This window comes from Corapipo altera, unplaced genomic scaffold (assembly GCF_003945725.1).
Source record: "Corapipo altera isolate COAL_440 unplaced genomic scaffold, ASM394572v1 45, whole genome shotgun sequence".
Lineage (NCBI taxonomy): Eukaryota > Metazoa > Chordata > Aves > Passeriformes > Pipridae > Corapipo > Corapipo altera.
Window position 1 is genome coordinate 14,393,884 of NW_020884877.1, and position 72,089 is coordinate 14,465,972.

Genomic DNA, 72,089 nt, shown 5'->3' on the forward strand with positions numbered 1-72,089 from the left:
GTAAAACTGTTCAGCTTTTTATAACTATTTTCACTGTATTACTGCTACATTAAGAAAAACATGAGACAGTTTTATTGAAGATGCAACAATCATCATTTAAATATGAAAATTATTCATGTCTGTGACAACACATATCTACCATGATACATGGCAGCCCCTGTAAGCACCAGTCACAGACGCTGTTGACGAGGCACTGCTTACATGTTTGTATTAGCAGTTGATGTCAGCCACTCCCCAGCCAAGCCAATAATGTCCAGTCCTGTGGACAACTGATTGAAAAAGCGAGGATGACCTGGAATGAGAATTGAGAGCAATTTAGAACAGACTCCACGGGTGTTTCGCAGGTTTCAGTTTTAAACCGTCCAATTATTCTGACAGAAACGACAGGTTTTGCAGTCATAACACTTGCAGCAAAGTTTTCAAAGCAAGTCTTGCTTATGGGGAGACCCTTAGCCAACATTCACGGATGTCTTATCACGAACTTGAAAAACCGCTATGGAGGGAGCTCCTGGATGGAATCATTAGAGTTTAAATTTAAGATAAAAACCTCAGAGCAGACTGAGCCTGTAAAACACCTCCGGGACCTGCACAAGGTTAGTCTATCTCCAGAACCCCCTCCCGACCTCGGTCGTGCTATGAACTTGGGCGAAGTTACTCTGTGGGGGACCCTCGGCGGAAACAATTTGCAGGTGCTGGGTCCATTTGCATTCGAACGAGGAAAGAGAGGAAGGCTCAGCCACTAGATCGAGGACTGCAGGAGTGAGGGAGGGGTGCGAAGGAGCCAGTCGCTTCCTGAGCTGCAGGGCCACGGGAGCGGCGTTCGCGGGGTCTCGGCGGGAATGTCCCAGCGTGGCACGACCCGCTGCAGCGGTGTGAGAGGGTCCTCCAAGACCTCCTCAGCTCGGTCCCTTGCCCACTTGGTTTAAAAGCTAGGATTCACTTCCTTAAACAAAGGATTTGCTGTAGAGCCGAAGTAAATAATATTCCTGTATTTCAGCCGGAGTTGTTTTAACAACTTTTATAAGCAATAATGCTGAGTGCCTACTTTCCTAGCATGAAACGAAGAAATTTCTAACACCTGATAATGGGCTTTGAGGGGAGGTGGGAGATGTCACCATTTAAACCTTCTCCCTGCTCTCTGGGAAAGGACACGCAGATAGCACACGAGGGACAGCCCCCTAGAGGGGGGTCAGCGCTCGACGTCTGGAGGGACCTGTCACGTCGCATTCGGCTCAACACTGGGAAAATCAGCATCTTTTGACATGAAGAAGTAAATGCGATTCTGCTCCGAGCGATGTCAGCAGGAACCTTTCGGAGGCGTGAGCCTGCCGGCGCTGCCACATCGCGACAATTCCCGAAGAGGGTGCGCCGCGCCAGGGCAGCTCTCGCCCCGGGGAGCCAGCGGCTCAGGGCTAGAGCCCAGAAATACCACCATGGCATAGCTGTTTGCTTTACAAATCAGCTCTTCTCTCCCTTGCCATCACGGACTGAGAAATTATCTTAAGCGACATTTCCCTGACCTCCCAAAGCTGTTAGAGAGCCCACGGTCTCCTAAGGCTGTGCTGCAAATTCAGCACCGGTGGCTTTAAAGGGAGCTTCGCCTGGAGAGAGAATGTGAGCCCCGGGAGCCTGGGAAGCCAGGGCGTGTGTTCTGGGCGTCGTACGGTCCGAGCAGCTCTTTAAAGCTGCACCAGGTACTGCTTTGAACTGAGCTCATGTCTGGTCGATACCTGCCTCTCAGCTCCAGGGGACAGGTCCTGCCGGTCCCACAAGAGCTCCAGGGGAGGTTGGGGTGAGGGGAGGAGGTAGCTCGATATGCCGGGGCGATCGACAGCGGAGTAAAGGTGCAAGCACACAGAGAGCAGCCACTCTGGCTTAGCTGATTGTCACCTGTTCAACAACCCACAAGTTTGAAAGCGAAATGTGCTCCCCTTTGATTAAGGGTACAAAATCAAAGTATGCTCCTGACTCCTGTGAGTAAATCAAACCACCATGTAAATAGGAAAAAAAAGATAGGACGTCACATCAATTTCAAGATTTTGTTCCTTGAATGCACTGCGTTGGGTTTTCGCAGCTGCATAACTAACCCCCGCAGAAAGCTGTGCCTCGCCCTTCCGAAGCCATGGCTCGCAGCAGCCCAGCCAGAGACTGCCAGGCAATAGCCTCCCTGTACGAGGTCCCGCCGCCCGCCACTCCAGCTCCGGGGGGAAACTACCGCCCGCTCTGGCCGCTGAACAGAGCGGTGCTCAAGAGGGCAGCTGGCCCAAAACATCTGAGCAAGACTGGGGAGGGGAGACACGGCACCCGCTCCGTTATCACTCCTGTTCCTGACCTGCTTGGGTATGTACAGCAGTCAGGGCTTGTTGCCAGCAGAGATTTCCGTGGATACAGATGTAAAAGGCCAGATAGTCTGAAAGAGCCTTAACTTTGCTCTGGAGTCTGGCTACAGCTCACTCAGTAAAAGAAGTGATTATAAACCGGTATTTCTGTCTGATTCAGAAGGACCTGGACAGGCAGGGCTCCTGGGTAATGGGCTGAAATCCACAGGGTTCCTTTATTGATGATTCCTAGGATTTCAGTCTCTTTTTCATTAAACGTCTGATGAACATAAAGAAGAAAAACTGCAAATTCAGTGTCATTTATGCTCTCATTTACCTAATGATATTGCTCCCCAGAGATACAGACAGCTCGCATTTCATCAAGTGAAAGAGATTAGGTCTTAAAAACTTGTTTCTGTGCTCTGAAAACAGCACGGAGGTCTACCCATTGCTCCAGATAGAGCATCAGTAACTAAAGTTTCTGAGCAGAGACATTTCCAGTGCCCATAGACAGCCCTGGAGCCAAGCCTCTGGGCAAGCACGGTCCCGGATGTGGAGAGGATGTGGGCTTACCTCCATGAGCTCAATCCCTCTCACTTCACCGCGAGCCTGAGAAAAGTCCCAGGAGAGACTATGTAATGTGCAAAAACCTACCTGTCCTCACTCCATATTTCAGCGTATCCCGGCAGTCCACCAGAATCTGCTCCAGGGACTCAGGGTTGTCCGAAAGCTCCAGGTTGAAGCCCTCCATGCCCTCCAGGAGCTGATGCGGGTGGTGGAAGTCCAGCACTTTGGTGGATCTGTCAAATGTTTTTCTCACGTAGTTGAGGAGGATGTCCACAACCTCCAGAAGGAACTGCATGGTCTGCTCCTCACCATTCTTGGAGGGCAACAAATCTGTGGGGCAAAGCAGCTGTCACCATTTGCTTCGGGAAAGAGAAGCGGAAATGAACCAGCCTCGGCTGTCTGAAGTGCTTCAAGGACCTGGAAGCTGTGGCCCCAGCGCAGCCTGGCTGCAGTGAGGCAGGCTCCCAGTCCCTCTGGCCCGGCAGGGAAGGGTGATGCGAAGTCACCCACGGCAACAGCAGAGGCACCTCTAAGGCGCCTCTGTCAAAAAGTTCACCCTGCAATGCTAACGCTATGCAGTGCGAGGCATTCACTTTCCTTGGTCTGAAAGCACCCCAAATGCGCACCTGCCCTTCCCCTGCAACGTCCCCACCTCTGTCCCGCAAAAGGATTAATTTCCCTTCCCTACTCTTTTTGTCAATGGCCCCTTACCAGCAGTCACACACCACTTCATTGCTATTTTATTAAGGAGGACATAAAATATAAAATTACTCTCTCCCCGGATGCTGGATCCGGAGTAAGCCCGGAAGGACTGCTGGAGCTGAGCTGCAGAGGATCAGCCCGAAGTACGTAAAACTGCACTTCAGCAAACTTGTACACACTGTCAGTACAGTCACAACGAACACAGACACAGAGCTTCCTTCAAAAACAACCAAGCAAAAGCACGGTCTGAGTGTGGCTGCACTTCAAGGGAGTCGAGGGCAACACTATTAAGGGACGTGCCTGAGCTGAAGCAAGGAGAAGCTGTAAAGTGTTTACCTCTGGCATACAAATTGGAGAAGTCTGTCTCGGTGCGCCGGAACCTGGATTCCTTCTCGCTGTTCTCACAAGCCAGCATGCTCTTGGAGGACTGATGCCTTTCTTTCAGGGAGCTGACAATCCGGCTCTTGTCTTCTAGGCTGTTGGTCCTTTGCAGGAACCCTACATTATTATTGCAAGGTGCACAGGTCAGAGTTTTCTCACTTCCCAACATGTTTAGAAATATCTAAAGCAGCTCTCTAGACAGCAGTTAAAAGCGGTGTTAGTTCTAGATCTGACTAATGAGGTCAGGAATAAGAGTATTTATGGAGGTTATTTGCCTCCAGGAGGGAGAGTTCAAAATGCCATCAACTGCAAAAACGCAGCCATGCAAAAAACAAAATTTCGTCATTTAGTGCAGTGGTAAATTCTTATTAAGTCGATCAGACAGATTCCACTTCAGTAATCAGCCACTGGAAGAGAGTTCAGGATGAGTCAATGCTATTTCAGCCTGCAGGCGAAGTTTATGGACCTAGCAGACAGGGGCAATGATGTATGATTAAAATCAGGGCCGTTTTCAGTTCTCCTCGTGGTGCTCTCACGCACAAAAGGCATGAGAACAAGCAGCCATTCTGGAGCAGCCATCCTGAGAGTGCCAGAGCTCTAAGAACACCGGTAGTACCCACCTTCCTATTATCAGTACATACTGATGTGGATTTTCCACCTGAAAAGATGCTTTGATACTAACAGTAATCATCCCCGGGGGTTTTAGGAGCTCCGTTCTCACTGGAGACACATCTCTGGCGCCCAGGACCGAACACAACTGCCGTTGTTACGTGTGACGGCAATAATAAACCCACTCACCCCAAGAATTATGGGTGTGAGCGCCACGCAGGGTCTGTGGCGAGTAATGAGACCCGTCTACTTTAACAAGGCAGGGAGAGCAATTAATTTTCCGGATTTGATCCATTAAATCACTGATGCCTGGTAAAACACGCATACTGTCGAGCTTTTCGTCATTAAAGAAGGCATTGAATTTTGACCTCCCAGGTTGCAGCAAGCGCGTCTGTATGATTGGAGCACCATGGTGGCGCCGGTCTCCTTCATTCTTTATTTTCTTTCAAAACAAGTAACAATCGAAACCAAGGCTCGTCGCGGCTGGAGATATCCACCAGAGAGTATGGCTTAGCAGGGAGGAAAACCAGTGTTGTGACTTCGCTCAGCCACGTTCCCCGACGCCACTTCTCGCCAGCGCCCTCCGCTTTCCGGCCATGTGTCACTGCTCTCCGGAGTCCCATCGAGCGCCCACAGCCGGCCCACCCGGGCCCCCTGTAGCTTGGACAGGCATAAGGGCTGCACCTCCGTGAGAGAAAAGGGAGGGACAGCGAGTCGCTGGGCCAATAGCTCCCGGCAATGATACCTGTGCCTCGAACCCTACTGCCAGCCGGACAGTCCCTAAGGAGCACCGAAAACAGAGTACCCGGCTGGCAGCCCCTTCTGCATCAGCCGGGCGCCTAAACGCGTCTTCAGGAAGGTTGCTTGCAGGCAAGTTTGTCACGGTCATACTTTCAGTGAACACCTTATGTGTTGCTGTTTAATACTGATCTTCTACTAATAAGTTTATTTTTGTGATGCTTTTATGAATGCGAAAAAGACTATTTAAAGGAAACTCCCTTCGTGCACAAGTTGAGAGTAGCCGTCCAGGATATATATGTACTTATGTATATATTTTGTTTTGTTGTTACTGCTTTTAACAGTCCTTGCAGCGATCACCAGCTCCCGCAACAGCTACTGCTGTTCGCCTGCCCTTTAGGAGGAGCAGCTGATATCGAAGCAGGTGCAGTGTAGACTGAATTACGGAGAGATCCTCTTTCACCATTTTTCTTTAATTTTCCACTCTTCTTTTTTCTAGGCGCCCGGTGGCTCAGAGGGAAGAGCTCCGCGCGAAGAGACGGCTGCAGGAGCAGCGGTGCAGGACTGGCGCTCTTCTCGGCCTGCAGAGGAGAGCGTGCCTCGGAGGCTCCGGTGGGAAAGGAGGAGGCAGCGCTTCAGTAGCCGAGAAAGGCTGCAGTTGCCTCCAGTTCGGCTCGCATCGGGCCCAGCGAGTCAGTGGCTTCACCGAAGGGTCTGACCCAACTAGGCGGCGGGGCACGGAGCTCGGCCCTTGCCCCAGGGACTCCGTGCTGTTCTTCCCCGCGGAGCTCCTCGGCCCCGTTGCCGTGTCCCGGGGCCGGCGGGGACCAGCTGGGGCTCGAAGTGCACGGGGCCCGTCAGTGTGCGCCGCGTGGGGCCCGCAGGGCTGCGCTGGGGCGGCTCGAGGGCGGTGACTGGAAGGAAAAAAAAGCCTGAAAGGAGGAACTCGCTGCCGCCCGACATCAACCCGTCCGGCTGTAAGTAACGTGCCGCTCGCCCAGGTCCCTCGGCCACAGCAGTATCACACGGGCTGGAGAGTCGGTACAAGGGGGAGCCTGCGGGGCTGCGGCAGCCCCCGCTTTGGGGCCGTCGGACTCTTTCGTTTCTCGAGCTTCTCTCTGAGAGGATGGGGGACATTCTCCAGCGCCGACCCACATCCCGGGTTGCAGAGAAGCGCGGCGGCCGTCCCTGGAGGGCTCCTTCCGCGCCCGAGGAGCAGCGCATGACTGTAGCCAAACCTTCCATCAGTATCCTGCGTGAAAAGTGAGGCCACTGTAGGAGAGTTCCAGTAAGTAGCAGCCTACGAAATAGCGTCCACGCTGCTTCTCCTACCGCAGCGCAGACTGCAGCCTTTCCCAGCAGTGAGTCTGTCCCGCAGGTGCGTTTTCATCGATGCGCTTTGAGACCGAGTTTTCAAAAGCCGAATGAGACCAGACTGGCGAGGGAGTCCCTCGGTGCGCAACGTGACCATAAATTCAGCGTTATTTCACATTAGGCCTCGTACAAGGCAGGCGTGTGAACCCCTCTCGGCCTCACAGCTCTACGGGGACCCTCAGCTTCCGAGTCGGGGACAAACCTGCCGGGTCCCGGCGCACACCGCAGCCGTCGGGGAATGCACGTCCTTGGCGGCTGCAAGAAGTCCGGGTCCCCCCCTGCGGCCAGGGTGTTCAGCAGCACCTTCGTGACTTGGAGGCATAAATCCCACGGACGCCGGAGACGAGACGAGACGAGTTTATAACATACACGGCTGCTTTTGAAAGCCCGCTCTACCGCGTTGCTCGCTGGGCTTGGAATCATCAGCTGGCTGTGGCCAAACAGCTGAAGACGCACCTGAGCAATCTTACTACGTCAGTATTTCCACTGCTGCCAAGCAAATGTTAGCAGGATCGGTCCTAGCAATAATAATTGCCGAGGTGGGAGTGATCCAGACACTGGGGGAAATCTGCCCATACTTTGCCCACCGTGACAGTTCATTAACCCGCTTTAAAATAGCTTTGAGTTTGGTTGGTTTGTTTTGGTTTTTTTTTTTTTTTTTTTTTTTTTTTTTGTTGTTGTGTTGGGTTTTTTTTAAGTGTATATGTGCAGAGACGAAGAGCGTGTGGGTGTGGCAGCGCCCGGGCTCTTTTCAGGTCCTGGCTTTCAACCGGAGAGGAAAAAAGCTAATCCTTAAATCTGTCAGTTATTTAAGAAGAAATTACATACGTCTTGGATACGTAATTACTGGAAATGTCAAACACGTAATATACAACCCAGGTGGAAGAACCAACTCATTGTTCAAGACCTGCCTTTTCTCGGAGGTCAACCCTCATTTAAAGTTTGCATTCAAAATTAATCGATTTCTGTGTGATACAAGCAGAAAGAACAATTCCGAGGTGCCTGTTTTACTATAGTTTTGAGACTTCACAGTATTTAGGGTCCGGAATGATGTCTTGTGAAAGGTAAGGACAAGGATATAGTCCGAATAGTCAAACATCAATTCGTTGAGCATGTTTAATTAGGATTCTTGGCAACCTTAATACTTCACTCTATATATTTACCAAAGGCAACCTTTCCTGTCTGTCTTTGTGAAGGTGTTCGATTCAAAGGGAAGGGCTCATACAAGCAAAAACAGTGGTAGTGATCGAATCCAACTATTCCAAACCACCGTCACTATTCAGAGTATATTTTTAGGGTAAAAGAGAAAATAGCCAGTAAAGGAAAACTGAACGCCAAACCCGAGACAGAAATACAGCAGCACTGCTTGTTTTGAATTCCCTTCACAAAGCCTTTACTACACTCCCTTTTGCCTCAAATACAAAATGGTGGGATGTTTCATTTTCAGTGTATTTGATCTCACTGAGAAGCTGCGATGTCCCTCTGTAACCCCGGTAGTCTAGCAACATGGAGCAAGCCTAACGGCGCATTACTTTATCAGTTCTGCTTGCCGGGCTAAATTAAAATGATGGTGAAAAAGCCCATTGCTCCAGCCACCGAAGGGACTGGTAGGGAAACGGTCCATTAAACCCAGATCAGGAGCTATTTATAGAACTAAGCGACTACTCGTTAATGTCGCCAGCGGCTACCAATGAAATCTCTAACAGACACAGGGCTAAGCATTCGCACTCCAATCCTTGTCCAGTCCAAACTTCCAGGTAACAAAACCTTTAGTAAATGAACTTCGACTCGAGCAAGTAGGGAAAGAGATTTAAATATACCTTTACTTTGAAAAAAAGTTCGTTTCTCTCATGAAATAATTTCCCTAAAGAGGTAGAGGGGGAGAATGGGAAATAATTTCTATGCATAAGGGATATGGACTAAACTGAATTATTCTTCTCATCAGAAAATGAAGATTTGACTATTAGTCTCCGAAAGCAAAGGCGCTACTGAGAAATCTGGAGAAGGAAGACAGCTTGTTATCTGCAAATGAATCTCTTGCTATAACGTTGCGATCTGATTGTGCATTTGTTTCCCTTCTGCATTTCATGTGCCTGCACGCTGACTGGCTGCCAGCGCTATCTTACCAGCACAGCAAGCTGACGAATTGCTCTTTAATAAGGCTCTCGTTAATCTTTTCCCCCCGGAGATCCGTATTTTCTAGTCAGATAAGGTTGAAAAATTTCAGACAGTGAGAGGCGGCCAAAACCCCTCCGCCGGCGGGCCCTGCTCTTCCCTCGCCCGGGGCGCCTGGGGCCCGCACCTCCCCGTGTGTGGCAGGAAGGGCAGCGGGTCCGCAGCCGTCCCTCCCCCTGCGGGCAAAATCCCGGCCAACGCAAACCCAAGGGAGGGCACAGCGGCGGTCCCGGGGCCGCCGAGCCGAGCCCAGCCGAGCCCAGCCCAGCCCAGCCGAGCCCAGCCCAGCCGAGCCCAGCTCAGCCCAGCCCAGCCCAGCCCAGCCCAGCCCAGCCCAGCCGAGCCCAGCCCAGCCGAGCCCAGCCCAGCCGCCGTGCGGCCCGCAGGGGGCGCCCGAGGCGCCGCTCGGTCTCGGGGCGTTCAGCCGGTGCTGCCCCCGGTGCTGGTCCCCCGGGCCCCGCCGTGGGTGTGTTGGGGTGTCGGACGGGGAGGCAAGGGGGCACTTACCGCATATCTTCAGCCCGATCTTCCTGGTGCACCCGTGAGCCACGCCGCACCACGAGTCATAAGCTGGAAGAGAGGGCAGAGTTGATCCCCTGGGGCAGCGGGGCTGCCCGGCCGCCGCGCCGCCCCCCCCCCCGGACTCCCCGCACGGCCCCATAGCCGGGAGGAACGGCTGATTCCCGAGCCCAGTGGCGCCCGGCGCGGGGCAGCTGAGGCTCGGGTATCAGCGAGGTGACATGCTGGCCCGCCCAGAGGAGAGGGAAAGGCACTCGGGACTCGAACATCTCATCATTTACTGGCGGGGCTCCAGGGAAGTGGCAGCTTAAAATAAAGTGGCGTGAAATGGGGTCACAAAAGAGTTCAGGAATTAATTGGGTGAAAAATAGTATTTGACTAGATGATCGGACTTGCATGACTGAGCCCCGGACGGACTGACGGGCCGCCGATGGTCGTACTAGGACAGCGCCGGTGAAGGGGATAGGCTCCTTCCCAGCCCCGGGAGCCACGGCCCAGACACGCCCCAGCTGAGCCCGAGGGAAGCGGGCGGCGGGGCTCGGGTAGAGGGGACAGCAGCCGAGGCCCGGGGCACCGCCGAGACCCTCTGGCCCTCGCCCGGGGCAGCCGCAGGTCCGGCAGCGCGGGGGGCACTGACCGGGCGTTGCGGTGTGAGGGGCGAAGGTGTCAGAGGGGCCGGGCCGAGGACGGCTCACCCGGGCGGGCAGTGCAGCGGCCCGATCCCTGGGAGGGAGAGCGGGGAAGAGCCGCGGCGCTCCCGTCCGGGCGGAGGAGCCCTCTCGTCAGGGGCACTGCCCGTGCCCGGGGGCGGGGAGCCCCGGGCGGGCAGGGTGGGGAGCTGCTGCCAGCGGTTTTCTTGCTTTGAGCCGTGTTGCCAGTTATTTCGATTTCTGCGTGTGACACCTCAGTCGAAGGCAGCAGTGCCTGTCACCCGTGCCTGGAACAAGACCCAGTGCTGCCTCTCGCCCCCTCCCCCGTTTTTCCAGATTCAGAATAATGACAATAATGACTCCGATGCTTGTGCCTCGCAGCTCTTTCAGGGTAAAAGCTATTTCCTGCTCTGCTGTCCCTGACAACCTTTCATTTCTTACTGTTGCCCGCTCTTTGTCTCTGATGCTATATAGCATCGAGCCTCTTTTTTTTTATTTTTTTTTTTTCGGTAGGCGACGGTCTGAATTGCCTGGCAGGGCTATAAACTGATTCTCTATCCACCTGCAGCAGCCTCTGCTTCCCACTCACACCTCAATAACTCAAGGCGAAATCAGAGCAATTAGGAATACAACGCTTTGAAAAGCTGCAATTAGCATCCAAATTTCGCTTGATTACAGGCTTCAGCGTAGGCTGAAAGGAAGCTGCAGCATTAGCATTTATAAAATGCAGGGGGGAGACATGCACTTTAAGGCACTAGTGTAGCGTCGCCCATTTGCTCCACACCTCTTACAACATACCGATTTTTTGGCCATCTGGATGGTCAGTTTATTATCTAAATCTCTCAAACGCGGCTGTGGCTGTAAGATAAAGACAGTGCTGGCCGCTAAGGTGGGCTTTTACTCACAGCGTTTTATTCGCCACGGAACAACCTCTCCCATTCCCAGTAGGAAGATGGTTTCTTTGTGTAGAGCACTTTCCGCACCTTGCCTAATGGCGCGGAACAGGGCTTCACAGATATAACATTTCGTTTCGAAATTGGTCTTTCTGTGCCTAAGTGGAGAAAGCCTCTAAAACACTTTAAACGAGGAAAATATTAAAACCTACTTGTAGGTCGTAAATTAGGTGGGGTGGGGTTCGGAGCATCGTTGGAGGACGAGGGAGCGGAGGAAGCCATCCCTTCAGAAAAGCCCCAGTCCTCGGAGCCCGGGTTTCCTCGATATTCCTCTGAGAGGTGGGCAGCAAGGAATTTGCTGGAAAGAAGAAAAGGCGGTTTTAGCAGTCTGGTCTCCTGGAGTACCACACCGGAGTCCCGTCCAGACGCCGGCGGGCGGCAGCTGCGCAGGTCCCGGGGCGGCGGCAGGACGAGCCGGGGCCGGCCGCACCGGGAAAACGCCTCGACAGGCTGAAGAGCAAAATTGTCCCTTCGCTGGATGCCAGGGCGCTACCTCCCGCGCCTGAATGACGGATGTAGCAGAGCATGAAGTCTACGGCAATTATATCGGTGGCCACTGAGGTGGGCAATTATATGGCTCGCGTCAAGTGGAGACCAACGTGCAAAGCGGGCTTCGAAAGCATCAGACCAAATGACCTACAATCCCAACCGAAACCCTCTTCTCTGTGTTACCAAACACACGCCAGGCTAAGCATTCAGGAAAGACTGACAGACAAACCCCTGCCACCATAAAGGTGCGTTTTGCCCAGGTCCAGTGACAGGCGCCACACACGTGTATTTGCACACACACGTTTCAGCAAATCGGGGCCAGTACGTGCTCCAGCACTAACCAACGCTCTCCCATGCCCGTGCTCGCTTTAGCGGCGCAAATGGCAGGAGAGGCATGTCTGTCTGGGGAAAGGAAGGTGCTGGACCAGCCCTCACTCCTTACCAGATGTTCAGCTCTTTCCTGCCGGACACGGTGCTCCGATAACCAATACAGGGTCGCTGATCGAAAATTGCCGGGTCAGTGCCCAGCTCGTCTCTTTGTCCCCACGGCTACCTGCGATTTATTTTCTTCCCCTTGTACAGAAAATGAAGGTCGGGGTAACGAACGAATGCTTTCTTTGTTAGCGGCTTTTTTCAAGTCGGTGGCTACCTATTCATTCACACCCGCGCGTAAACGCAGCGGATCAATGATTTCAATGGAAAACAGGTATCTAATTTCTTTAAGACGAAAAAGAAAAAAGCCGTAAAGCAGAAGAGATTTTCTAGACAATGCCTGGAAGTGAAGTAACAGGTTAACACGATGTCTCAGGGGCTAGCTGTATCAAAATGTCCGTTATTCCTCTGTAGGTACGACAACGACCCAAACGGATTTTAGGGAGGGAAAAATGCTCCAGATCCTGAAAGAGGTTCCCAAAGGCTTGAAAAAATAGGATGCTGTTTAGAGGACACTTACCGAAGGGGCGAGCGGACACTCTTGCTGCCGTAGTCCAGGCAGGCAGGGCGACTCTAGCCTGGGAGCGACCCGCCGCTTATAAACTCTGCCAGAAACGACGTCGGAATACCAATCGCGCCGCGGAATTTAATGCGAGATGACCTTTTTTTTTTCCAGAAGTGCTCGGATTTGCTTTTTTAAAAGCGTGAATCGCCGGTTGATCTGCTTCGACGCAGGCATGAGTCACAGGGCTGCCGCCACCCCCTCCGCGCCGCTCCGCACGGGGGCTGGGGACCGCTGGGGCGGGGGCGGGCAGCCCCCCAGCCCCGGCGGCTGCCGCTGGTCCTCTTCTCCCCGGGGCGGCGGCGCTGACTCCCGCGGCGGGTGGGGCTGCCCAGCCGCGGCGGGGGCGGCACCCCGGGCAGGGGGTTCTGCCGCGCGAGTCACTCGCTGAGCCCCCCGTGCGGACGGAGCCAGAGGCTTTTTCTAGACAGCACTGGCTTGCCCCGAGGTCGCCGGCGGTGCTAACAGGCGGCAGAGCACCGCACACACCGTCGCACCGCTGAGGCGACGGGGCCGAACTCCCGCCCCGACAGTCCCCGCGGCCCCGGCACTCCCCCTCGCACGGTGCGGGCCACGAACGAGCCAGGCGGGGTCCGTGTGAACTGTAGCTTAGCAACACCCCCCGCCTCCTCTCCGCCGTGCAGAGGGTCTGATGTGTCCCGCTGGCTCACCCCGCGGTTTCCGAGGCCGGCTCGCCCCGCTCCCCGCCAGAGGGTGGCAGAGGCACGGGCACCGCCGCAGGGGAACACCTGGATTCCTGTGACCTGCCCTGAATGTTGCCACTAAATTACGATTTTATACCAGACATCCCTTTGCTAAAACGAGAAACATTAAGGCAACAAGTTTTCTGTACCCCTGACAACCTCAGATCTGTGTCACTCCATCCCACACCCCAAACACGCTTCGCCAACATTTTGCGGTGGTGGCCACGGGGCTATATTTCAGCATGCCGCGGCAGCTACGCAGATGTCTAAACCAAACCCTTCTCAAAAAGATGGCACGTCAGGGGCTGGGAAGAATCCGCAGTGAGATGGGAGGAGGGGAAAGAGCCCGATGGAGCCACAGAATTCCATCCCGTGAGGGGGGTGCTGGGCAGCGCAACGAGCAGCAGGGACATGTCCTTCTTGAAGGACTCAAGGGAAGAGCAAAAACTTACAAGCCCGTTTTTTGAAGGAAATCGGCCAGCTGACAGGATTAAGTAGTCAAGGCGATTGCTTTGTCGAGCACAATTACTGTCTAGGAACCAGACGTGTAACAAAAACACCGAGGGCACGAAGATCAACTTTTAAACATAGCTTTACAGGTATTAATGGCCCTAGCTAATAAGACCTTTTTCCATCTGTTCAGGCTATCATTTTTAAGGTGGTTTCAACCAATCGGGCAAAACATTTGCTCAGTGCCGAACGTGAGAAATAATACAACTCTAGCCAACTGTCTTTATAACCGTAAACAAACAGTCATAGGAAATCGTGGCAGGATTGCAGTGCAAAAAGTCAATGAGAGATCACGCAAAGAACTCCCAAGCCATCAGTCACTGCGAGACGCGACCCGGCCTGGTCTTTGCCCGGCAGGCAGACAGCACGGGCTCTTACTCCTTCCCTTCTGGCTTTCCAGAAGCGCGTGTGTCTGGAGCAAACAGCCATGGTTTACCATGAATATTTACATCCTCGTAGAATCTGAAGCCCGCCAAGGGAAGGAGCCAGACAATGAAGGCCAGCGAGCTTTCCATGGTACGCTGGAAATACGACTCGTTCCGGTCCCCCGAGCTGCCCGGCGGCGCCTCCCGCCCCTGCGCGCCCCGCTCAGCACCGCGGACAGCGCCCGGGGCTCAGGGAACGGCCCCGCACGGCCCCGGGCGGGTGCGCAGCCCCCTCGCTCCCTCCCGGCCGGGCAGGAACGTGCCGACAGTGAAGCCCCCGAGCTCGGCCCCGCTCCTGCCCCGCGGCCCCTCTGGGTGTCGCTGTGTCTCAAGCCCAGACGCTGCACAGAGCCCTGCGCGGAGCCCGCCCGCCGCCGCTGCGGCTGCTCCGAGCCTGGGCTGGCCGCTCTCTGTTCGTCCCGACCCCGCCGGCCACAGGGGGAAAGCAGCCGACCCTGGAGCTCCGCGGGTCCCTGCCTCGCTCATCTACAGCGTGGCTGTACAGGACGCATGGAAACGCTTGGTAACTCTCGTTTACAATGGACCTCTTTGAAAATCCGACCGAAACTCAAACCACTCCAGCTCCGGAGGCTTCATTCAGAACTCGCCACACCAACTGAAACCTTTGAAACACCCTTGCCAGATGCAAACGCCCAGACGAGGCCACTCAGAGAGGTACCGGTTTCCATGAGAGAACTGAAAGCCTTCCCCTCCAGCTGTGCTACCTAAGCTCTCTGCTCAACCACTCTCTTATTTTCTCTTTCCCCTGTGACAGTCCCTTCCCTGAGGCTCGAGTGCACTCTAGGCACAGAATCTCTTCGCAGGTCGGAGACCCCAGAAGACTTAGCTTTTGCTTTGAACCCAGGTGTTTACTGCAGATGTGAAAAACAGGAAAAACCCCTGACACACAGTATCAGCAAGGCATGCAGATCTATAACTCCCTTAGCAGAAGCTTGTAAGCAGCACATCAGTTAGAACTCACTTAAAAAGCCAGACTATGAGGTATCTCTTAAGTTCACCTCCATCGACAAACTGGATGTGCTAAAACATGAATCTTGAGTACCCTGGGTGGGCACCGGAGTGACAGTGATGCAATAAATATCTTCAGCAACAAAGATCAGTCAATGATTATGCAGTGTTTCTAACTGTGGACATATAAACAATGACTGTAAAGCAGAAGAAAATTGTTTATTATTTGTATTGCAGCCTGTCATTTTCAAATGACTTGAAAAGTCATCGTGTTCAGAGCTGCATACAGTATTTTAAGAGACATGAGCTCCTACTTCCTACACTGTAAGGAGTTCACAATGTAACTACATGCCAAGGGAAAATCAAATAGAGAAAACTACAATGTGCCATAATCTTTCTTGTTTCTTTGTATTCTGAACTATAGTCATGTTATTTATGCATTTATCTGCAGACAGGGCAGTAAATTTGCCTTCTGGTGACTATTATGATTGTGGGGTTTCCCTTCATGAGTGTTCTCTCTCTGTTGCCTTTTAATTGCCATTTTGTGTGGATTATGAATATTTTAGCAGGCTGGGATTAGGCAAACTCTTTCTTTAAAAGTACATACAATACTATGTACACCAAACACTTGTGATGTTCCTGAACTTGTGGGTTTGTATTTTTGTCTTTGCAGCCTGCGATTTTTTTTTTTTTTTAGTAACACATTTATAATAATTTTTAACTCAGTACAGAATTACAAAATATATTCATTGCATCAGGTATCTCTTTCCTTTCCTACCATTTCCAGTATGCAACTATGTCTCATTTACCTGAGTCTTTGATAGACTGGAATAATTTTAATGATATATTTTCTTGACAAAGAAAAATTGGAAAACTGTTCAAAACTAACTGTTCCAGAACTTTTTTGGCTATCACCTTTAGTGCTTAAAAATACAGTATAAATTATTGCATATCTATAAGGGAAAAAATTGAACATGCTAAGAAAATAACAAATTATGTTTTAGTTATTTCCCCTCTCCAGAAAATTTTACTAATGCAAATTTGATGAAGACTATGGATTTACACTCCTATTCTACAGATAACTTTCGCTGTTTTCTGTTACTTGACAAGAATTTATTGAAGATAAATTATATGTTTTCTTTGGTTTTGTGATCAGTGAGTAACTGATGTACCCAACTGTCCCATATTTAAGGATCATGTACATCACTTGAATTTCAAAGATAGCTCAAGATGAACTGCCAGCCAGAACACTCAGCACTGCTGTGATGAAGGACATTTAGAAAAGTCTAACATGAAGCACATTGTTTTACATACTTTGCGGGCTTCTCATTTCAGGATGTCCCCTTCCTGATCCATGCTGGCACGCCTTGCTGTCCATTTCGATCTCCTTCATCGGGAAAAAATCCCAAAGAACAACACACATCCTGAAACAATAGCAGCGGCAAATCCCAACTCTCAATACCCCCAAGAAAACATGGAAAGAAGCAAAGAATCCCCTTACTTCCAAACTGTAACAAAATAAAACCTTATTTATCTAGATGGATAAAACAAAATTACTTAAGTTGGAGAACTGTGACAGTAGCATGAAAAAGTCACAAAAGTGATAGTGCACCCAGTAAGTCTATTCTCTACCAGTTTTAGGACGTTGCAACTTCTACCCTGTGTTTGAAAGAAAATTTATTTCCCGCCTCTCCCAGTAACCCTGTAGAGCCAAGACACATTATGCCTGGATATATTTCCCCTTGTGATATGTTGTTATATATTGTTACATGTCTAACTGAATTATATCCTTTTATCCCGTAGGAGGGCATCACTTTGCAACAAGACCATTCAGCAGTTTCAATAACTTCCTACAGGAGATCATGCAGTTTAGCTCTCCAATCTCAGAACAAAATTGGAGAGCTGGACCCTGGGATTTTTTAATACCTTATTTGTTTAAATTAAGCATATTTCATAAATAAACCCCAGGAAACAGGAAGTTTGGGGGTTTCTGCCATTTAAAAAAAAATACTTCTTAAATCATAACTCAAACTCAGGTACAGGCTTTCAAAGTCTAAAAGTTTTTGGGATCACTACAGTTATGAGCTTAACTAGGTTTTCTTTCTTTCCTTTTTGTTTGTTTGGTTGGTTGGTTTTGTTTTGGTTTTCTTCTGGTTGCTGTTGTTGGTGGTGGGTTTGTTTGGTTTGTTTTTTTCCTTTCTTTCTTCTGTAGTGGATAAGTCAGGTTTTGCCTCGATAAGTTTGTTTGTTCATCCTGAAAATAGTTTTCAGTACTAGTGAAACAGTAGACTTTCTGCAGCACCATACTTGAAAACCTTCACTCTTATTGTTTCTTTTTTAGGTACAATATTACAGAAATTGAAGTAAAAAACTTTTCCAAAAAGGAAGGTTAAGTGCCCCTGATTGAAATAAGAGTGGTTTAAGCAAAAAAACAATACCTAAATTTTTTAACAAGGTGCAAACAAAGCACAGAAACATGAACAGGATGGTACGAACAGGTACAAAGTTGGACAATTGTCCCATGGTACTCTGGAAAGTTAAGATATGAATTTGTCCACCAGAGAAAACAGATGGGCAGGCAAGAAAAAAATTCCTTCTCTTTGTTAGACTGAGTAGTTCATATTCCCTAATGCTAGTGGATTTTATTAGGACTCTCACAATGAACAGATTCCTATTTTGAGGTAATGGAGGAATGTATGAGCTTTAAGCAAAGCCATCAGCTGTTACATGTGCCTCCCTTTTCAGTATGAGTATGGAAGATTATGAGAGCATTGAGGGGCATTTTTAAGGAAAAAAAAACACTTCTCCCAGATCAAGAGATAGGCGATTCAAATTGAAGACATGTACCGGTCAGAAAAAATGAGATTAGAGTTGTCATGTTACAGACATATATTCCAATATATTTATGTAATAAATTCCTGTCCTCTACTTTGGCCCTTCAAAACTTCCTTGCAAGCACACATTTACCTAATGCTTTTGACTTGTCTTGCTGCCACCTGAAGAAGACCACTACAGGAAAAAGCAGAGCTGCTGTCATCTGGGGCAGCATTAGCAACTCAGCACTAGAAAGAGACAGAACTTAGCCATGCTATCTGTAACAGTTTAGCCACAAGAAAGTTTTTTTAGAGTTAGTACACACAAGATAAAGAACAGCACTGCTTTGAACAACAAATCAAGCGTAATCTCTCTCTTCATAATCTTAAGGGATACTTAATGCTTGCAAGAGTTTAAAGGAAGTGTCTGGGAGGAGATTCAAGAGAGTACAGAGGATAGTGCCCCGCTTTCCAACAGCTCTGTTCTCTCCAGGACAGGTAACAAGGCTACTTGCACTCCTCTCCAACTACAATAAGAGAAGACCAACTTGGGACTTGACTCCTCAGCATTCTTCTACCAGTCATCTTTTCTCTTCAGAGATTAACTGTCTCTTTAAACAGACATCTAAACTCCACTGAAAGTAACATGAGCTAGCAAAAATGCTGAAAGATTTGACAGATATCCACACTCAAACTATTAATGCCATACAGAAAAGCTTAGAGATGTAATTCCACTGGCCTCTTCCTTCATAGAAAATTCTGTTCAAGGGTTTTAGGGATCTGAAGACTGCTAAAACAAACAACACATAGCTTTTGTAGGATGTCAAGGAGTCCAGAATTTCCATCTCTAGTATCTGAGATGTTAGACCTGGCTTGTGTATTCATGTAAATTAGCGCACAATGTCTTCAGATATTAACAGAACCACTACTTGCTAGAGGTAGGCTACATAAAACACTGCAACAAACTGCAGTCTGCAAGACTGGTATGACTGCATTCTGGTTATTGGCTTTTAACATGCTAAAAAAATCAGTGTATTGATTTGTAAGTGAATAGGCTCTTCCACAAGACATATACAGCATGGAATCTCAGTGGCTGAAGGATAACTGCTGAGAGTTTCAAGAAATTAGTGTTCAAGTAGAGGCATTAGAGGTTGATCTGCTACTTTAAAATGTTTTTGGGTTTTTTTACAACAGTCGGTTTAAAATGAATATTTAAAAAAAAAAACCCACAAAAGAAACCATTTTAAACCCAACAATTACCCATCTCTTTCACTTTGCATTAATTCTCTGCAGAAGAGCATGAATATGCTGGTAATGACAGACTCCAGGAACGACCTTAGGTGCCACTGAGATATGGAGACATTGTACCTTGTACCAAGATGAAGAACTGGAGAACTGCAAAGGCACCACTGCAACACAGGAAGGTCTCTTCCAGTAAAGTAACTTATCTCAAAACCTGTGATTTCATGTTCTTTATGCTGCTTGGGTTAAACGAAGAAACAGACACTGCAAAGCTAAGCCCTATTAAGAGTCACAAGGACTTGATAAGCATCTTCTCTGTCATATTTATCCAAACAGATCTACATCAGGAATTACTCAAAGGAAAATAACACAACACAGAGATATCACTGGAGCCAAAGGCAATAAGAAACCTATGGAAGTTCTTTTATATAGGCACATCTATCTAAGCATGAGAATATTAACCTATTATTTCTCCAAGACTTATAAATGTTATTAAATAACATTTAGACACATCATTGCTAAACAGAGGTTTTTCTTACACTAAGGTAAAAGACAGATATACTCTGAAAATCATGGCACGAAATAGTTATTACGTAGTCTTAACACCAGGCCTTAGAATTTCTGTGGTGAAAATCAATACTAAATTTTAATGTACTCATGTGTTTAATATGATATGTTTATTGTATATTTTCTTCTGCCTACCCCAGAACAGCATGTCAGCTATGTTTGGGTTTCATTAGTTGACTTTACTGAATGTGATTACACTTAGTCCAATTCTCCATCCTCATATAACTGCAGATTTTGTACAGTAAAATTCTTACTATTTAAAACCCCCAAACCTGTAAATACAGTAAGAGTCGGGTATAAGCCTTACCTGAAGTATAATGGCTTAATCAAAGTATGCTCTCATCACCTTAAGACAAATTAGATGTATACCTTTTGGCATGCATGTATATCCAAACTTCTAAAAATATTTTAACTTATTATCTATTTCTTTTAGCATTATAAAATGGTTCACTTAGCCCTCACCATGTGGACACCAACTGATTTGAGGTAATACATATGGCAGACATCCGACATGGATGTCTGCATTAAAAACGGCAAAGATATTAATACAAAATGTAAACCATCTTGAGTTTATATATCTGATCTATTCTTGACATACTCGACTAAGTGGGAATTTGACTCTCAAGAGCATATCTGAATTAGTTTTAAGTTTTAATGCCAGTCCAGAAAAATCAGCATATTTATAAAAGAGGAAGAATTACTCCCAGCCTATGATTTTTCCCTGCCATTATTAAAAGCATGCACATGAATTCGTTTAGTTCTTCAGCAAATTGTTTTCTCTTAGAAAAATTTTCAAATACAAAACCAAGCAATGGGAGGTGAATGATGTGGACACTAAAATGAATATTCGTAATTCAGGAATCAAACCTCAAAGAAGTTATCATTTTCACTTCTTTCAATTTAAGTGAGAAGGGAGATGCTCCACTTTTCTTTGGAAAGCAGCTGGCTTACTTATCCATCTTTTGTCCATGTCTAGAAAATAAACTTTTGTCCCTTCTACAGCCTAGCTGTGGCCAGAGAAACAATTGAATATCTGTGGTAAATTTACTCAAGAGTCTCAATCCTATAATCTCTTTATGCAGACTAAACTCATCAGGTGTGCGAATTCAAACCTCCCCAGATGAGTATGAACATTTCACACCACAGTGACAGCTACCATCACTATTCATGTCATCTCAGTCTGTAACTTTTATAAATGTTAACAATAAATTAATATTAAATTGGTACAAGTCACAATCTTACCAGTTATGTAGATTTTCTGATCAATTTTACAACTGGCACTTATTCAACAGTGCTGTATGGTTTATCTCCAAATCTGGACAAGCCACTGTCATTGAAGTTATATATTTCTACAAAGATCTCAGGTAAGGCTACTCTGTTGAAGTATTCTTAAGACCCATTTCATTAATGTCGAGGCTATACAAATCACAATCATTTTTACCAAGAAGTGTTTTTATTTTAAGGCAGCATTTCTGACACTCAAAACTACATAAATATTTTGCACATCAGGGAGTTTCATATAATCATGCTGGTTTTCTCCTGTACAAGTGGTGCAAAGGAACATGTCAGATCTAATACTTCTGAAATACTATGTTGTGGGGAGAGGTAGCAGGTCCACTGAGCCCTTAGAAGTTGACGAGCTTAAAATATTGGATGGTATAAGGCCATTCCCTGAGAACAGTGAAGTTAATTAACTGTTCCTATGGACAGAGCAGCCTTGAGAAGACGGGGGTTGACTGGAAAGATGATAAGCAGTGCAAGGACAGAGATGCTGGCTGTGTTTCATGATTGCAGGTGTTAGTGCTATGGTGTTTTGTAGAAATTATGTTTACAGAAAGTGTGTGGGAAAGGGTGGATTAGCTGCCTCAATAAAGCAGGCTGCCACGCTTAGGCAGCAGACTACTCCGTCTCTGCTCTCTGGGTGTGTGTGTCTGCTTTTTCTACTGACCAAACCTAACAATACGATAGACACCCCACAACACTATGTTTTGCTCAACTGATGATCTGTATCACAGTTTCCAGGTAACTTGTTGCTACAGTGGGAAAATACTTCATCAATTCCTTCTGCATACATCAAGTTTGCATGTGTCATCAAGTTTCAAAAAAGGAATAATTTTGCAGGTCTAAGTTTGAAAATATTGCAAGGACTACAAAAATTCTAAGATCTGATATTAATGTTAGTAAAGACAACTCAAATTTATAAGAAAAATTATGATTAAACAGTATACTTCAACAGTATACGTTGAAGATTGTTGGAGAACCAAAATCGTCAACTGAAACACCGTATTACCTCCACACTAATTTTCCTCAGAATCTTCAGAATTTTCTTAATTTTCTTCATCATTACTATTTGATCAGCTAGTACTTTTTGTGTTGCTATTGCTGCTTTTATCACTCATTTCTTCATCATCTTCACTCTCCCCACTAATGAGTTTCTGTGTGGTTTCTGTAATAAAAATACACATAGCACAACATAGCTCTAAAATCAGCACAGCTGGTCACCAGAAAATAACTCATTTATGGGAGAATACTCTGATGAATTAAGCCACTGGGGCTTCTTTGTTATTCCTGTTTCCTGTTGCTACACAGTGGCAAGAGAATGGAAGATTCCCCCTCTCTCTGTTCCCTGCCCCAGGTGTCTTTATATCTTAAACTGATAAAGGATCACAAATAAGTGATGATTTGTGATCACTTGATCACAAATAAGTGGTGTAAGCTTAAGTTAATTTATGAGAAAAGAAAATGTACATCTAAACCAGGTTCGGGAGTATTCAAAGATGGATTAAGCTGATATTTGTAATTTCTTCCTTCTCAAATTACAGAATTCAAAGGGACTTCCTCAGGTTAACATCCCTCAGAATAATACCCATTTCATAACAAGCATGGCTTACATTTTGACACAATTCAATTGCCATGATCACAGGTAACATCTCAGAGCACTATCAGATGTCATTTTATGAATGTATCTAGAGCAGTTTAAAAACTGATTTCCTTTACTAATTTTTACATGTTCTCTGCTGGAATTTTTCTGCTGAAGTACTAAGAGAGTTTTCTTGAGCATTCCTCTTCCACCTCAGTGTAGGGTGAGCCAGATTATTTTAAGGTCTTTATTGATGCCTTGGACTACGCTAGGTGATATTATATTGAGACAGTTGGTGTGACCTCACATGGTCCATTGTTCTGAGTTTAGAAGACTGTTTCTACATTTGTAAGATTTCCGACTCTTTTCTTTCACCCTTACTATAACTGTAAAATGAGTACTTAAAACTGAACATTAACAACTAGAGAATGTTTACTTTGACATTATATAGACCACGGCTACTTAAAACTTAGAAAACTCAGAGGTAATAGAAGTATGCTCTCAATTACTGGTTTTTAAAATACAAAGTCAGGTTCTCATTGGTACAATAATTGTCAATGTTTCTATGTAAAAGGCAAGAGCATCTCTACAATAAATATCGTAGTTGAGATTCTCAAACTTACTCACCAACCCCTTTTTTTCCAAGAAGTGAAAAAAACCTGCTTGGCCTCAGTATTTTCTGGTTCATAGTTCAGAACTGCAAGCTGCCAACATAATATATTACAAACGTGTATGATGACAAAATGAACAGGAAAAAACACCCAGAGATAAGTCGGTCTGTTAATGTTCATGAAAATAAAATCACATAAATGAAAAACCTTACACATACATAGATCAGAAATGGGTATTCATAGCCTGAAGAATATCAAGTTTACTGGTACAACTCATGGTCTTGGGTAGATTTTTCAAGTAATGACATCAGTGGAAAGACAAATTACATTTAAAAGCAATATGATCATAAAGATCTTAAATAAAGATCATATTTATGATACAACTATCGTATAAATTAAGAATAACAGACATGGAAAATTCAGACACCAGGTTAAGTCTGAAAGAACCCCAAAAATAGTAAAACACAGAAACTCTTTAATATTATTTCACATACCACATGCACCATGAAATGAGCAAACCCAATCAAATTCAAAAATCTCACACAGAAGAATAATTATGAGGTAAAAACTGCCCTAATTAAATACCTCAAGATAATGTTAGACAGAGGCAGTGTAACTGTAATTTTTCACAAGATAGTAAAAAATTCACTGGTTTTGTTAGAGCAAGGTGCCAGTATTTTGGGTTTTGCCATCCTATCTCCCCTTATCCATTTTCCTTCTCTACTGCATTTTCTAAAAAAAAACAATTGCATGAGTTGAAATGAAGGTTCCCTTCCCCATTCTAAAAAACAGTGCATGCAGGAGCTTGTGACCAACTAATGAACAGGGAGCCAGGAGAAATCAGCTGAGGTCACTTGGAGACAGCAGCAACAGAGATCAATGGACACAATACTAAAGCAAATTACTCAATTAACTGACAGCAATCAGGCAGGAAAGAAACAACTGTAACCCAAACAACCATGTGTCTGAAGCTTTCAAAGTTTTGCCGATGGTAAACACAGCAAAATATATAAATATATTTGTATATCAGGAGTTGTCGCTGTGAAATCATAGGGATAACATAGCATGAGTATTTTGCGTGATAAGCCAAAATCACATGTAAATCTAGGTCTGGGAATGAAAGGCTGTTGAACTAGGAAAATATTGCTGCTGACAAATCTTGACAAGAATTAAGAAGTATTCATGGCAGAACTGGTGCCCCATCTTACCTGAATCCATAATTCTTAGTCATGCTGTTGTTATTTTAATAAAGGAAAAACTACCTCTCTCAACAATTCGATTGCTGCCATAAGTTTTCCCTCTTCATTTTCACTTTTCTCATTGCTACTTCCTCACCACGTGATATTCATTCCAGTGGTTCATCAGTATTTTGATTTTCAGTAGTATATAGCTCAATTTCAACATCAAGTTCATTACTGACTGCTTTCCTAAAGTTTCTAGATTCTTTTTTATCTGAAGTTAAAAAGTAGAATAATCTGTTACTGACAATAGCAAACAACAGCACTTGCAGGGTATTTTCACTCCAACTCCCAAACATTTATTCGTAAGGTCTTCTTGTATGCAGTTAAAAATATTTTTTATTTAATGATTACACAAAAAAACGTTCCTTTTTAAAAGTTACTTAAAACTTTATGGACTTTCAAGATAGTAAAACTTTATGGACTTTCAAGATAGTAATATTATATCTGAGTAAATATTTAATAAACTCTTCTTTCAAGAATGCAATGACACTGAGATTGTATCTTCCACTTGCACAAACTCAAACAGCTAGCTAAGTCTAAAGAGTCCAACACTCTCTTGTCTATACACCCATCTGATTGTACATGCAATCCTTCTGTTGACAGATAGGACAAAAGCCAAACTAATATGTTCCTCAATTACTATGTTTTTTGAGCTTAAAATCACTCTTAAGATACAAACAGAAGTTTACTGGGCTTGACTGTGTCTCAGTGATATTAATTTTACCAGATTTGTCACATAAGATTCAGATGCAATGAATTTTTGTAAAAGAATATAGTAGCAAGAGGAGAAAAAGTAAAGGAAATTTAAAATTTTATCTTATATGAAAAAGTAAAAAAAAAAATATGCAGACCAGAAAGCCTCTCTGTATTCAGCCTAGGCAATAGCATATCATGCAGACTGAAGCTGCCTCATCTGTCCCATCAGTATGTTCTGGACATGTATCATGAATGAGAAAGACAAGTTGGGATAGAAAACCTACAGTTCCTGGCATATATTGCTAACCTGCAGTTGAAGACCGTGGTCATGAGCAATTAAGGGAGGAGCCACAGAGGTCAATGTCACAAAATTTCTTCCTAAGCATTTCTTCTCAGTGGCCATCTGGTTTTGAGGCACAGAAATATTCCACATAGTAAGTACTCATCTGGAACTGACAGCATCATTCTGTTCTTTGACACATGTTAAATGATGGCAACAGTGGAAATCATATTTATTGTCTCTGCATACCTGAGCAGTTCCATTACCTTCCTTCATTCTTTTTTAAACTCAGATATTTACCTCCCCTTTTTATAATGGTTCAAGAATGACACTGAAAACATATTTAAGCAACTGAAAGCGTTCCTAACAGTGAGTGTATGAAGGAACTATGTTAAAGCACAAGGAAAGCTTATTTCTGGTTATTGAACCTTCAAATCCCCTCAATTATTTGTCATTTGAAGTCTTACAAATAGATCAGGATTATTATCAGTAGCTTCCACAAACACCATATCGCCATCGGCATGATCAAATCACACAGTATGTTGGTTATAAGAGTGGTTAAAAGAGTACTCCAATAAATAAACCCAGAGACAGAAGACTCATATGTGAAAATTCATGCTACAGCTACAAAATTCAGAGGGTGATCTGGTTTTCTACAGAATTTCCTTTCATCTTATAAACCCAAACCAACAATTTTAGAAGTCCAATTGTAATAGTATAGGGAAATGATAGAAACAAGTTTCTTTAAATAGAGTTTAATAGCCACCCTCAGAGTTTCTGCATAATGGTGCCCACTCCAGAAGTGTATTCCACTTCCAAATGGCACATGCTGTTGCTACTTTTGCTTCCATATGGGAAAAGTAGCATGGTTGGAGGTACACCTTCTCCTGGAAATGTTCTGGATGCTGCTTCATTAAGTGCATACGGTACCTGAGCAAACTCTATCTGGGGAACCCTTGATCACTGCAAGGTAGCAGGGCTCATAAACAGAAAGGTTGTATTCATTATGTGTCACAATTTTTGTAAACTGCATATATTGTTTCACATTACACCACAGGCAAGCTCTATTTTTTCAATCCAGAACATGCCTATCTTGTGTGCATACGCTTTTCAAGGGAGCCTACTTGGAAAGATGTACAAACGTAATAAGCCCCAACATCAACACATATAAGCAATGCTAGGTCTATAGTTTTAAGGAATACAGAAGTTCCTTGTCTGAGCAAACAATTTTAAACCTAATAATTTTAAACGTAAGCAAAAATACAGAGGTAATAAAATAACTCATTAATACTGGAATGTGTTAACCTAGTGTACACATTACAGTCACACAATCTTCCTGTACCAGAGCTTAATGATAAAGAATAACTTTTTTTTCTTCTTTTTCTTCTACCTTTCTAGAGCTACTTTTTAATTAATTATATATGTACACACATGCACAGAATTATGTGGCTCACTCTCTTTGCAGAAAGAAAAGGCTTTCTTAAAAGATGTGGCAGACAATCACATTTCTGATTAGCATTGCATCAGAATAAATCTAGATGTAGACCCCAAAGTCCTTAGCGTTATCTCAAGTTTACAGTAGCACAAATAAGCCAGCCTGGTAAACGCAAAATAAGTTTTTTCAGAGAGTCATAGAACAAGAAGGTGAAAAATACCAAGCTTTCACATTACCTGAACCAAGAAGACGCACCAAGATAGATATTTATGTTAGACAACAGGAAAAACGCCCCACACAACTTCATTATGAGGGTTGCCAAACACTGTAACAGGCTGCTAGGTGAGGCTGTGAAATCCCAGGCCTTGGAGATACTTGTTTCTTCAGTGGATGAAGCCCTGAGTAAGGTAAGTTGACTCTGCTTTGAGTAGGGCATTGGACGAGAGGACCTCCAAAAGTCTCTTCAGATAAGAAAGATGTGAACCTGTTAGAGCAGGTCCAGAGTTGAGCCACAAAGATCATGAGAGGGCTAGAGCACCTCTCCTATGAAGACAAGCTGAGAAAGTTCAGGTTGTTCAGCCAGGAAAAGAGAAGGTTCCACAAACATTTCACAAATGTTCTTTCAACTATTGTTTCTAATTGTAATGAATTTACACATTCTACTCAAAACAGAAACATATTTATCCATATGTTCACTGGTAGTAATAATAAAAATATAAAAAACAATTAAAGGACAAGTCACAGAACATGATGTTGAGTTCCCATAATGTAACTTACCCAATACTAATAATATTTTTTATTTTATGTAAATTACAGTGGTGGCAAGTGAACCACAGGTTAAACAGTTCATCCATGCATTTCTAGTCTTTCAAAATTAATTGGGTGACAAATTATTGTATTATTGAGCTCTAATTGCTTAAAAAGGCATGTAATAGCTTTGTTTTACAAAGCATGTAAAAGCTGCAAAACCAAAGACATATTAGCATGGTACTGCTTGAATTGCCACTTCTGAAAAGCAAATTCAAACCAGTGGTTTTACATTTTGGTTCACCTGACGCAATTTTGTTCCTCAGCTCTAATATTTCTTTTACTTGAAGCTCTATGTTGATATTTTTTAAAGTTCCACTTCAAGTATATACTGCCAGATGGTTCAACTGCACGCTTACTTAGATTTTCCTGATTAAATAACAAGTATTTTAAAGCAAATACCATTATAAAAGTTAGCAATTGTTAAATAATTTACCTGATGGCCCCTAAATACATAATTTCTCATTTTGTTTGTTTGCTCCCAAAATAAAGAAAGTAACTTTAAAAAGCATTATTTTTCTAGTCACAGTATTACTATATACCCAAGGCAGTGAAAATTTGGAATTTTTAAATCTACTGCATGAATATTCAAAGCAATGGAATTTAAAACATCATTCAATTAATCTATTGCCTCAAAGGAGGTGCATATTTAAGTTCTGGACTAAGCTAATGCTTACCTTCTTGGTCTCTGTCCTTTTTAAACAACTGTACCTAACAGAAAATCAAAAAAACAAAACAAAAAAATGCCTCACAGCAGGCTATCAGAATTTGTCCAATCAGACATGCAACATCAAAACAAACAGAACACACTTGCATTTTTCCTTTTAAAAAAATCTTGGGACAGTGTGTTTTTATGTAGCTTCCGTTACTGAAGCAATTAATCCATATTGACTTAATGTCTAACTTAAACAAAGAAGAAAACACAATAAACAAACCAAAGGAAACAAATCATGACTTTCAGTGTTTTCCACAAACCCCTGAGGTGGGCTTCTTCCTTGGGGTCTCCATCTCTATTAAAGTCATCTATCCAGCAAAACACTGACATACATGCTCACATTCTACCCAATTATGTAAACAACCTCAGTATGTTCTTGTGTCCCATTGAGATCACTGAACCTTCCATGTGCTTGAATGAATCTCTCTGTGGATTCCTTAGTAAGCAAACCATATAAATGCAACAATCATGCTCTTCAGCATTTATGAGGTGCTAGAATTTGTAATTATCATTTTCATTGACCTTGATTTTCCACTGTTAGCAAACCCTCATCAGTACAGAGGGATTTTGTAGTACCAGCGGATCACCACAACAAATCAATATAGGACAACCGTATAGATATTTTTAAAACGTGTCTAATATCTACTCTTAGTCACTAGAGAAACAAAAAATTAAGCTTCTGTTTTTAATGTCCACATTTCTTACTCTAGAGCCATTTCAAAATCTTATTTGGTACATCTTATTAAAATAATGTTTGAGACTATCACAGTTATTTCACACCTTGCATACAACAGGTATCTTGGCCCATCCCATGGATAACAGGAGTTAAAAAACTTGTCTGGGAGAGAACAGACAGGATACAGCCCCTCCTGATTCACTGAGCTATTGTTGACATTCAAGGAGAGCAAGTGGGAACAAGATAACTCTAGAAACAGAGTGAAGCTGTAGGCCATGCAACCCCTTTTCCTCTGTCTAGCAGATCCCAAACCACATAACTACGAAGGGTTGTTTGGCATTTTATGACTGTAAAATGGTGAAGTTCTTCAATATGAGGAGCAGTAGCAGTATTTAGAGCTGTACATCCAGAAAGAAGTGTGAATTCAAAGAGATGCATTGCACTTTCCCAAGTACCTAACCTCCAAACACCCTCCAGTGGCTACAAAAAATGTTTTTTCTTCAGCTGTAGCTACAGTATCACCTCCACAACTACATAAAATCGAAATCCGAATGCAGAAGTTGGAACAAAAGAGGTTAAAATTTGACACATCACAAAAATTATGTCCAGAGCAGTAAGTACCATACTTAACCTACTTTGCCCTTCAGAATGTGCACTTTTTATTATAATTCTAATTTGGTCCACTGGGTGGATTGCTCGTCTTTTATCCACTAGGCTTGATCAAATCAGTGCAATAGAAGAACTGCTGATGCATGAAATGATAGGTCAATGTAACCTTGTCATGGAGTAATATCCTGCAAATCACAGTAAACAAACAAAACTATTAATTTTATTTGCTCCAGGTATTAGGCATAAATTACAAAACCTAAAGCAGGAACATTTTAAGTGCAAATATAATATATTGCCGCATACTACTATATGAAAAACTCAAATATCACCTTAACACACAATATGGGGGAAAAGCTTTTACAAATAAATGGTGGCTGTAATGGCACTACCATCTATAAACAGACTTTCCCAGATCAGTATAACCAATGGCTTTATACAGTGAAGGCTTTCTAAAAACTTTCGTCACCAAGATGTGTCTTTCTTTTCTTGCCTTGTCAATTACTGATGTCTCTGGATTAAGTTCATCTAAACAGCTGGCACACTACTTTTAGCATAATATTTACATGTAAATTATCTCCTTTTTGCAATTTTTATTTTTAATTAACCTTAACAAAGTTAGCATTACATTGTTAAAGTTTCCATGTACTTAAAAACAGATTTGTCTATGAGATGATTCATGATCATAGAAGAAAATAGTCTGTAGGACAAGTGTAAAGGTAGCAAAAATTGAAGTACCACCCCAGTAGTTACAAGCTAAGACACCATCATATAAAACACATTGGAAATATTAATGTGGGATTTTATTCTTAACAGCATTAGATTTTCTATATGTACCTCACTGTGCATTGCTATTAGTACAAAATCTCTGCTCAAAATTTTTAGAATAACCTACATTTATGTTTTTTGACCATATATACACATTCTAGAGACTGTGGCTGGTAAATACAACTTACAGAAGCTTACAAGGCTGGTTGTGTAATTCTGAGAGTATATGCTCGTAATTGTTTTATGTAGAAACGGTCAAATGTAAGTTAAAATTTAAAAGGTATTTTTAACTGGAGTCTTCAATCTTGAATGCCTTGTTGTATGTGACAACTGTATAGAGAACAAATTACATGTACTAAATATCTATTGTGTGCTGAACTTCTGAGTCGGGTGAGGTTTTCTTTCTTTCCTAAGATATCCTTAGCAAAAAGTGTTTTTTACAAGAAAACACAGAGAAACTATTTTAAAGTTTAAGGATCAGTGAATGGAAAAAAGATACATGATTATTTTATGTGAGACAATAAATGTTTAAAATGCATACTTGAACATACAAAAATAGTGCAAAGTAATTTTAAATCTGAAATACAGTATTTATAGTTATACATTTAACATCGGAATGAGGTCTTGAAAAGATTTGATCTTTTATTTGGGACCTGTGAGGTGACACGTTATCATGATAGATATCTCAAGTAGGGTACTCTTGCCAAAGCAATTTTTCAGTGGACATGTCAATCTACACTCTAAACCGCGTGGACCACACTACAATGCCACTTATAGTTTTAGGCAGGGTCTGCCTGGCCACACAAAAGACAAGATACAAATATTATAATATTTTTAAAAAGCTGATAAAAATCAAAATCAAAATATTAGTTATTAAAATATACTAATTATGCTATTATAGCTTAATACCAAACACATTTTCCAATGTTTTAATAATAGACTTGGAGATTAGAAACTCTTACTTAAAAATACTGCCACATTATCTGTTGTGACAGATACCTCATAAGAAAACACAACCGGACTGATCACTCCTGGTGTTCCAAAAACCTGAAAAATAAAATAAAACATAAAGAAATAATTTTAAAACGCATTTTGTGACCATATCCACATAAAGTCCAGTAGAGATCTGAAGGCTCCTATAAACAGAGTCAGCTGTTTTTCCTTTAATCTTAGGTTGAAAGGGCATGTGACACAGTAGTCATGCAAAAAAACTACTAAGAACATTCAACAAAAAAGTCTGTAACTTCTTTGGTCAAAAATAAAGCTATCTATTTTGTGGTCAGTCTGAAGGATACATTAGTTTTCCTATAGCATACAGATTAGAAGCTCAGGAGCTCTATAATAAAAAACAGAATTCCTCAACATGCAGTAGCTGTTCATCCTTGAAAGCAACAGACCAATGCCTCTCTGCTCTCCTTGCCAGTACCGGCATTTATAAATGTTTTCCCCTTGCTGTTCTCTCACTTTGAAGCAGCTAAAGCAAGCTGTGTTTTCTTGCTGGGTTTTGGCCTCCCCTCACAGAAGGCAAACAGCTGTAAGGGAAGCATGATGTTTTATGTTTGAATTCCATTGCAGGGCCAGAAACTTCTTTAAGAGTCAGAGAAAGTTTTTCCTTTAAGTTAATGAGGAGCAGAAAGAGGTCTTGAGTAGCAAGTTGCTTCAGTATTGTGTGTATTTATAGAATCATAGAAAGGTTTGGATTGGAAGAGACCTTAAAAATCATCTAGTTTCAACCACTCTGCCATTGGCAGTGATACCTTTCCTTAGACCAGGTTACTCAAAGCCCCATCCAGCCTGGCCTTGAACACCTTCCAGGGATGGGGCATCTACAACTTCTTTGGGCAATCTGTGCTAGTGCCTCACCACCCTCAGTGTAGAGAATTTCTTCCTAACATTTGATCTAAACCTACCCTCTTTTAGTTTGAACCTATTACCCCTTGTCCTTTCCATTCATGCCCTTGCAAAAAGTTCCTCTCCAGCTTTCTTGTAGGCCCCTTTAGGTACTGGAAGGTGCTCTAAGGTCTCCGTTGGAGCCTTCTCCAGGCTGAACAGACAGTGCTCCAGCCCCCTCATCATCTTTGCAGCCTCCTCTGGACTCACTCCACAGGTTCACATCCTTCTTTTGCTGGGGACCCAGAACTGGACACAGCACTCCATGTGGGGTCTCGCAAGGAGGGAGCAGAGGGGCTTTCAGTGGAGTGAAGAGACAGGCAGAAAACAATGCAACCACCTGAGGAAGTGGCTGAAATTCAGATATCTCATCAACACCCCAGATGTGATCCTTCTTACTCTTCTGACAATAGGTAGAAGAGGCCACTAAAACAACCATGGCAGCTCAGCATAGATGATTTGCAGACTTCTTAATGTATGCCTATAACTCTGCCTATACTTAAGAGTTGCTCCACATACTACAAGCTCCAAAAGCTGGCAGCACCAGCACATGGCTGCTGCTTTTGCCCTTGCCTTGTTCTCACCTGCTTTTACTTCTTGTACGTTGGGCACTGGTGAGACCCAGTACTCCCTCCTGCTGCCCCAGGTAGGTTATTTTACAGCTGACTCATACCAGGTAGATCTGGTTTAAAGACACATTGCAGGGGCTGGCTCAAGAGTAGGAACAAGCAACTAAATTAGAAGAAGCTAATTAAAAAAAGAGAGCAGTAAGTATTTAATCTGGTCTAGGTAGCACAGACTCCAAACACTGAAACATGTCTCTTGCAACAAATATTCATCATCTGAAGCACATGGGAAACTCACCAGTTTCATTTATCCCAAGAAAAATAAAGTATGAGAAGGGCTATCACTTTTCAGATGTTAACATCTTAACCATTTTCATCTTTTTGTATGATGCAATAAAGGGACAAGATAGAATTCAAGACTATCTGCTTGTCTAATCACAGTTTTTATGTACAGGCATACAATAAAAAGGTTTGGAAAGCAGTAAAGCCATATATTCCAACTCACTCCTTTAACTCCGAAGTTTTCTACTAACGGGAGAAAATCTTCCCTGGACTTCACACAACCAGCTTCTCATAGAGTGACATTGTACAGCCTAGGGACAAGTTGTGAGGAGAGAGCTCTAAATGGAAATGCTGGTGCATATCTGGCCTTCAGAAACAAAGAACCTGGACACCACCAGAGCTTATCCCACTGCAGTGAAAGATGAACAGGCCATGTTACAGAAATAAAAGCTAGGAGTCTTGATAGACATGTGCATTTAAAAAAAAACAACCAACAACAAAACCGTTAAGGACCTTGGACCTACAATTCTGTGATACGAGTTTCAATTTGCCGCTGAAAGATCTGAAACATGTCCAGTATTCCCGTCCGGTTTATTTCCTCCAGTCCCCACAGCTACCACCGTCTCAGAGCAGAGCAGCGCCCGCTCAGCAGGGCGGCCCCACCTGAGGAAAGCGCTCCAGCGGCACCGCGTCCCGACGCCGACCCGCGCCGGCCGCGCTTCCCCGCGGAGCAGCGCTGCCTCGGGCCCGGACCCGCAGGGCCCTGGGGAAGGCGGGCGGCACCTGCCGCCGTCCCGCCGGGGCGGGATCTCCTACAGTGCGGGAGCGCCTGGCCCGGGGAAGAGGGGTCGGGACGCCGCTATCCCGCGGCTGCTCCGGGCGGGAAGGGCCGGCTCGGATCAGAGGGGGGGCTGCCACAGGTTGTGCGCCTGGGGAGCGCGGTGCGAGACTGCGCGGCAGGGAACGGCCTGGAGAATGGGAAAAGGCATCGCTCTGCGCCACTCCCCAGTTTTAAGGGGCGTCCAGGGACCACTGAAACAGTTATAAAGCCATCACGGCCGCACAAACAACTATCAAAGGATGTTCAGAGCGACAAAGTGTAAATCCAGCCATAAAGGGATGAGATAAATCTGCGACGGATCAGTCGATCTATGACTATTAAGCACAAAACCAAAATGCGATTCCAGCTCAGGAAGTTTCTGAAGCATTGTTCCCCAGAACCTGAGAGGCCATGCCAAGGGAAATGTCTGTTTTATATATGCCTTATTTTTAATCCACTTTCCTTAAGCATCTGTTACTGGAAAACAGGCTCCTAGGTTAAACAGACCTTTGGTCTGGCTCACAATAGTTGTGCATCTCCATTATGTTTACCATTTCCCTGAGAAAACCATTTCAAGCACCTCCATTCCTGTTTGCCAAAGGAAACCACGTGTAGCAGAGGCTCTTCCTGCATTCTGGGACTCCCTAATGATTATGTGGTTGGCTCCAGGACTACGTGCAGCTCCCTTATAGCCTTACACACACACCCCCCTAAAGGCACTGAAATGATTTTAAACAGATGTAGCTGGGATACTGTGAGGTCTTCCCTGAGAGCATTACAGCAGAGTGGATAAAGTACTTTGACCCCAGAGGGATGAATCAGAGCCCTTCAGAGAAGTTAGAAAAACCCGAAACTTGGTGGAGAGGTGTTAATACAAACCTAATTACTGAGGCCTGAAAGCTGGAGGTGGGAAGATGTGATCCTAATCACGCTCTTCTGTTGCCACAAAACCTTTGGGGCATTACCTGTGTTGACATGCCACCTATCCCTGGGCAGGTCTTCAGGGCTGACCCAATCACTTTGTAAACCTTTTCAGACGAAGTGTTGCTTATTGCAATCTAGTTGAAAGTGAATTCCTAATGACCTATTTTAAATGAACATAAACTTGATAAAAGCCAAAATGGGAAAAAAGTGTGACTTTACACACAAAAATTTTAGAATTTATTTGTAGAATTCACATATTCAAAATCCTTGGTATTAATCATAATTAATATAGCTCTTAATGCATCTCACACTAACAAGCATTATTGATATATTCAGATTACTTTGTTAGGATTAATAGGGGATTGGATTTCTGATCAGCAATTTAAAAAAATGTTGCAGCTTTCTAAAAAAAAAGTATCCCTTTATGACAGCCAAGCTGCGGAAGACAAATATTCTCTTTTTAAAAATGCTTATTTTATGACTGGATTGTAACCAGTGCATGAGAATATGGAAATTCTGCACATGGAAAAGGAGAACAAAAAGTCAGGTCGGCCACTTAGTCTGTCTTTGACTGACATAAGACTTCATGGCTTAACCAATGAGAAGAACATCTCCTGCAGGCAAAAACTCAGATGAGACTATTTTATGCTTTTGATTTACCTTTTTGAATAAATGATGATAGAGAAAATGGTATCACTCTAAAAAATGCTGTGGAATCAGTCGCAAGTCAAGAGGTTTGGTTGCTTTGATTAATGTTTTGCATGTGGCATTGAGGTGGTATTTCTACAGCATGATTTCATGAGAGAGGCTGCACTTACTGCTTTTGAGATCAAGAGCAATACATTCGGGACATATTAAAGATGGTATATTACATAGTCTATTAGTTTTAAAGAGGTGAGGCACACCTGTAGCTGAATCTTGGTTGGATCATTTATCTTAGATTCTATTTCATAAAATGTGCTTTGTTGTATGCTATGCTTTTCTCTTATACCTTTTAAATAGGAAGGAATGTTTTCTAAACTGAAATAGATAATTAACAAATAATTAACACATAGCTGCCATATGCTCCACAGGTAGAGGCCGTGCTGTGATCTAACAGTCTGGCTTTGGGAGCAGGATAAGGGCTGCAGTGCCCCAATATTATTATCCCCAGACAGAGAGGAACAACTCCTTAACCAGGGGCAGTAGGTAACTGCAGCAGTTCCCTTGAAGAGTAAAGTTCCTGTTGTCAGAGCATACCCAGACAACTCAGGGAAAACAGAGCCATGTCCCAGCGCTTCACACCTGCGCTGGGGTGGCTCATGTCCCTGTAGGGCACACAAATGCTGCAGCTGTTTCTGGACCTTGTGCAGAGACAATAAATTCCATGTGCCCATACTCTATGCTGTCTTGCAGATCTGTACAAGAACCATGGGGAATCTAAGCCTACATCATCATTCTAATTGTTTTTACCATCATCTAAGTTTTTCATCTTTGATAGTGTGTGTATCTTAATTAGGAGATGGTTCTCAAGTGTATTGAAAAGCAATCAAACAAACCAAATAATTGTATAATTCTAATACATCATTCTGAGTATTCAAAACATCTAATTGCTGTAGCTTATTAAAATCAGGCTTAAACTTACCCTCCTCCTTCCCCTTTCTTGAACATGCTCACTAAGCGTCAGATGTTCCAACATCTAGATCAGAATCTAGATCTCAGTACTATAGCTGATACCTGACACCTATTCTAAATTAAGTCTAGCATGAATGAATACATAAAATAAAAAGACAAAGGATATTCTGAAGTACTTAGGCATGTTATGAGGAATTATTTTAATGTAAGATACTATTCTGCTTTACTGACTCTTTAATATTTAATATTTCTCAGCAGATTACAAGTGTGGTTCTAATGAGAAAAATAATTGAACGGTAGAACTCGAAGGCAATTCCCACATTTAAGTCTCAGTGAATCCAGCACTTTGCAATCACTGTATTTAGCTTAGGAAACATTCTTCATGTGGGGAGAGAGCAAACCCCATGAAGGCAATGCAACAGCTGCATCCTGGAGCACCCTGAAGAAAACTTTGGGTTATACCACAAATTCTCCTAAGTTGTGTAGGGAAACTGAGGAAAGTGAAGCAGCTAAAAGCTTCTAAAAATTCTTGGGTATTGTGCCTCCCCCTCTTCAACCAGGAAGCAGAAAGGACTCCTTCCTAGTGTTGATAGTTGTGAATGCAAGCAAAGCTGGCACATGAAAAGGAAAGGTTACCTAGCTGCTTTGCCTTCTACCTCACCCTCCTGCTTGACAGAAGCATAATGATCTTCAGATCCATGAACCCCTTTTCTCCACTGTTGTGGGAAAAACATTTAACAAGCCCTTCCTCTGATGAAGAAAACCCACTTCCCTGTAGACTGCCAGGATGTGCTGAGCATGTTTAGTGTTGTTCTTTGTATATTCATGATCCCATTGGGGTAGCAGAGTTACAGTTTCAGTGTTCAGGTGCAGTTTTAAAGAGTGTTACAGAGAACCTACTTCCCTTAACAGGATTGCTCACGGTTCTGCTCTCTGTAACTTAACTATTCAGGCACTGAACACAGCTTTGATTACAGCACTGTGCAAGTAGCTTCTCAGTGTCATTATACAATTTATTTAAGCATTTTATTAAGAAGCTCAGACATAGCCTTAGGCCTCATGTAGGCACATAAGAAGATTTGGTTAATATTTTGGAAAATATAAAAGTATAATCTTTGGTTGCTTAAAACTCTTTCAGTTCTTTCAGAGTAAATTAACAGTAAGAAGGCAGGGGAGCCACATTGCTGAAGGGTCGGGTAATGCTGCAAAGAACGGGCTTCCTATACTGGGCTACTAAGGTGCACAAGCAATGTTTTATGACATGTAAAGTAAGCAGATGTCAAGTGTTTGGCTGTTCTTGCAGGATTCAACAAAAGCAAAGCACCACCACTATTCCTGCTCAGAAGGAAAGCTAATTATTTAGGTGTGAGGGGAAGAAATGAAGTCATGTACACACTCCTTTGGTATTAACATACAATAGCTGAGACCACCTGACATTCTCAGGCTATGTTATCTTTCCTGTCCGATCTTTGATGAATGGATAGTGTGCATTTTCCTTTCTCTTCTTCACACGTGGATCCTAGACTTGTGGAGAGCTGTATGAAATAGGGGGAATGTGACCGACATCTCCTTTCCATATAGATGAGAGATCTGCATGTGGAGATCACAGGCACACCACCTGACCCTGAAAAAAAGCATGTGGGATATGACCCCAAGTGAAGATATGGGCTTTGGCTAATAAAATTTCTTTTAACTTGCTTTATAATTAGAGTCTGTTTTGAAAGTGTGCTCTGTGATGTCTGGTTCATGTTAAAAAGGAAAGTGAAAAATGTTTTTGAGTAGTATACAGATTAATACTGGAATGTTGTTTAAACAGCTCAGTACTATTATAAGAAGAGGGACCTACAGATAATAAGAATACATTGGTTTTGCAGACAACCTTACCTTTTAAAAATACAAACATATAGGTACACACTGCTGAAGCTGGTGTCATTGGTATTTGCAAACAGAAACTTTTAAGTTGTGAAAAATATCAGTTAAAGGCGTTTGAATATTATTTTTCATTTTGAATATAAGTATCTTATAAAAAAAGGGGGGGGTTATTTTTCATTTTTCCCCCAATGGTTCATCATTCCTCCATACTAAATGTTATGGTGATGTAATACCCAGTTCAGGACATCTCAGTCACTGCCATGGTAAATGTTCGTGATTCAGCGGCGACAGGAAATTACAAATGTAAAAAAGGATTGCATTTTATGATGGGACAGGTTGGCAGGAAGGGCAAAGTAGGATGTTGCCTAAAGCCAGTTACTTGCTCAGTATTGGCATCAATGGCCAAAAAAGTCCATGGCTGATACCCCAGAGAAGGGAGGTTAAGATGAGCTACCTTGGTACAAGGCTCATTTAAAAGTGCCTCTATAATTGTGCAGTTACGTACACAATTTCACAAATTTTCCCTATTTGTGGAATTCTGAGTGGTTTGCTAAAATTACTGAATATCACTGAACAGTAAATTGTACCTACTACTAATGGAGAAATCCGAACATATACAGACACTCTGTACAAGGCCTCTGCACTCAAATTGTTCAGAGAATAGTGACTTAGTTCACACCGTCGTACAAACTTACCACTCCTTCAGGAGGTCCTGGCCACTGACTTCAGTGCATTGCAGCACAGTCACCTGCAGAGGAGATGGAGACCTACTGTGTACCTACATGCCCTTGAGTGGATATCCATAACCCTGCTCAGTGAGCACACAGCCTCTGTGCGCAGCCTCACGTTGGGCTCTTGTTAACCTGGGTCAGGGACATGATGGGATTTTGTGTGTGTTTAAGTAAATGTATGACACAAAAGAAATTAAGAGATTATGAGAAGAAAAACTGCATCAGTGGCCTCCAGGTTATAGGTCAAATCTCACTACCAGTAATCTCTCACTGACTTGTTACATTCACAGGGTCAAAATACATGTTTTCTCTGGTTTTCATTACCCATAATGAAACATCTGTGACTTCAAATCAACTGGGAGTAAATATTAGCAGGGAATAAAACCCATAAACTTATTTAAAAGACCCTTTGAATTACACATACATCTACTAATTTTCTCTGGTCAAGACTATTCCTTCAATCAGCCAAGGGCCTTAGATCCTTCTTCTCTATGCTGCACATTAACACTTACCTGACAAGAGTGAGGCTTGCTGGTTGTTGAACACTTCCAGGTCCTCAGTGGCTTAGACAATATTTAAATGAAAAGCTATTGAAGGTACCTGCAAAGTAATCTCTTTGGAGGAAAACTCAGCAGTCTTGAAGATTTAGGGATCTTGTTTGGTAAGTATTTTTAAAAAGGTCTTTGAGTTGACTCTGTCATGTGCCAGAACAGCAGACCCCACATCTTTGCCACAGGATTCACAAGACTCTCATAAAAAGTGTGAAATAACTGGAAAAACTATAACAGAGAAAAAAAAGATACTATAGCAAACCATAAGATCTGACAATAAGCTGGGAATTATACTTTTGTTTCTTACCACTCACTATGAGAATATTAAAAATATTTAAAAGTGCCTTGATAATTGTGAAACTACTTGCAGAGAGATACAAATTTGCCCTATTTATGAACTTCTGAGTGGTCGCTAAAGTCATTGAATATCACTGAACAGTAAAAGGTACCTTTCATCTAAGAGTTTCAAGACATGAGCATTTTATATTCCCTGTTTCTTGAGTAATCAAGACTAATATTAGATATGAAAATTTACAAACTGAAATAGTTAAGTTGTAGTTACTTTAAAATGCAATCTGTCAAAATCTGCAAGTAATACATTAAATATTTCTTTCAAAGATTACATCTATAATCTAGTATGGAAGAAAAAATTACACAACGATGGTGTTGGGAAAGACATCTCCCAATATAGTTTAAAAAAAAATTATCTTACCTTTTCTATAATAGCAGTTGGGGAGATAGAAAACATAACTGTATAAATTTGTTGGATTATTGCAATGAAAATCTGGTCAGTCAGGACCAAAAGGTGAATTCTGCAACCTTCTCTCAGGTGAAAGTCTTATTCTATTTGGCCCTTAACTAAAAATAATTTGATTAACAACACATTAAAAACCCCAAAACTATATGAAGAACAATGTTGGTAGGTTTTTTTTCTAAATGTTCTCTGCTTAGAAGTTTGCCCAAGTGTGAAAACCACTTTTCAACACAGAAAACAGACCAAATTCCATTTTTAACCATATCCCATTTTTTAGTTGAGATTAATTAATATGAATTAACCACAAGATGAATTAGTTTATATGATACATCTATTATACCAATGACATTTAAGTTTTAAAATCAGGAAATGAATTGACCTTGAACAGCATATGTACTCAAAATTTATAATTAAGAAGAATATTAATCATTTAATTTTATAAAATGAACAGCTGTTCTAGTTGATTGGAAACAGCTAAAAGTATAAAATATATTTTGTGAATGCAAAATTAAAAGTTAATTTTATTATAGAGTGCAATTTGCCAACTAGAAATAAATTCTTGAGATGTAAGCAATATATTTTTGTAATGCTCTACCCATACATTTGAAAGGTCATATGTATATTTAAATGCCATACTACTAAAGAGGTTTAATGATTTCAATTGAAAAGCTATCATAGGATTTAGCTATTTACAGATGAATATGAAACAGCTATGATGGATATACCCTCTTTTTCCAATGAACTATTTAAAAGCTTTATGGAGAAATAATGTTTCCTTAAGTATTTTTTTAATATTCTAAACTTTTACTTTTACTTATCTTGCTTCCTAAGTCCCAATTTTCTGCCTTTTTTTTGGTGTGTGCTGTTCTCATAGATTAAGATTTTCATTATCATTTGATACTACGGTTTTCACTTAAATGCATCTCTCTCTCATGACAAGTTTTTAACTAATTTTGACCATATGTATTTTTAACCTGTGCACTTTCATGCTGTAATTTGGTCATTACACAGATATACAAGGTGTATAGGCTACAACATGCCACCGTTTTGGGTTTTTTTTAAATCAGATACCACCACTCCCTTGACATGGTGCTGGTACTGCCTGGGCGATGGTCTTTTGCTTAAAACCCGAATTACTTGCAGGCTCACACTTAAGTGAATGGTAAAACTTTCAGGATTTCAGTACAAGTTGTGTCTTGCAAAATGAAGAAGAACCTAAAATAGCCTGGCTAGACCACACACATATGCTGGGCAAATTCAGTCTGTCTTCCAACTGGAGAAAAATCTTTCCATAATGGTCCAGCTTAGAAATCATCACATCTACGATTACCAGGCTATTTTCTGCTAGTTACACCTGCTCTAAGAGGAGCAGTTCTCTAGTTCTTAGTCAGGCTAAACTCACAGCAGAAACTATCTAATACATTGCTTCAGCTCACACTAATACTTCATCTTGATCTTGGCACTTACTTAGCAGTGAAAGGCCACTACCATGTGGCAATTATTCTATCTTGTAAGACACCTTTTGTACTCTGTTGTTTCTTCTGTACTGCCACCAACAAAGGCACTTTCCACTACTGTCCATTTTAAGTGGTTCCAATCCAAACAGGGAACTGAAAGACTATTTAGTGAAACAAACTCTCTTATAAAGAAGTCCTAAGTTCTCTAACTCTACAGTCTTAATGTAACTTAATATCAAAGAAAGGGAGTAGGTTGTCACTGTATGCCATGAAACATTTTAAAAAGCAGAAACATTGTTATTCCTGATTAAATATTTAAATCCTACATCAGTAGCAAATGGGATGTGCTTTTGTCTCAAAGACTTTTTTGACTAAGAACTTTTGGATCAGTTCCATTAGTTATTTCCTGCCTTGCTGTCGCTCAATCTGGAACACTAAAGGTATCTTCTACTTAATATCCCTCAATAACATGCTTCTAGAGCCTAAATCTTTGGCAAAGGAATGCTAACTAATGAAGCTAAACATATTTCTCACAAGGTTTTCTATAAAGGACAGATTATAGAAGATTCTTCAATAGTAAAGAAGATAACTGTTTGGTTATTAATTTAGTAAGCTGACCCTAAGAATATGGTGTGGGAAATTAATTTAGAATCATAAACATTAAAATATTGTTAAGGAGCTGTACCACAGTAACTGTCCATTAACTTCTCATTATTTCAGATATGAGGGTTCTTTTGGTATTGTTTCATCTCATTATTCCCTGAGAGAATAGATTCTTGGCAGTATTTGACATACATACAAACTCATCAGTTTTACACATCCTGTCATCACAAACATTTATCAAGCTGTGTTTTTTCTTGATTCAGAAATCCATGGCAAAGAGTATCTCTATCAATACGGTTGTGCCAAAGCTTGTTTGACAACCGCCGCCAGAGGATCTCACCTGAAGCTGAATGGTTCCAGATCAGTCCTGCTGAAGTTTCAAAGGCACTTTTTATTTCACTGTCTCATTAGGTAATCAGAAAATTAAGTCGACTTTGTAAAAATATGAGGAGCAAATAACATATTCTCTATGTTAAAATGCAAAGTTTTGCAAATTACTGACCAGGTTGCTCATTTGTTTTGCTATACAGATTTCAGTTAAAAAAATAAATAGGGAACTCATTGCAGTAAAAAAGGTCATTATTTTAAAAGAAATATGCCTAAACTCATACTTACGTGATGCCTAGTGAGAGATAAGGAACCCTAAAAGCTGTCACCATCTAACAGGTACTTTTAAACAGTTTTGGGCCAAGTATCTGCCCCTCTGCAGGACACTGACTGCCACTTCATCCTACTAGCAGGGTAACAAATATCTCACCCTTATAGTCTGCAGTTTTATGGAATGTTAGTATCTGGGAAGCATTTTTGGCTCTGATGTGCCACAGATGACTTCAGGCCAGGAATGGCTGCTTATGACTGGCCCTGTGGCCTGGACCTCTCTAAGAACAGGCCACAGTGCACAAGATGTGCATTGACACTGACTGCTGCCCACCTCTGCTCGGTCTGTATCCCAGTCTGCACAACTTGACCTGTACATTCACCCCCAGTATTGGCACCATGCATTTCTCTTTTCTCTCTCACCTTCATGCGTAGGAAACAAAATACTGACAATAATTAAAAAAAAAACCCAAACCCACCAACCAAAGCCAACAGGCAGGCCGGTCCGAAGCAGCTATGGGGATTTTAAAGGTGTTTACCACGAGCAGCTCTCAGGTCACAGTGCGCTGGGCTCGGCTCGGCCGCCACGATGGAGCCGGAGCCGGACCCGACTCGCCGCCCCAGCGGGGAATGGCGGGAAGGGGCCCAGGAGAGGATTAAACGAGACCGACGCGGTGGGACCGTCCCTGCTGACCCCGGTGTGAACGTGTTTATTTCACGCTGCGGTCGCGGGTCGCTTTACAGAAACATCTCATGCTGGTCCCCGCGCGGGGCCGAGGACGGAGGGGAACACGCGTATTCAAACGTAACTATTAAATAACCTGTACACAAAACTTCAGTCTTTTACCCTGAAAGCACGGAGGGCCGGGCCCTAGCGCGGCCACACCGACGCTGCCACCTCACCCCCGGGTGCCCATAAGCCTCGACTCCCGCGGCCGGGCCAGGCCGACCCCGCTCTCTGCCCAGCGCCCGCGGCCTCCGCTCAGCCGCGCTCCGGGGCGGGACGGGCACTTGTCCCGGGACGGTCCCGGGGCCCTAGGAGCGGCCAGTCCCGGGCCTGAGGGTCCGTGCAGACCGCCCGCAGCCGAGGTCCTGCTCGCCGGGCCCGATGCGAGTCCGAGAACCGGTCGCCCTCCCCGCCGCCGCCCTGCCCCCGGCGGCGGGGCACCCCCAGCCCGGGACCCGCCGCGGCTCGGCTCGGCCCGCAGGGGCGGCGGCCGCCGGCGGTCCCGGGCCGATGGCGGCGGTCACACGTCGCGGCTGTCCTCCCGCTTGACGCCGTCCGCCGCCGCCTTCAGCTTCTTGTTCTGGTGTGTCTTGACGTGCTTGGCCAGGTGGTCGCTGCGCATGAAGCGCTTCCCGCACTCGGGGCAGACGAAGCGCTTCTCGCCCGTGTGAGTCCGCAGGTGCCGCTGCAGCTCGTCGGAGCGGGTGAAGCTCTTCCCGCAGAAGAGCCAGTTGCAGACGAAGGGCCGCTCGCCCGTGTGCCAGCGTAGGTGCGCCTTCAGGTGCGAGGTCTTGCCGTACACCTTTCCGCAGCCGGGGATGTGGCAGATGTGCTGTTTCTTCTTGCCCGGCTCCGCCTCCGGGGCGCTGCCCGCGGCCGACTGGCAGTTGGGGCAGCGGCAGCGGCGGCACCTCCTGGCCGTGGCCGCCAGGGGAGACTTGGTCTGCAGCAGGGCGGCGATCTGCGTCTGGTACTGGGCGAAGTCCGAGTGCCCCAGCACCAGGCTCCGCGGCAGCGCCGCGGCCGCGGGGAAGCGGTGGCCGCAGCCGCCCGGAGCACTGGCCTGCTGGATGCTCCACCAGGGGATGTCCTCGGGCGGCGGGTTGGGCGACAGCTGCCGGCAGGGCTGGGCGGGCGGCAGCAGGTTGGAGTACCCGGGCGGTAGGGCGGCCTGGGCGGCGTAGGGGACGTAGGCGGGCGGACAGCTGGACGGCAGGGCGGCCATGGAGGAGGGCAGCATCTTGACGGGGGAGAACTCGTAAGGGTAGGAGGGGTCGGCCGGGGGGGTGAGGGGCAGTTCGTGCGACCCCCCGAAGGAGGGCTGCAGGTGGTTCTTCTGAGGGGTCAGTCCCAGGCTGGGATGCGGCGGCGGCAGCCCCCCTGGGGAGTGCGCCGGCATCTCACCGCTCCACGGATGGAAGATCCTAGAGGGGGATCCCAGTGTCGGGTCGTAGGAGACCGGCAGGAAATCCGAGGGCGCTGCGCCCGGCTGTCCGATCCGGCTACAGGTAGCGGCCAGAAGAGCCAGGGGCGAGTGCTTGGCCAAGTCTGGGGAGGCGCTGGGGGTGCGGTCCTGCGCAGGAACGGGAGGGATGGAAAGAGGGAAGAGAGCCCGTTACTCGCCGCCCGCCGCCACCGACCCGCGGGAAACTTCCCGCGCCGCTGCCCGTGCGCCGACGGGCTCGCCCCGCCGCTCCCGCATGGCCGGCAAACTTTCCGAAAACAACGCGCGCCCAGCGGGCAGGACGGGCCCGGCCCCCCCGCCCCGCCCAGAGACCGGTGCAGCCGGCCCCGCCACCGCTCCTGGGCCGGGGAAGCGGCTGCTGTGGGCAGGGGCCAGCCCCCGTGCCCCTCAACCTCCTTGCCACGGACCACTGTGCGGAATTACTGCCGGGCTGCTGGTGGGAGAGGGAAGTTGCCGGCCCGGCCTCCTCACTCCCGCGGAGGTCGCCACCTACCTCTGCGGGCCGCCCGCGGGGTGAAGCCCCAGGAGGGGGGCGGCTGCGGCCGGCTGCTCCCGCGCAACGCGGGTCACAACCGCGGGACACGGCGCCCCGTGAGCCGCACCGGGCGCGGGTACTGACCTGGAGGAAAGCCTGGAGGGAGTCGTTCCGGAGGACGGCCACCGCGGCCATGGCTACTGCGCCCGGGGCGAGGGGAAGGCGCCGGGGCACTGCCGAGGCATGAGGACGCCGAGGGGAAGACGAGAAGCTGCCCAGTTTCCTTCTCTCTCCCCCTCTTCTCTCCCGTTCCTTCTGATCTCTTCGCCTCCGTGCGCGTCCCACCCCCCCGCGCTGCGCGATCTCCGCGGACTGTCTGACTGCGCCAGGATCACCTCCAAGAATTTGATAAGGACTTTGCTGGGCCGCCAACCAGTCAGAGGGAAGATTTATGGCTTTGAAGTTTGCCGCTACCCAATCATCAAAGAATAGCGGCTCTTTCAGAAGCGAAAGCAAATCCTTTGAATCCACAAAGCTCCTATGGTGTGTTTGTTGGTCTGGATAAAAGAACTGATTATTAGGGGGGATGGGAAGGGAGGAGATAAAGGCGGGACAATTAATGAAGTAATCACTATGTGGGAAATGTATATACACAAATAATTGGATTTTCTTGATCAAAGGACCCCTTACCGCCTAGAGACCCTCGCCTTGGATGTGCAAGACACTGGATTCCCCCCTCCTTTTCTTTTTTTTTTTTTTGGCAATTAAGGATTTGTGGCAGAGCCCTAAAGTGACAACGTGTCTGTTATCGCTCGACAAATCTGCCTCCGGATCCCTCTGATAGTGTTTAATGACCCAAAGTAACAGAACACAGCGAGTTCACCTGATCGGGGCTGGTCGATCCCAGCCGTAAAACTTCCCTGGAGTAATTGTCGGTGGTTCCTCCCCGCTCCCTCCCTCCGCCCACCCTTCCCCCGAGGCTGAAGGGATATGCCCTCGATATGACTCCGCAAATAACTGCGCATTTTCTCCTCTGGTAGCGGGGTTTGTTTCGCTTCGCTCCGCCAGCACTGCCCCCTTGTTACCGGGAGCCCCCGCCTGGCGCGGGGCCAGGCGAGGCGCCCAGCCGGGCCCGGGGAGGGGCGGCGGGCTGCCACAGGCTGCAAGCGCTCCCGCAGACAGACACCGACAAACCGGGCAGCCGGGAAACCGAAGGGAAAAGTTTCCTCTTCCCTAGCGGCAGTCGGGTATGAAAGACGTAGTTCCTTTAAATGAAGACCGGAGTCTCTCCTGGCGGGCCTGCTGAGCCGGCCTGCCTGCGCCGGGGGCGAGCGCGGGTCGGGGGCTCCTCGGGAACACCGACGATGCTACCTGGTCTCAGCCTCACTCGCTCGCCCACCTCCTGCCACAAAGTCTAACTCGGCCCGAAGCGCTCTTGCTCCCTCACCTCGCACCTTTCGGCCTCTGTCTATACGTGTCTATGCGTGTGTGTATGAAGGATCCAACCTTCTTTGCGTTGGACCATGTGTGAGGCTATTGACCCTCTAACCAGCACCAGGCACATCTGGGTCGCAGCTTGCCGCCACCGCCGGCTGCTGCGCTCAGTGGGCCGCAGAGCTGGCGGGACCCTTCGCGCTGTGCCGCCCCGCGAAGGGCAGGCGGGGCCCCGCGCTCCTCCGCGGGCTCGCTCAGCTCCGCGCTCCGCCGGGGGCCCTGGAAACGCGCTCCTCTCCTCGCCGCTTCCCCATCTGCTCCGAGGCCAACCGCAACGCTGGCCTGCTTGGTCAAGTACCAAACGAGGACGTTCATCTCCGTCCTGAGAGGGTGGGGGTGCCCTTTCGGGCAGATGCCGGCTGGCTCTGGTCCTCCGGAGCTGTTTGCACAGGTAACTCGATCCTCCCCGCAGTCGCTGGGTTCAATTGTATTCGCACCGCCACTGAAGTCTCTTTAAACGCCAGCACACAGAGATCTTTATCTGCCTTTCCTGTGGAAACAATCACCGTCCGCTCAAAGACTTTCAAGACTTGTAGGGCTTGAATTAGATCGGTTTCTTTGAAGGGATTAAAATGCCAAGTCCTCTCCCACGGCTCCATATTGAGTTCTAGGGAGAAGTAAAAGCTCGACCTCGTGTAACACTGATCCTCTACGCTGCAGCCTCATCAGGCTCTTCCAATTTGCCAGGTAACCGCTTCACCTGGTCGGCAACAGGGAGAGAAGGGCCCCGCACCCAGCGCTTTTACCAGGCACTAATGCATCGAGGCGAGGCTCGCCGCCGCTGCAGGACCCAGCGGCCCGGCAGTAGCCCCCAGCAGGGCACGAGGCTTCCTATCTCCCTGCGAGGGTGCAGGACTCGCACGGTCCGGCACCTCCACCCACCGCACACAAACACCTCCCAGCACCGCCGGTGCGCGATCCTCCGGGGGCTGAGCCGGGACATGGCGGGAATCGGGGAACTGCAGCGAGCCCCGGCCAGCAGCGCACACAGGCACAGCCTCGACTCCCGCCCGCAGCCGTCGGGTGGCCCGGGCTCACTGGGCAAGCTCCAGCCGCGCCACTGGAGCCGCACCGGGGCAGGAGCGCACTCATTGTCCCCCCCCGGCTGAGCTGCAGCCAGGGCAGCCAGAGCCGAGGAGGAATCCCAACGCGGGGAGCCCGACCCGCACCTCTGCTCTCTGAAGCAATAACCGCTGGACAAGCGAAACGACGGAGCTCGCACTTGAGTTGTCCCTAAACTTCTGTATCCCCAAACTTATGCCAACCTCGAAGTCCTGCGAGATGCCCGATTTAACTCCTACCTCGATTTTTGTTAATTCGTTTTACCTAATAATTGCTAGGAGAATACTCCGAACAATGTTTCTAAACGAAATGAGAGTGGGTAGGTAGCTCAGGAGACACTGAACACCTCGAGGTTCCCCTCAGTCTTTAAAGTACCTTATTTCCCCAGATATTTCGATGAACCAAAACGATCTGTCACGTTACAAAAGAGTTAGTGGAAAGCTGGATAAGTTTCTATACAGATGCCACAATACAAATGCCATAAATCTGCATCCAAGAAGGCACATTGCTTAAAAATCGAGAATAAATTCTAATTTCTGGAAGAAACCAATGGGCTGAAAAATGAAACGCTGCAGTCATAATTTTCTGTACAAATAATTAGTGTTCAAACTCGGAGCATTTCAGTCTCCTGAAATGTATTCTTAATGAAGTGATGTTCAGAGCTGTCATTAAAAATGCAGGGCTGGAAGATCAAAGTACAATATTTATTTTAGAAATTTGTTTCAGTTATCAGGAGATACAGGTATCAAGGCCAAATGTCAATTCAGTTACACAAAGCACTATTTCCATGAGAAATGGGCTGCTGCTACATCCTACTGTAAAGCAAAGGGACACTAGAGATGAGTTGCAGCGCGGGAGGCGGCGCAGCGTCGGCGGTGGGTGGGGGAAGCTCCCGGCGGTGCAGCCGAGCCAGGGGCAGCTCAGAGTGTGGCGCTGGCAGGCACATGCCGGCGGGGATTTCGCCTCTGCAGCCCCGCTTTGGCCCGCAACGAAGGAGGCCGGTCCCTACCTGATGTAGGGGCTGGAGGGAGCGGCGCTCCGGCCCGCCGGGGCGGCAGCGGCAGCCCCGGGGGGAGCACGGCGGCCCGAATGCAAGAGGAGCTGGAGCCTGAATTGCTCCGGCCACGGGGCTGAGGCGCAAGGGACCCGGCTCGCATAGCCCCGCTGCCTCCACAGGTCCCTGCCTGCTACGGCGAGACCCCTACCACCCCCAGGGCCAGAGGGGCTCAGGCTGTGCTGGGCTGGGTGGCTACTGTCAACTTAAACACAGTGGACATAAACCATGAGTCACCATCACCATTTTCACAGACAGGTGTTGTCAAAATCAAGATCTTTTCAAATTCAGGTATCCCTGAGTACCACCAAGCAGGGCTCTGTGGACCTTGGTTTGAATGCAGGTAGTAGAGAAAAAAAGACTTGGGAATAACGGCTACTTGTGTCCCAGTGGTCACCTCCATGGTTTCTGCTGTGCCTCTGCCTCCTGGGCCCTGAGTACCTCATCCTGGACCCCACCCCAGAGCCTGTCCCAGTGATGGCTCACACTGCCACAGCCACGTCCTCTCATGGCATCCATAGTCCCTCCAAAGACCTTCGCAATCCCCTGTTCCTCCTGTGATCCCCCCAGTCCCTCAGCTCTATCTTCCAGCATTGCCATGAATAACCTTGGAAGCCTGGATGGGCTCTGGCAACTTGCCTGCCCCCAACTTGGGGATTGGTTGCCTTCAAAGAAATACTGTTCTTTAGCAATTGTGACAAAGAATCAGAAATAGGATCATTTTTAAGTGAACAGCTGTATTAACACTTAGTCAAGCCTCATGGTCAAGTCACCCATGAGAGGTGGCAGAATTTAAACCTGAAAAGGCTTTAATAAGCTTGCTCAAAAAGGCAGTGTCTTCACACCATCCCTCATTCTGCCTGGTTTAAAGACTTATTAACAGAAATCACCTATCCACAACAGCAAGAAGTTTCACAAGAAGGTAAACTAACCTAGGTATACAGTTCCAAGCCAGTGTGCATACACTGCCAGCAGTTCTGAGTTATGTGCCATTCATTTTATTTTTATTTACTTCAGCATATTCACATTTTTACAGTAGGCAACATGATGGGCATAATAGGAGGAGTCACCAGTTCACAAAGTGCAATCTGAACATCAGTAGATGCAGATAAAAAGAAAGATTAAAAACTGCTATGGTGTCCCCTGCTTTTTTCTTTGCATACAGGAAAAACACAAGACCCTAGACAAGATCGGCACATATAAAGGCATACTTAGGATTTAAAGCCTTGCCTCAACATTTCCCAGTCTAGGTGTGGATTTCACAAAGATGAATAGAGGATTTCCCAAACTTCTGAAATTTGAGCTGCCCTTTCAGAAAAGTAGAACAAATTTTATGCCTCACAAAGTTTTACTGCCTGTAGTCAAAGGTTTAAATATCTTAATGTATTCATCAGCTCCTTCCTTGGCTGGCCCTTTGTGACTCCTCCTCCTGTCTTAGGGAACATTGGTGAACATTTTTGGATATACTTCCTTCCCTTGCTTCCATACTCTAAAAAAGAGTCAGACTCTTAATCATAACAATATTGAAAGTGTTATTCTTGGCTCCACCTGGAATGCCTGGGTTACTTTTTAGTTCAACATGACCGTTTCAAATTCTCTGGAAATGCCTTTCTGTGTCTGGGACACATGGCTGCATTTTTGTCACAACTCTAATAGCTAGAAATGGACTTCTATAAAACAGAAAGCAAGCCAAGACTCTGGTGAGCAGCTGAAAAGGATCTGCTGTGTGCGCCCTGCTTGTCCTCTCACTTGGGGAAACATGAGGTTAAAAAAGCCTCTATATTTTTGATGGAATGCATTTGTTTGAGGAAGATTGGATGGGAACCTTTAATTTTATGACTATAGAAATGTATAGCTATTCTTTTTTTTTGCATTGCAATTATTCAATATGGAATGAAAAGGCAATTAATTACATTGTTATTTGCCTCCTAACTGCAGAGAGTATATTATCTAAAAACTGGGTCTCATGGTAATTAATTTTAGTTGCTTAGTATATTTATTGACAAATTAAACATCTGTCTGTGTCTATACTGTGTTAGAACTGGAAACAGCAGAAAGTTTATTCAGAAAGATCACTGTTCAATCTACACATAAATATTGGATGATCATATGGCTGCCACATTGCTATTGATTTGGCTGAATGGATTAATCCCACACTGTAAAAATACACCTGTTATTTAATGAACTTGTGCTGTAATTTTAGAATATTTTGGTGTAGAAAAGATTAAGTATTTTCTGATGACGATATTTTTCAATATTTCAAAAATCACTTTTGAAATAATACATTCTTCAAGGACTACTGAACAAGAATGTATAAAAAAATGCATAATCTTTCTTATAAAATGCAAGTGCTCTATACAAACTCTTCAACAACTCCACCTTAGCTGGGGAAAAAAATAGAGACAGGAGGAAAAAGCCCAGTAGCTGGATTGTAAGGGTCAAAACAGGGACACAGATATGGGACATGACTGGCATTGAAGGTATGTTAGGTAAGAGATACTTTCTTCACACCAAGAAATATAATCTGAAGACCCTCTCTGTATAATGCCTTTAAGGTAGGTTGTTCCAGTAATACATACATATCAGTGAAAGACCCTCTTCCGTGCCTATCAACTATGACATAGGTGAGTGTCCCCCAACAGGGGAAGAGTTTTTGAAAGGGACCTAGAAAAAAAATTTCTAAATTAAGAGAGTTTTTTTTAAAAAATGCCAGTCTTCTTGGCTGGTACCACAGGCCCAGGATCCCATGAAAGACTGGGGAAAGCTTCAATTACAATTTTGAAATTACTTATCTCTCCCTAGGTGAACACTGCTCCTGTAGACTGCCAGAAAAGTCTTTTCAGGAAAGCAGTGCACAGTATGTTTCTGTGTCATTTCATAAATTGATGTCTTAAGCAATGCAGAATAACACATAAATAGGTAAACGCATAAATTACATTAACTACCCAAATAAAAATTCACCTCCAATTCTGAAAAATAAAAATACCATCAATAAAATTATTTCAAATATATACAATGTTTGTATTATACTTTTCATCCTCACAGAACTACAGAAACGTGAAGTCATTCTCACCATACTCTTACACAGTAGAATCAGCTTCTTTCCCCTTCTTTTCAAAGGGAACAACCATTGCCATACACACAACTGCTCCAGGCTTGGAAAGAGGAGCTCCTTGCCTCAGTTCTGTACATAGATTACCAGGCTGCTCCTCACCAAACATTTAAACAACTTACACCAGCTCAGCTGAAACCTCAGGAGCACGGGCTGAGGCATGTACCTCCTGCTGGCTAGCTGGCCATGCCAAATCAAAGCAAACAACCCTAATGTGGGAATAAATCACATTTCACTTCACTCTTCAGTCAGCCCCTATTGCTCAGGGGCAAACAGCTTGACCAGCTGTTTGAGAACCCAGGACAAGAGAAAGGGTATTCTCCTCAAAAACAAGGGCGTCAGCATGTCAATGACTCCTGATACAGTCTAATGAATGGTATAATTTTTCTCACACTTCTGGAACCTCTGAGATGGAGGGGAAGAAAAAAAGATCTTCAAATGGGTACATTTTTTGGCTTCTCTCCCTAAGTAAATCTCACATTCCTATTTTCCTACTACATGAAGGAAGCCCCCATATTCTACTAGCGTTGAGCTGAGAGAATCACATATTACATATGAAAGAGAGAACAGTCCATGGAAAAGGACAGATAATGCAATAAAATGGTAATTTATTAGTCTAATTTACCTAATCCTTATGCTTGGAACTAAGAGCAAGCCTACGATGTTACAGTGCTGGCACTCCAATGCCCAAATGACACAGAAATCTGCGACTGAAAACCACTGACTGCTTCTTAAGAGGTCACACTAAACCACAAAGAACCATTTTCTAATTTTTTTGTCTTAAAATAAGAAAGCCTGGAGAAAAAAACCTAAGTCATGCAATTTTATCAGTGTCATCAGACTAACTTTATAAAATGCTGTCATCCTTATCAGTGCACTAGAGTTTGGGGCTGAAAAATAATATTCTTTTTCTGTCAAGATTCTTACAGAAGTTGGTGGAAGAGATGCCCATAAAAACTGAACTAGGCTCACACTTTGCTCCATTTTTCCACTTCCATCACTACCCATGCTAAGTGTCCTTGGCACATGGAGTGATTCAGAAAGCAGCTGTTCTATAGTGCCAATGATTCTCTTTAATGAGATAAAGTTATCAGTTGATTTATGAATTTCTCCTGCCTGTTCTCATTTACTTAGCTCTAAAATAAGGGTAAGGTAGTTTGGATTCTAGAAGTAAAACTGTTTACAAGAGAACATAGTAGTCAAAATCCCTCTTAAATAAAGTTTTAGAAATGTACAGTGAGGTTAGAGGTAGTTCTAGCAATGTGCATAGCCTTATCCATTAAACTCTACAGCAAAGACTCAAAAGAAATTGTTTTACCTCCAGTTTTATCTGGTTTTTCATATTATTACAGCATCCCTGTATCACTCAAATTTCATGTAGGAAGAGACAAAACGGATTTTCTGCTTCAGCCTTCTGATACCCTGATGACCTTCTCCTGGGAGACGCTGTTAATTTAGATGCCATATGCCTCACTAGTCATCAATTCAGTTGCTGCTACCTATCTTATAGCCCTCACAGGGATTTTGACCACACTACCCATAAAACTAATCACTTCCTCTGTCTACTGTTGCTCTACCAGTTAGACAAGCTCCAGCTGATCAGTATTTTCTTATAAATACTTAGAAATAGTACAATCTAGTCAGCTTTGTTCTTTCCTTTGGCATATGCTGCTCCACTATCATTTATACACTATTTGCAGTGCTCCAAGTAAAGCATCAACAACTGGAAAGCAGTAGAGGAGGGATGTAGGAAAGAGGAAGCAGAGCTACACAGACTCTAACGCTGGTCAGATGTCTGAATGCAAGCCAGAATTTTAGGAGGGGTCGGAAGCAAAAGGCTTATCATCTAGGTGGAGAGAAAAGGTAACCCCTGAGCAGGCACCACATCAGTGCCAAGACTGAGTGGAAAAACTAAGAATGAGCATGGAATCACACATGCCAATGCTGGGGTCACTGATTATGAGAATACCAAGATGAATAGCAGTTCTGAGTGATAGATTGAAGCTGTTTTCATCTCTGTGGTATGTTCTTTTTTTGCGAAAATAACATTTTACTCTACAGAGCCATATAAAGCCACCTCTGACACTCAAGCCATATATATATTCAAACTAGATAAGGGGTGGAAATTTTGCCTCTACTTCCCTGTTCTCTCCTGCCACCAGCCAGTAAAGCAATTATTTTGCACAGTTTCCCTTTCTTCTTTTTGTAAACTTCTGTCAACTTGCCAAGTTTACCAGTGACAAGGTATGTAAGGATATAGCAGCCAGGTGTGTAGGGAATATTCAGGATATTTTTCTAAGTAACAGGAGTGCAGCTGTTGAGCTGGGGGAATTATGGAAATTGGATCAACAAGCAAAATCCTGTGACAGCCCTGAGTAAGAAGGTGGTCAAACTGTGCAGTGAGTGTATTGGGAGGAGCTTTAGTCACTATGAGTACATCATCTTTAAAGCATTTGTCTTCACAACTCCTCTATAAAGAGATACTAGGTTATTATTGCATTTTTATCAAAGGTAACACAGGGTGACCACCGTGTCATGTCACAGTGTCATATATTGTCCTATGTCATATATTAACCCTACTGAAGAGTAGGGAATTGGACTGACGAGCAGAGCACATGACTTGGGACCATATAATATGATGTTCCACCTCATTCACCTTGCAAAATCCAAACTCTTTTCTATATCCCTCCTATCCTCCCAGTTTCATGTCAGTCTCTTCTGACACTTGAACATTCTTTTAGGAACTTTGAACTATGAGCAGATGTTGATCTTTCTGTGGAAAAGACAGACAAAGACTAAAGCCCAGACAACCTTGGACAGGCAGAAAGGAAGCAATGAGACTGTGTGGAGACAATTAGGAGACAAACATGCAGCCTGTGCAAACAGAGCAATAAGCCAACATGCCCACAGTAACTATATTTCTACTCTTCCTGGTGGACAGTGATTAGAGCATAAGGTAAGTAAAAAACTAGAGCCTAACACCTTTGTTTTATAAGGACAAAATACACATTAGCTGGGCTGTACTGAACAACCAAATGTGCCTCTATAACTCTAACACTGAACATACTGAGCAGAAATAACTAGATACTTGCTTACCTTTACAGTCCAGCCTTTTTCTGCTTTAGCAAACTCTTCGCTACAGGATTCTGTCCAAGCTCTAGCTTCACTCGCCAATCATCAAAACAACCACTCTCAATGGTGATGACCTCCCCTGCAGAAAGATCTGCAAGCTTTGCTACTACACAACTTTGGGAATTAAGTAATATTACTATCTGTATTTCCTTGATCTCACGCACAGGAGCAGTTAGTAGAGCTAATTTTCCCTCCACCTCAAGTAGACTCTCTCTATGCTAGTTTTTTCCTCCTCTTAGTCAGTGTTCCACTAACCTTTTCCAGTGAACCCTTCTACCACTGTGTATGATCAAACACAGAGAAGCTGATGCTCTGCAAATACATGAGGCACAAACACACAACCATATTCCTGGATCAGCCAAGTTTTGAGACACTGTTTTTCTTTTACCAGCTTCTTGTTGATCCATGTTTGGCTAGTTCCCTCCAACAATCTTACAGGCATTATTTATGATGTGTCTGGCATATTCAAATCACGGAAGTCTGCAGAGTACAAAAGGGGAATGAAAGTTTGGGGTATTTTTCACTCTTTACTATTCAGGACAATTTAGAGGATGTGGAAAATTATTTCTATCTAACCTTTGTCCAGCACCCTTTCTGCATGTCCGAAGTTTCAATCCAGGTTTTGCTCCTGTCATTTACCAATATATATTGATATATAAAGAGATAAATGAAGACTTATAGGATATTGAGAACTAGTTTGTATTCCCGTCTCTCCAGAGTGTATGTGAGCTATTGTTAAATACGATTTTCCAGCTACTGATGAATTATTTTGTCAAAAAAAAAACCAGTGTGATTTTAATGAAAGTACTTGGATTTAGTCTGGCTGAGCAGACAGATTATGTATTTAATTGTAAATGGGCTGTAAACATTTGAGATCTTTACATATGGAGAAAATAATAGTATCTATATTTAGATATTTGAGAGAAGCATAGGTTTTTACAGGATTGAGCTGGAAAAATCAAAGCGATATATTTTGATCTCTTGGTATTTTTCTGATATATCTTGGTCTGCTTATTTTGAAGGTGAAAACATAAATGTATGTTAGATATTCACCTCTGTGCAGTTTGTTTAAAAAAGCAAATAATTTCTTGCAACATAATGAACCCCAGTAAAAGCAGAAAATAAGTTTTTTTTAGACTACATAATTCATACTGAAAAAAACCAACTTCCTCAGATGAAGGATTACCACTGCTTTTGCTTCAATGTGCTTATAAATATGAAGGATAAATCACAGCAAAACTATTTATATCGAGTCATCTAGTAGCATATTTATAGAGAGATTTTTGGAGAAGTGTTTGCTAATTAAATATACTATTTATCACCTATCTATGATTTTTATTACCTGCTCAGTAGGCTACCTTTCTGGAGTTAAAACTGCTAAATTTCTAGCATAATGAACAATTACTATTTTTGAAAATTATTAATTTTAATTATTAATTTTTTTCCCTATTCTTGTGTTGGTCTTTTCTGTAAACTTATGACAGGAAAGATTTTTTCCAAAGCTTATAGTAAGATATAAGATAGTGGTTTTAATGGTTTAAAAACCTGATACTGATGAAGTACTGCAGGTTTAGAAAAAAAATGTAATTTTGTGTTCTAAACAAACCTACTTGTAGTCAGAGTAACTATACCACTTGCCTTCTCAATAAGCTTCCAAAGCATCTTTAAGTGGTTTTCTACCATAGGTGTTGTATGCATCTTAAGACACTCTGCAAGAGGATTTAATGCTTTATTATAGTACATGATGAGGATAATCTTCAAAATTTATTAAAAGTTGCCTCTACCATGAAACTTAATGGTTCATGTCTTTTTTCCCCTCTCTCAAGTAGCTTCCTCTCTTTTCTTCTAAGTCTCTCTCATAGAAGTTTTCTACTTCATTGCTCCCAAGTCCATTAGTTTTTCCCTTATCAAAGACCATTAATACTTCTCTCTTCATGTCCATCTTTTAAAATTCCTCTTCCAAGTGTCACCCAGAAATTGGATACAACAGAGATTAGCACTGTAGGAAGCCACAGGGTAAAACAGGAAAGCTTTGCCCTCTCCGAAATAAGAAATTATGTGCTCTCCGTTTGGTTCTGTGCAGCAGTTGGAAGAAGCAGTGAAGTTGGCACCTTGTCACTGCACTGTGGCAGAGACAATGAAGAATCCACCTCTAATTCTTTGACACAAAAGAAGACAGAGAGAAAAACCATGACCACCTTGATCTTCATTTCCCCCTTCCTGTGAAAGCAGGATGACAGTGGTTTCCTGCATGTTGTGACTGAGCAGAAGAAAAGGTAACAGAAATTTCAGTAGGAAATACTGAACATTCCCTAATAGTCCTCCGAGTATTATCCATAGCTTAAAAATACCTTAAAAGAAAGAAAAGTAGCCTTTAACTCAGTCGAATCAATACCTGTCATAAACACTACTTTTCCTTTGAAAGTTTTATCACTGTAATTTTAGCTTGTCAGCAACATTTCCAAGTACCAAGTGTACTTCTCTTAGAATCAAAGCAAAGAAATACTTATATTCTCAGAACTTTCACCTGCAAATTAAAAAAAGTATTCAAAAATGTAAACCATAAATAGAACGATGACTGGCATTTCTTTCTGAAAACACTATACTGAGCTATAACAAGTTTTGAATAGAGAAAACTCTTTCAAATACCTTATACTTAGTGGTTTAATGACAGGTATGCTCACCTTCTCGACTGGTACTGTTGCACAGGTTGTCCAGAGTGTTGTCCTTTTTGCACGTTACTTCCTATTTTCTCCATAATTTGCATATATACTCTAAAAATCATTGGGAATTTCCGGCTTAAGTGAAAAAACAGCAGATCTAAGCTCAACAAAGGTAGCCATCTCTAACAATCCCAGCAAAGACAACACAGCTGGCAGCTGAATTTTACCAGTGGGGCCTCAGAAACAGGGCTTAACAATTTTGTTTAGGATCACAAGTTCCCCACCAACACTTGAGCCACAGAAGAATGCCCACTAGCTGCTATAAAAGCAAAATTGGTAGGGCTTTGTGATTCAGTAGAGGGCCTGAAAGGCACACACAAGCAGACACACACCAACACATGGGCAAGTAGTATAAATTCTTCAATTTGAATAATTTCCACCCTCCTTTCTTCCTCTTTCTAATATGAAATTGTGTTTTGTTTCAGTAAAAAACATTTTGCTGCTCTACATTTAATCATGTCCATGTTTCTTTCTGTTTAGCTCTCACTAGTTTCTTTACATAGCATTCAGTACAATTCTATATTGTGAAGAAAAAAAACATTCTATAGCTAGAGTTGTTTTGTCCCTCTGTAGTTTTCTTTCATCTTTTATTTGATGCATGGAAAGATGCTAACCTTCCTGAGCTATCTTAACCACAGTGATCTGGGAGTAAAGCAAATTAGATTTACTAGATATGTTTCTGTTGTCATTATTAAACTTCATATGCTTTGCTATGTAGGCAACGTGTTTTATTTCTCTTAACCTGAAAGAGGTTTCTGTCTTATTGTTGTAATTTATTAAGGGCAAACAATCTAGGGCTTATAATAGGCCTGTAGGCAGAACAAAGCCCTTGTCAAATGGAAGGGTTGGCTGCTCAGCTGGGTAGCATGTAAATGTGCAAAAAGAACTGTTCTGTTCAAAGACACTAGACATGCTTTTTAAAATAAAACATCTCATATAATTGAGAGTTGCCATTAAGTGCTGTGTTGGAAATGTTAATTTTAAAAAATTAATTTAACTGAAGAAATAGTGTTGCAGTGAGTATTTTTTGTAAATGGTCACAATAAACAAAACCCCACCTATCACTAAGGTTTTTATTTAAAACCTGAACACCGTATGTTTCTCAAATGGCAGTTTACTGTCATTTTATAACATCACGTTATGCAGGTTAGGATAAGTTCATTGACTGTTGTACTCACCTTGGCAGATTGTGTAAACCTGATCTTATCCAAGAGGTATTTTTTGTTTTTGTTTTAATATAAGAGGTCACTCTGCCAGTTTCTTTTTCAAAAAGTAAGACAGTTTCTCATTCTACAGTTCATTTAAAATTTCTCATTATGTGCCTCCTTGCAAGAGCTGAAATGAAAATGACAGATAAAGATAACAACCTAATAGGCATTTTTTTAATGCACTGGTCCACTTGGGCACAAGCAGTTCTTTTCTTCCTCTTCTGTTGAAATGTATAATGAGGACAGTATCATCAATTAGATTTTTCACTTTAACTTTTCATAATGTTTCCAGACTTCTCTATTTGGCAAAGACAATTGGGACAGATTTCTTTATTTTTTCCTCTGGCCTAAAACTCAAAACCCCCCACTTCCCAAACTGTTACCACCGAAGAGTTTATTAAATGGCTGAAAAAGACAGCTGGTCCCACCATCTGCTAAAAATTTTCAGGGGCCAAATGAAACAGGTTACACCTTTAGCCATGCCAAGTCTTCCAATACCCCCTCCCTCTCACAGCCTGTGGAGGGCTAATCTGAATTTCACGCTCTGATTTTGCTATTGCTAATGTCTGAGCTTCTTATGTGTGCTTCTTGTAGTTGCTTATATTAGTTCTCTAGCAGTATCAAAAGCTCCCCTCTCCTTTCAAGCTAGCTCATTTGCAATCAACGGAATCCTGGGTCTGTAGTTTCCTTTACAATAAGATACTGTACCTTGAAGGAAACCCACAGAGAAACCAATATCTGACTTTTTTGAGCAACAGAGAAAACCAGGAGTACATTTCTGTTGTTTTGCAGCCACTTTTCTATAAATGCTAATGGAAGTAATTCAGATGTGCCAACAAAGACAGAATCTGCAACACACTGCAGGTGTGAGGGGGCTGAAACAAAAGGGATGCTAACCCTAATGGTATTTCTTGTCATTAACAATTCTTTGATGTTCATACTCGAGGCTCTCTTTTATCTTGTAGTTTTTCAGCCATCTTTGTTAACATGCAGTGCAACTAAATCTTTTTTTCCCTAACCTTTAAAGACATCTGCAAAATGTTTATGCTAAGTTAGTTTCCATAGCATCTATCTGCAACACACATTGAAGTAAAATGAGATAAAGCTTGCAAGGTTATTATTAAAACATCAGTAAGTTCCTATCATTAAGTGAAAGGAGCAGATCAATAAAAAGAAGCTCTTAATGTTACTTTAATAAGGATGAGTTTCTTGTAACAGGACTGAGGATTAACTTCAGTGTAAAAGGAGCACTGTTTATAATAAGGTAGCTATGTTGATAAGAACCAGTTTATTTTACTTGTACTCATTAAAAACTATCTGTAAGTTCCAATAATAAAAAGTAATATATTTAAGGACATTCTAATTTTCCAGAAGGGATTTCTCTACCACTAAGCAGGCAGTGGCATTCAGTCAAGGAGCTGTAGGTGGAGATTCTCCATATCCATCTGTCTTTCCATGACTTACAGATGGAAAAACGCTGTGTCTTTTAAAATGTTCAACTCAGTAGGATGACAGTAAAATGAAATGAACAATCAAAGCACACAAGATGCCAATCTGAGCTACTGCACAGCACTACTAGCAAACCCAGTGTTTCGCTCTCGTCCCATCAGTCATGTCCTGTTAGATCACATCCCATTTTATCACAGTCTGTTGCATTATTGTTGCAGCATGCTGGAATGTTAAATGAGCAACGTAATCAATCGATACCAATTTCCAATTGGAATTCAGCTGTAAATCTGCACTGAGTTGAAAATGCTGCAGATTGTAATACAAGTTGGCAAAAGATACAGTTTTATGAAGCCTCACGCTTTGTTTTTCTTTCAAAACTTCATTTCTATCAGGTTAATTTAATGAAGTAAATTGTATGTGCCTGCATTAAGTATAGCACTTATCTTTGAATGTGGATGTAAGCTTCCATCAAACTAATCCTACAGAACAAAAACATAAAGAACAGTGTTACATTCATACTTTTTCTTCTTTTACAACTTACTTTCATCCTGTATAAGGCATAAAGGCAAACTAGGAACAGTGTAGTTAATATACTTCTTGTCTCAGGTCTCAGCTGTACGGATTGATGGACCAAGCTGCTGCTTTTGCTTCATCTCCAGCATTGAGTAGTCTTAGAAATGTGTAGGGGAACTGGGGATCTTAGATTATTGACAATTTTATGAAATAAACGGATTTTATTTTTTTTTTTTGCAATAGCACTGAGGAGTGCTCATTCCTGGGGTAACATAAATGACAAAACTAAAAGTTTCTGGTTTTGCCATCTCAGTAAGACCCATTTTGTCATAGAAGCCTTTACATAATCTCTCCAGTTGCATAACTGTGTTAATTTGTTGCTTATAACAGGGAGCAGCAGCAAGAAGAAAACCCACTGAATAAACCATGTCACACAATTTTGTGGAAGTATCTCCTCTCCATTCCTTTCCCTTTGCCCCAGTGTAGCCTCTCCATATCATCATTTCCCAGCTATACAACAGTGCTATACTCCAGCACTCAGCTTTCTGAAGATCACTTCCACCAGAACCTCAAGACCCTGCTACCCCTGTCCTGGCCTCAGCCATCTCCACCAGTGCATTAGACAGCATGGGGCCCCAGTTCTGCTATTCCAGTTTCAGATAGGTCTTCAGCAGAGACCTGCCATGATCAGTAGCACAACAATTTTTGGAGACAGCTGTGACAGGCCGACCTGCCTGCCTGCCTGCCTCCCAGCTCCAAACTCCAGCCCAGTGGGTGACGTCCAGTCTTTGTTGTGGTGATATTACTTTCACTTAGAGATCAAGATGAGACTTTTCATTGGTAATGGGTCAAAAATGGGGACCTGGATTTTTGCAGAAAAAGCACACGTGTTGATCTACCTACTTGCCATTCCCATTTGCCAACTATCTTATAAAATACTAGTTACATTATTGAAAAAATAATAATACCTTTCTGCAATTTAATTAAAAAAAATAAGCCTGCCAAACAAAAGTAAGGAATTTATCTATTAGTGGCCTGATCAATAATATGTTATCTGGTTTCTGGAAACATTACTCCTAGATGTGTTTTTCACTTATCTGCTCCTATGTCCTTTAGCATCACAGCATGAGTACCAAAATAAACAGTTCCCTGATAACACAATGTATATCTTTACTGTTCTGACACTGGATTTATACATGTAATAAAATAATATCCAATAATTCTTGACAAATCCATTAAGATGAGTTAGGCATCAGCCTGTGTATTTAAAGACACAGGGCTCTATTATTATGAATTGTCAACATCCTCCCTTATCAGTTCCACTGCCCAGCACGAAGGAGACACAAAGCCTCTCACTTAGTCCTGTAATCTTTAGCTCTGACTCAGGGGACTGCTCCTAGCCTTTGGTTTTTACAGCATCCTGTGCTACTTTTGTCAGTCTGGGAGTACTATGTTGTTGTCAAGCAGAAACATTTTCTGTTAAATAAGTATTCTGCTACAACTCCTCCTAGGGTGAGCAGTGTTAAAGACAAGGTATGTTATTGAAACATATTTCCAGTGTTAACAACAGAACTGACATTACTTCTCATATTTTGTTGTCAGAGTTAAAAGCAGGATGGATAAGTTTAGTACATGCAATGTTTTGTGCACATATTGGTACTAAAACTACTTACCCTTTTCTCATAGGATGATACTTTTGTGCCATATGGCTTCATTTTCAATTGCATGTACTATATATATATGGTTAACCTGAAGACATTTAAAAATGCCAGAGCTTGACTTGTCTCTCAAAATTCTCCTTCTGTTTTGAAATAATCAAAAATGGAATGAGAAATAAGAGTATGGTAGACTTCAGTTATTTATCTCATTGCTAACTATTTTACAATTAAAAAAGCAATATCCCTAAACAATTACAATTCTTAGAACAGGAGGCAATAAACATTCAATTGTAACATTACTTCTTTTTTTAAAAGGTGAAATTTTTGAACTGAGACTTAAACCCTATTTCTCATCAATTTTTATTTGTAAAATAGATAGTAGTACCACACAGCTTTTAGCTTTACATTATTTACAGCCATATTTTATCAGCTTCTAAGGAACAAGAAGTCCTCGGGTAGCCTGATAGGGGCCACTTAAAAGACCTTCAGTGCACAAAAGCCCTTTCCACAAATCTTACAGTGTATGGGTGAGGGAGGTCACAGTGGGGGCAAATTTAAGATGGCTGCAATTTACTCCTATTCTAAGGTTCCTTTATGTTACTAAAGTGATGTAAATGTTTAAGTCAGAAGCACGTTTAAAATTACCAAATGAAAGGGGCTAATCTCCAAAAGCTCCCTGCCCGATTTTTTTTGGCACAGAGAGAAGTTTTTAAGCTGCCATAACTGAAAGGCAGAAATTGTCCTCAGTAAGAACCAGTTTCTAGTGCCATTAAGCTCTACAGAAGAAATCTACTAAAATCCCTTGTTGAGCTTCACCCTTTTCTCTCCCATCTGCTGAAAACTGTTTAAATTATTACACACTGCCTAAGAAATTTTATTCTTCCTAACAGGATTTAAACTCTTTACTTTTATAAAATATTAACAACAGGATATGTTATGAACTATTAAGCAAAATACATTAATATTTCAGGATAATATACATGAAAGGAAATAAATCAGAACAATGCTTCAATGGTATCAAAACCAAATGAGAACATCTAAGCAATTTACATTGATATGCTTCCACTGACCAGGATGTCACACTGACATGCCTCCCGTACTCCTTTTCACACACAAATCAACCCAAACACACACATCTATGAATGTGGTTAACAGAAATTCAGCTCTTTGGCCAGTCCTACTGTGACTCCACGGCTCTACAGCAAGGCTTTTAACAATCCAAAGGCATATAAGTACTCTAAAATCAGAATGAGAGAAGACAACCTCACAGAGCTTATCTGATGAGGGTAAAGTGAATTATCAAAAGCAAATGAGGAAAGGGGGATAAGCTAGGAAAGAATAAAATGCACAGACTGACTGTGTGCATAGTGTTTAGCCAAGAAGAAACAAGAACGAAAACACACTACTCAACAGCAGGTTTTAGATAGTAACTTCAGGTATAAAAGTATTAGTGACATTAAACTAATTTGAAAAAATTATAGCAGATGTAGATAGTGTAATTGCATATAATAAGGAAAATATTGTATTTTACCCTTTCCATGCAAGTAAAGACTGCTTAAAATCTCTTTGAAGTCCATTTCTGATGGCTGAGATTGTTACAAGCTTAACATCTGGAAGAAGAAAAATGAGGAAACCTAAAGGATGTACTTAGAGAGTGTTTGCATTTTGCCTGTGCTTTACTATTTAATGTTGTGAAGCTGTTCTTGTTAACTCAGGGCCTCATTCAGGAAAGCACTTACATCACGTGTCAAAATTTCATTGATTTCAGTGCAACTTAAGGCTTTGGCTTAAGTACTTCCCTGAATTATATATTATTTTCACTCTCCCTAACTTCTTTATGAAATTAATACAACTACTCAGAGTAATGTATTACTTAGTGTAAGGTTGGTTTTTAGACATGTGACATAGTACCTAACTGGACACCTCACTACCATTTAACTAAAACAATTGATAAACTATGCATAATAGTGATGTGTATTGCAGTAACAATAAAACTTCATTTTCCTATATAGTTTTTCAAAAAGAACAGAGGTAACCAGAAATCATCAACATTGCTAGAATTCTGTGTGATCTATGCCAAGGTAAGAGTAGAGTAAGTCATTTCACTATTTCAAAATAATGTGATTTTCCATCCAGATATGTTACAAATTAATGAAGAACTTATACATTTCATAGGAAAAGAAAAGTTACATAATTTTTGGTGAGGTATCATAATAAATAAACATTCTTGTTAAATTTTGACAAAATGTAAAGAAATTGATCCGTACACATATTAAACAATGCATTCATATTAGTTGCCATTTCTATTTGTGCTGCATTTTTTAATCCCATTAATTCATCTGCAGTTATTCACCAATTCTCTGTTGTTTAAGGAGTCCCTAAATTTCAAAGGCTCTTAAGTGCCTTTAAAGTACATCTACCCAGAGGTACATCAGAGGAGAATGAGGAGTGAACTAAAAGACTTCAATCTCTGGCAGGATTTTAACTTTCACCTTCAACTTTCTGTCATATTTTGGGTGAAGAATGAGTGAAGAATTTATCTTCCTGGAATCCTTTGCTCATCCTCATCTGCCCCTGCCTGACTTAATTTCTATGTTTCTTCGGAAAAACAAAGCTTTTATGGAACTATCTATTTAATTACCTTTCCTTCTTTAAAACCCTATTCTGGCTTAGGGATGACCTGATTCTGCTTTGGGTCTCATTTCTCATGCCATCTTTCCTCGTGCTGTGGTCAAAAAGACGATGCCAGTGAACTCTGATGGTAAGAAATTATGTTGCTTAAGGAACAGGTCTGAACTGCACCTCCAATAGGAAGAAGGTCTGTTAGCACAGATCAGGCTAAATCTACTGGAGGGAAGATAAAAACAAGGATCACAACTAGGTCTGTATAATATATGGTCAGATTTAATCAGTATGGTTTTTCAAAAAAATTAATCATTTTGAGCAAATATGTAAAGCAGTAAATGTGAATGTTTTATTTCAAAAAGTTTTGACAAGAGCTTTTCTGGAAAAGAAGCAAAGAATTGTCACAGGTCAAAACTGTGTCTCTGAAACAGGAATAGTCATGGAAATAGAAATAGTTGGCTTCTGTCACAGAAATGGCAACCGGAAAAGAATCTCAGTGTTCTATACAAAGTTACAATTGTTTCATTAAAGATTTGCAAAGAAAGTGAAAAGCAAGTAGGAAAATTTGCAGGTGACTTTGTTTCCCTCCGCGACATATAAGAGGTCTGTGAAAATCAGTTATCACCGGAGCCCAGAGATACAGGTTAAGAAATAAGTATTTGCATGGATAACAAGAATAATTCATACTGATGATTTCTGTCACAAGGACTATATGAAGCACTGTGTGAAACATTAGTTTTAAAACTGTTTTACTTCTTATATTTGAAATAATTCTCCAAGTTAAACATATATAAACTAATACTTTATAAGAAAACTATTTGCAAGGTAAACTGAGACACACTTATATTTTAAATGATTTTACTCTGTACGTTTTTGCAGTGTTAGAAGCCATATACAGCACAGAAAGTTGTAAAGTATAATGTTTAATACCAGTCTAATGAAATACAAAACATTTTCACCATGACTCCAGATTAAAATTTTTAGTACAGAGTTCTTTTAATCCAGTTCAGTTCCTTGATCTTACTTTTCACACAGCTTTACCAGCAGTTGTGCCAGCACAACAGAAGGGATGACACAGGGAGGGAACACCAGCCAGGGGAGGGGGAAGCAGGAAAGAAGGGGTCAGAGTTGTATAAACTAACCTTGCGGCTAAAGAAACGTGTCCATTATCAACATCAACACATACAGGTAGTGGTGCTCCCCTTTACTGGAACTGTTTATAGAAATACAGTTAAATGAAACACTTTACAGCTGCAAACCCAGGTTTAAATCAGTGAACTAGAGTTACTGGCAGAAATGTTATTTTTAATATATTATATAAACACACATGCACAAACTTAATTGGAAGAGATTATCAGCAGAATACCCTTACCAGTATTAGTCAACAGAGTAAGTGAGGTTCAGCTTTGAGCAAAAGACACACGTCTCGAAGAAGGAGGAGATGGGGAACTAAGAAAATTGTCATCTTCAGGAGTAGATTCAACAGCTGACAATGATTCGTAATACTCATCCTCTCCATCCAGCACTTTGATTTGGCTTGAAAGGAAACAAACAATATTTATAAAGTTAAAATTTAGTTCTGTCAGTATCTTCAGAAATAGAAACTTCTCTGCGGATGTAAAAATGAAGAGTGCTAGTATAAGAAAGGAAAAAAAAAGATGGGGTCATTTGATGAGAAAGATACAGCTTTTATACATACTTTAACTACTATTACTTTTTTATTATTATACTCTGAATGGTCCTGAGGATCAGTGAAATGCAATACAGTAATTCAGTTTGTGTGTAGAGAATGAGAGAACAAATATTTATATGCAATGGGCATTTACTTTGAGCAATGTGGCTTTTTTGTCTGTGTATGTTCCACAAATAGAGTACGATTTTTGTATCATATTTCAGATGATGGTTTGCTGTGAATACGAGCCAAAGACTACACCATCAATTTTTGGGGAAAGCCCTGTTGACAGCAAGGGGCTTTCATTTTCCTGTGATGTATGATGAGCACTGGAGTCCCACGTTAGTATTTTTATTCCCATAATACAAACTTTTATAAACTAAGGGGAGGGAGATAAAATAAACCAAATCTTGTGCAGTTATGCAAAATTTTGGGTTTTAACCTTGACTCAAAGACCTCCTATTCATAACGTTATATTCAGAAGATTAATAAAAAACAGAGGACATAATACAGAAAGTTCTTGTATATGTTTGTAGTAAAATGCATTTGCAAGAAGACCAAGCATCCATCCTCTGTGGTCTATGTAATCAGGCAAGGAAATATTCTGGCAATTCTATAGGAGCCAGCCTGGCTTTTTCTACCTATACCAGGTGATAACTGCTCATGTAACAATGAGAACTGACTCAGTTCAACAAAGAAGGAGCAACTCCCTTCTGGGCTGAGTGGCCTCTCCATCAGTTTTTCAAATGTGCTCCCCCAGGAGGGCAGAGACCCATCTGACTGTGCTGCTGCAAAACTGGCAGGGCTCCTGGCCAAGTTCTAGGTCACAGAACTTCAGTTCAACACCCTTCATCTGGCATCCTTCACTAGTGCTAAATGCACTTAAAAATATGAAGAAGCTACTTTTTTGGTAGTAATAGTACTTAGAGAGAGCTAGGGAGCATGTTTTGTAAGAATCAGTTCTAGTGTCTGCAGACAGCAGTTACATGCAAGTTTTACATTTGCTTCTGCAGAAAATGTCCAATGTCAATGCACAGAAATATGTTAATTGTTTATTTTTAGAAACCTCTCTAGAAAGTTTTGCATATTCTGTAATATCACAAAGGACTTCTTCTGTTTACAGTTGCTTAGAACTAAGAAGATAGATATTTACCCAAGTTTTCTTGGCTTCCTCTTGCTCCCTTGATATTCTAGAGTTCCCTGTGGAGAGGGCCAAGAACACACAGTCAAAGCAAAGCAGCAAGTCGTTAATTTTTAATTCAAAGTGATTTTGTGTTGAATGCAAGCAGATGCTGATAATATCAGAAGTCACAGCATAATTTTTTTGATCAAAGGGCTCAAGTGAGCCTGATGAAGCATGCATCTTGCTCGTCTTTGATAAACCACATCAATTATTCACCGTGAAGGCAGACATCCTGACATGAAAGCAACAGATAAAGAGCATAAGCACATGTTCAAGACGAGAGCAGAAGAACGTGGGGGTGGGGCTGGAGGGGCTGAAACAGGTATTAATAACAGAATTATTAACTGGAAACAAAGCCAGTAAAACAGCTTTATTGCCACTTTGAACTCACATTTAACTGGTTATAGTACATGTTGTCCTCAGGGCTATTCAGCATTTTGGGCTGCTGACATCGTCGACGAGGTGTTCTCAGCTTCTGTTCAAGACAGTTTTCTGAACCTACAGTAAGATAACACAATTTAGTTTTAAGCTGTGCCAGGTGCTGTGAACGTCTTAGCGCATTTTAGTCTATAAACAGTCTTTTCTTCTGTCCTATTTGGTCCTGGATTTATTAGCAAGCTCTATCCAAAGTAAACAGAAACTCAGGGATCTTTGTTTTCTCTTTTGAAACTTAGTTCAAACACAAGTTTTTAAGCAGAACTTAATTTTTACTTTTTAACATTTTTTATTCTTTCATATATCTATATCCCATGGCTCCTTATTCCTTTCACACTTTATCTTAGTATCTTCTGTTATCTAAGCAGGAAATGAGGTATATTGTGCCTAGCTAGGGATATATCATTCAGGAGCAACAAAATCGTTTTTCTACAGTAGACAGTAATAAAGCCTTTGGACTGATGAGACTTCGCCCATTATCATCATTTTTATTATATAAAAAGGCTTCCTTCTTGACATGGCTCTCTATTTAATCAGAGTAACAGAATTGGTTTGGAATTACGCTTTCTTAATATAATTTGTGATGTGCTGTAAAGTAACAGTTGCTTAAAGTCATCTGGAAAGCAGAGTTTAAAGATGAAGGAAACATTTCAGAAGGGTTTCCGAAAAGAACTAACAGACTTTCTTTTTTTTTTTTTTTTGGGGTATTAAGGAAAAAGGACATTGTGGTGTGCTGTACTCTATTTTACCAGGCATTTTCTGTGGCACATCCTCTAGATTACCAGGATAACTATTTTCAGGATAACTAAGTTACTAACAGATACTGTAGGGGGTAAGAAAAGGTCATTCAAATAATTCTTCCGATGCCTTTGACTTTTCTGATATTTCCCTGTTAAAAATTATTTTAGTGACAGCATGAATAAGAACAGGTTTTGGTGGCACTAAAGGAAAAATATACATCTTATCACATATGCATTCCACACCGCACAGGGAACTTGTTCCAATACAAAAGACCAGCACAAAGATCAAGTAGCACATTGGTTCCTTTAAGCACTTCAAAGCTGAAGTTAATATGGCCTGTGCAGATGTGGGACTCCAATCTCACAAATCCATTGTAAAATCTGGCCTCAAGGAGCAGGTAACATTACAAAGGAGGTTTATTATGCACCCAGGTTTGCAGTTGGTATCTGCAATCTGAATGAGGAATGATGGTTGAACTTTGGCCTTTTGAGCCAAAAGACTGACTGTCCTGGGAGATTTTTCTCTCTTTCACTGTCTTTCTCCCTCTAAACAGTAAAATTTGAAAGACGCTAGTTTCCTCTCAGCGTGTGACTGCAATGTCTGTGTGGGAGAGGAGCACTTGTTCCATTCTATCACAACACCTGGGAGGGATGGGTGGGTTAAATGATCACCAGGACACTGATTGCAGAGCTGGGTCTAAAATTCAAAACAATTCTGTAGAGAAAGGTTATATTTATCCAGTAATACAAAATAACTTTAAAATAATACACTCACACTGCTTGCTAATTTATTATCCAATGCTTCAATACTTTATACTTTCAAGTTCAGTAAACCTTTATGTTTTTCCTAAAAAGATTGTGATGGCTGAGCCTGAAACTTTGCTATTTACTTGTATTGTGAAAAACCACACAAGGCAGAAGCTGTACCAGAAACTACTTCTGGGGAAATTGGGTGCCCAAATAATATCTGTGTCTTTGGAAAGTTTTTTCACTATGATTTAGATAGGACGCAATTTTGTTCTCTCTGAAGTCTCTGCAAGTTTTGCCAATGACCTGCCATAACTACATTCTAGTCTCTCTCTGCTCTGAAAGTTACTCAAATTGATCTTAGAGCTTTCTGTCTCAGGACAGCAGAGTCCACAATTTTTGCAAGCAATGTTTTCAGTCACAAGGCCATTTGAGTTCCTTCTTATAGCAATATAGATCTTGAATATCTCTCCATGAATAACTTTTCTATTCTAGCAAGAGACTGGTATGAATTCAGGCCCTAACAGTTTTGCATAAATTCACACACCTCTCTGCAGCTTTCCAGAAGCAAAACCACAGCATATAAATATTCAGAAATTTTCTAACAGTAGAATATGATGGTGTGTTCTTTTTTCCTTTCCCCTAGGTGCTCTTGTAGCCTTCACATTCTTTTTTCAAAACACCCATATGTATAGGTTGGTTTTTTTTAAAATGTCTTTTATTCATTAGGATTCTGAGACACTGACATTTTGCTCTACCTTTTAATCTGGATATTTAATTATTTCTGTGTATGCTATGGGTGGTCTGCAGCTTGTGTTCTCCAAAGGAAATACCCTTTCAGTGGGCCCATTTGTCTTAGTAGCATATAGTACAGCAGTACAAAATCTGGTAACATTTATCATAAACTACCATATCTGGACAAAATGGTATTAACATGTGCTCCACACTCAGCAATTGAATAGGCATTTTAAATGCTGTTCTAAAATATTTTGCTTTGATGACAAACTTAAAGCCACCAACGAGAAAAAAGTCACTTGTCATTTTAATAGCAACAGCAGCAGCACCAGTATAATTAACAAGGTATTGTCTATACTGCATGAAAATTGTGCCAAGTGCCTCTGGCATGTCCAGGTTCCTTAGTTTGCTGCAAATTTAGTGACCAGATGAGAGAGTGAGCACGTGTACTTTCTTCAGGTCATCCTTTAGCACCACTTTTTAAGACAGAGATCTGCCCCCCTTTTGTCTAAAAGAAAACCTTTCCTTGTAACTCTAAGCGCAGAAACTCCTTAGGTTACAATTTCTTAACTGATAAACCCCTTATGGCAATGCAGAAATAACATAGAGTAGGCAAAATGCTTTCTGCCAAGTGCACTGTGTCAGTTAATCTAAGTGTAGGGTAGCTGAGGTTCCAGGCATCCTCTTCTTTTCCTCTCTCGAACCCAGAGAGGGTGATACACATGGATGAGCAGGTTCATGTGGATGGTTCCCTAAAGCTACCACAAAACTGATATTGCTAATGGCTAATGGGTTAATCTGTTGGAGCAGAAAGCATTTATAAGC

At 42.9% G+C, this 72,089-nt stretch overlaps 3 protein-coding genes across 14 annotated transcripts in view; all 3 read right to left on the reverse strand.

Moving 5' to 3' along the window:
- The window catches only part of GAD1 (glutamate decarboxylase 1), a 32,153-nt gene extending 19,461 nt beyond the window's left edge, over positions 1 to 12,692 (reverse strand). Inside the window, exons 1-6 of the mRNA XM_027637108.1 lie at positions 12,428 to 12,692; positions 11,139 to 11,284; positions 9,372 to 9,434; positions 3,924 to 4,085; positions 2,973 to 3,215; positions 202 to 292 (exon numbers count right to left, since the gene is read on the reverse strand). Coding sequence (XP_027492909.1) covers positions 202 to 292; positions 2,973 to 3,215; positions 3,924 to 4,085; positions 9,372 to 9,434; positions 11,139 to 11,208 — 629 coding nt within the window. The 5' untranslated portion in view covers positions 11,209 to 11,284; positions 12,428 to 12,692. The remainder of the gene's footprint in view (positions 1 to 201; positions 293 to 2,972; positions 3,216 to 3,923; positions 4,086 to 9,371; positions 9,435 to 11,138; positions 11,285 to 12,427) is intronic.
- A 31,494-nt stretch (positions 12,693 to 44,186) lies between these two features.
- SP5 (Sp5 transcription factor) lies at positions 44,187 to 46,396 on the reverse strand. The gene is made up of 2 exons (XM_027636980.1): positions 45,867 to 46,396; positions 44,187 to 45,355 (listed from the first exon to the last, which is right to left on the reverse strand). The coding sequence occupies exons 1-2, from the start codon at positions 45,915 to 45,917 to the stop codon at positions 44,303 to 44,305; spliced, it is 1,104 nt and encodes a 367-aa protein (XP_027492781.1). The 5' UTR covers positions 45,918 to 46,396; the 3' UTR covers positions 44,187 to 44,302.
- A 16,954-nt stretch (positions 46,397 to 63,350) lies between these two features.
- MYO3B (myosin IIIB) overlaps positions 63,351 to 72,089 on the reverse strand; it is a 201,484-nt gene continuing 192,745 nt past the window's right edge. For 11 of the 12 annotated variants that reach the window (XM_027636971.1, XM_027636969.1, XM_027636973.1 and 8 more), the window contains 3 exons: positions 68,999 to 69,105; positions 68,578 to 68,624; positions 66,605 to 67,288 (listed from right to left, as the gene is read on the reverse strand). In XM_027636971.1, coding sequence (XP_027492772.1) covers positions 67,153 to 67,288; positions 68,578 to 68,624; positions 68,999 to 69,105 — 290 coding nt within the window. In that variant the 3' untranslated portion in view covers positions 66,605 to 67,152. Of the gene's footprint in view, positions 64,738 to 66,604; positions 67,289 to 68,577; positions 68,625 to 68,998; positions 69,106 to 72,089 lie in introns of those variants that run through there. The other variant, XM_027636968.1, reaches the window with a different exon arrangement.

Coding starts and splice junctions, on each gene's coding strand:
- SP5 (XM_027636980.1), bottom strand. CDS start 45,917: ATGGCCGCGGTGGCCGTCCTCCGGAACGACTCCCTCCAGGCTTTCCTC. Junction 45,356..45,866: donor CCCTCCAGGCTTTCCTCCAG/GTCAGTACCCGC, acceptor GTTCCTGCGCAG/GACCGCACCCCCAGCGCCTC.